The following is a 52428-nucleotide window of genomic DNA, read 5'->3' on the forward strand; positions in this document are numbered from 1 at the left end:
TTCATGGTCTAGTTTATGCCTTCTCCATGAGCCTTATTGCCCAGTTTCCCTTCTCATTCTCTATATTCCAATACATTGAGTAATTATAATTCCAAAAGAGTAACACTACTTTATGCCACTATCTTTTTGCACATGCTATTACCTCTGACTATAAAACTTTCACCTTGAAAAATCTTCCTCATCCTTCAAGTCTTAACTCAAGCAGTACTTCCTTTCTGAAGCCTACCTTGCTCATTCTCCCAGTAGAGTTGGTCCCTACTGTCCTTGCACATTCTCAAATTATGTACTATTGTATCTTGCTAAAAGTTTTATTTTACATGGTTATCTCTTATACTAGAAATATTATCTTATTGTGAATAGATTCCATGCATTATTCATTAACCCTAATATTAAGGTTATGTCTGGCCCATACTGAACCCTCAGTGCTTATAGAATAAATAATGAGACAGGTTTTCAATTAATAAATCTTGAGTATAAAGTGAAGGTTTGAGATAAAGTAAAGTAAGACCTGGTTATAGAAAACACAAGAGAAAGTCACAGTGCATCTAACATCAACAATGACCTTTGCTGAGCCTTTGAGTACAGGCCTCCATAACTTTCTTCAAGCTAGAAAGAGAATTTTTTCCAATACAGAGGCAGAATTAAGCCTATTTATTTATCTGGAGTGAAGTAACAGCAAAGCCATAGGTGAGAAGGATGTAAAAACAGAAAGCTGTAAGCCTGATTAGCCAAACTTCAGAAATACAAGTTTCCCTTGCCTTGAAGAAGCACCAGGTAGCAGAAAGAGCCTGGGCTTTGGGGTTGTAAGAAACTTGATTTACAGCCATTTATTAAGTATAAGATGTTAACTTTCATTCTCTGAGTGTCAGTTTTCTTAATTTTAAAATAGGGATATTAATTCTAAACACAGAGGGTTTGTGAGAATTAGCTGAAGTTATATAGTGCAAATGTGATAGAATGGGCTCTAGGAATGTTTGTTTTCTTTTTACATGCCAAACCCCAATTACTTGCTGGTTTTTTTCTGATTTCTTAGAATTGTTTTGAGAAAAAAAAATCAGGCCACAGATAAAAATTTGCATCAAAGTGATATAGCAAGCAACATTTTAAAGGTTGAACATCAGTACTAAGAATGATACTGTCACCTAGATAATGTCAACCAGGAAATACATTTGAAATGTTAGCCATAAATATACAACGGTCACTCAACTACTGTGTATTATTTAAAATTGAGTAACTAATAACTTCAAAAATAGGATAAAGCTATATGGAGATACCGAACCTCAAGAAAATAGTTTGTTAGTAAATTGTTTCATCCACAGTATATACCTGGAGTTCTTAAATATGGCTGATTTAACCTTTGTGGAACATTTCAGAGAACATTGCAGCAACAGTAGCTTAGTCAAAGGCATTGTCTTTCTTCTCTGAAATGAAAAATGCTTTCTTTAATTGTCATCCCAATTTTTCCCCACTCTAATAACCTCACTCTGTATTTCAGTCAGGGTTTGATCAGAGAAACACAACCTATATGAAATATACATTAATATATTATGGATGTGCCTGACCTTACACAGTTGTGGAACATAGTTAAACCATTTTCTTCTGGGCTTGGTGGTGGAGACAGAAATCCACAGGCAGGAGGCTGAGAGGCAGGATGCGTATGAAGTGATGAAAGCCATAACAAATGGGAACCTGGGAAGCTGGAGCCTGTGAGGACAGGTTAAATCAGGGATAATCTCTCACTGTCTTTACATGTGGATGATGGGGATATTCTGCAAAAGAACCTAGTGCTCTTCATCATAGAGTGAAATCTGCACCTAGCATAGGAGCCAGCAGTGAATGAGGACTGGCAGGAGCTATAGGAACTGTAGGAGGGATGCCACTGCAAGGTAGCGAGCCCTCAATAACCAACAATGTACATACACCGCAGGGGGCCTCATGCTTGCTTTGACCTTCAGAGTGCAAAAAGAACATGGCTGATGCTTCCTATTAACAAGAACTATACAGGGAAGAAATTTTATGAAACATAGTTCCAACTGAGTTAAACTGATATACCACCAATCCACCATATTCTAAATGATTGTATAAATTTCCTACTCTGTACTTTTAATTTCTTAACCTAACTTGTTCTTACCTATGTCCTTAAGATAAAATCTTCTCCCAGATACCCTCTCTTACCAAAACTGAGCTCTATTTGCTATTCAATAGATAAATGAATGCAACTCAATGCATCAATTATCCAGGGCAATGTTTAACTTTATCTGTTTCATAATGGATTTCCAGAACTAGTAATCACACTTAACTCACACTGTCCAGGAGTAACTTGTTTCAAATGAATTTTGGTGTAATGGCTTTCCCATGTTACTTTGAAATGCAGTCTTGCTATTTTCTCATTTTTCTTGCAGCTGAGTCTTTCATTTGGTAAACGTAGACAGATCTGTATTATACTGAAAACCTGAAATGGACTAGTGAGGTATTCTGGATAGTGGAAAATGAATTTCTTATTTAAAATGAAAGAAACTTTCCCTGGTTCAGCTTTGAAGAACATAGAAAGTCATGTCATTAGCAATAATTTACTCATTTGTATATTTTACACAGATTTAATAAGTCTTTGCATTAAACATTGGCTTTCATATGGAGATTAAAAGTGCTTTGTCAGATTTGCAAGTAAATGTGGAAAGCTTAAACTTGACCAACACACCAAGAATAAAGGAAAAGTAATACTGCTATTCCCCCTTCTTCTATTCTGGAGCCAAACACATAGGAAACTGGTGCACTAAAGCAGCCATGGTCATGATAAGCTGATGAGATGGGGGACTGAGGAGAAAGTAGACCCCAAGCCTGAAGAAAACGTGATGCGACATATCTAGGCCAGGTGAGTACTTATAAACCTCCCAAAAGTACTGCTTGTCCTACAGCTATTTAGAACTTTCTGCAAAACAGTGTGTCAAAACTGATGGGAAGCTATCGGCAGGAAGATAGGACAACTTTCCGTAGCCTTGACAGAAGCTCCTCTAGTGGGAGAAGAAAAGACTAGAAGGTGCTGCATTTGAGAGATTCTGGCTCTTGACGATGAAGCATATTCAGGATGGCTATAATTAAAAAGTCAGAAAACAGCAGATGCTGGTGAAGCTGCAGAAAAAAAGGGAACACTCAAACACTGTTGGTGGGAATGTATATTAGTTCAGCCACTGTGGAAAACCGTTCAGAAATTTCTCAAGGAACTTAAAGCAGAACTACCATTAGGCCCAACAATCCCATTATTGGGTATATATCAAAAATAAAATAAATTGTTCTACCAAAAAGACACATGCACTTGTACATTAATCACAGAAATATTCACAGTAGCAAAGACATTAATTCAACCTAGGTGCCCATCAACAGTGAATTGGATAAAGAAAATATGGTACGTATACACCATGGAATACTCTGCAGCCATATAAAAGAGCAAAATCATGTCCCTTGCAGCAAGATGGATGTAACTGGAGGCCATTATCCTAAGTGGATTAACACAGAAACAGAAAGCCAAATACCACATGCTCTCACTTTTAAATGGGAGCTAAACATCGGTACTCATGGACATAAAAATGACAACAATAGACACAGCACTGCTAGAGGGGAGGGAGAGGAGCAAGCTTTGAAAAAAATAACTATCGATTACTATGCTCACTCCCTGGGTGACAGGATCAATTGTACCCCAAATCTCAGCACATACCCAGGTACTAAACCTGAACATGTGCCCACTTAATCTGAAATAACAGTTTTAATTAAAAGGAAAAAGGGGAGAGGTAAGAAAGTATCTGTGACTAGCAGTGTTCCCCAAAAACCTCAGACTCATCTCACAATACTCGCAAACCACTTCACCATAACCAAAGTAAAGCCTGGGAACATGACCTAGACCCATCTTGTACAGGCAATTTTCAGGCTAAACCTTTGTACCTTTAATCCCTCCTTGGTAGTCATTTTATCCAGATCCCAACTTCGCAAAGACTATTTAGGTAGCATTATAGGAAACAGGAGAGAGAGATGATATGGTATGAGATGTTAGCAATTTCATTATAATACCGTTAATAGATTTAACTTATTTCCACATCATATTTTAGATACTATAAAATGAAAACAATAATTTATCCTGAGGTTGCTCATTCTGCAAATATTTATTGGGCACCTATGAAGCACTAAACACCAAGGAGACACAGGGGAGAAAAATTCCTTGATCTCATAGAGCTTCCATTCTAATAACTGTCATCTGTCAATCTTTCCTCCCATTCTTCAAGACAGTGAGTTTTAGCTTACAACTCTCTTTAAGTCACCCATCTTTATCTCACACCTTTCACTCTCAGTAGACAACTTTGTACCCCATTTCATAAAGAAACCAGACAGGAGCTTAGTTTTCTCCCCAGCTCCATTGAGAATAGAACCCAGCCTTGCCTCATTTCTTCCTGACTCAGAGGATTAGGCAGTAATTTTGAAATTTCCCCAGAGTTTGGAAGGCCACGGAGCTATGAATATACTAAGTTGGCTTTCGGCATTTGGCTGCAAAATTGAGAGTACCGATTATTTTGCTTAATCCAATATTTCTTTTCTTCATTTGCTGACATACTCCAAAGATTTTGCATGGCTTCAAAGCAGCCACTGAATTTTACTAACTCATTTTGTTAACCTTAAAGAAGACTGCATCCACTCTTAATCAGGATAAAGAATTGCTTTTTAAAACAAATCTTTTATTAGTTGCTAGTTAGCAGGTAATATAGCAGAAGGTTGGTGAGATTATAAAAATGGTTTAAGAAAAAAGTAAGTGTCCAAAAGAAATCTTCTCTTTTAGTTCGTAAGTCAGAGATATTGAGAGCTCAGCAAAAAATAGATCTTCGTAAATATAGTTGATCCTTGAACAATGCAGGTTTGAATTGCAGGGTTCACTTATGTGCACTTTTTTTTTCAATAAAAATTAACTCCAAGTGTGCCTGCTTCTCTTGCCTCCTCTCCACCTCTTCCTCCTCTGCCACCTCTGAGACAGAAAGAATGATCCTTCCTCTTCCTCCTCTTTCTCAGCCTACTCAACTTATAAAGATGATGAGGATGAAGACCTTTATGATAATCCACCTACACTTAATGCATAGTAAATATATTTTCTTTTCCTTATGATTTTTTAAATAACATTTTATTTTCTCTAGCATATATACTGTAACAATACAGTATATAATACATATAACATACAAAATATATGTTAATCAACTTTATGTTATTGATAAGGCTTTCAGTCAACAGTGGGCTATTAATAGTTAGGTTTGGAAGGCGTCAAAAGTTATACACAGATTTTTGTGCATGGGGTTTTGATGCCTCTAAGTCCCACATTGTTCAAAGGTCAGCTGTACTAGTTAATTTGTTACAGAGTTATGGAGTCAAAAGATGGTGGACTTTGGAGCACAGAGCCCATGGTTTAAATACCAGCTATACAATTTAGTAGCTATGTGACTTTGTAAAATCATTTGATATCTGTAAAACCAAGTTTTGACAGTTGTAAAATAAAGATAAAAATATACCCCCTTAAGGCCATTGTAAAGATTGTTGCAATGGACCGATTTTACCCCGTTTATATTAATATGTTGAAACCCTAATCCCAATGTTACAATATTTGGAGATGGGGCCTGAGGTCGTGAGGGTGGAGGTCTCATGAATTGGATCAGTGCTCTTATAGGAAAAGACACAGGTGATATGATCCCTCACTCAACCATGTGAAGATACAGCAAGAAAGAAGAGGTCTCTTACCAAGCATGGGATCTACCAGCACCTTGATTTTGGACGTCCTGGCCTCCAGAATCATGAGAAATAAATGCTCATGGGTTGTTTAAGCAACCCAGTCTGTCATATTTTGTTATAGCAGCCCAAACAGACTAAGACAGGAAGATGAAAAAATGACTCCACATTCCCAGCAGTTTACTTGGGTTAAATGGCAACTGATTTGAGATTAAACACCAGTTTTCTTTAGAATTCCTGTTCGCCTATTATACCCTCACCCCTAATCTTCATATAAGGAGTTTTGTTCATAACTCTGCAATCAAAATATAATTGGTGGCTGGAAGTTCACAGAGGAGCACTGACAAATACAAACGTTCCCAAATACTTAATCCCCTCAGAGACAGTATTTGAGTTATTTTGTTTTTGTGTTCAGGGATGGATCTTGCCTGTTTGATGCAAGTTAGAGTAATAGAAACCTAATGAACCTTTCTCATCAGAAGTCTCTCTCTACCCCCCAAACAAAATGTATCTGTGAAGAGTCAATTATTTTTATGCTTTCTTAGCCAAACTTTAGGATGATCAGTAACAGAAATTATAATTAGAATACTGAGAATATTGTTCCATTTTTTAATCATGGAAATCCTGCAACTTTTCTAGTAAGACATAGGCAACAGCAGAAACACTGATGGATAAACTTGTGCCTTCAGATTAATTTAGATATATTCGCATGCTTTTGATTAATGTAGGAGTTCTTGTCCTTCTAGATGAACTTGTTAATTCCTTTCGTGGAATCTGATCTATCTTGCTTAGTGAAGAGAAATAGGATCATTTGCAAAGGATACAATAGAGACCTGAGCTCCACATTTGTTTTAATCTCCGGTGATATACTGTACTGCTACTGAGAAAATGCCCCATCTTTATTTCCTGGAGTTGGCTTGACATTTACAAACCTAATGCTGATTCGATATGGGAGTACGACGAAAGTGAGGAATGGAAAATATACTCAGGGGAAGTTGAAAAAGAGAAAAAGAGAAAATTGAGTACTCGTATATGACCATTAGCTACTGTTAATGAATCTGTTCAACTGATGAGATACTATTTTTTAATTATCTCCATTATTGTAGGCATAGAAGATAGGGGAAGGGATTCTTCACCCCTCTTTAATTCAGACCTTACTACTTCAACCAACAATTCATATCCTTTTGGTTTTGGAGAAAGCTTGGAATTAAGTTATAATGGCAAGGATAATCTTTAGATCCATCTCTTTCTTTTCCTACCATTTCCTTATTTAGTACAAAATGAAGATAATGAATGAGGTAAATGTACACACATATTAATTCAAATTTATAAAATTTTTGAGAGTTTACTATCTATCAGGTGCTGAATTAGGTACTGGATATGAAGAGAAAAATAAATCATCATTTCTGTTCTTATGAATTTCAAAGGTTAACAGGAGAAACTGAATATTTGTTCACACAAATCAGTGCACTTAGAGGTGTGTCTTAGGTCAGATTTCCTAAAAGCACAGTGGGAACTGGGGGTTCTTAGCAAGCACTTCACCGATGAAGTGTTTTCAGGATAAACTTCTAAGGAAGCAGATTAGGATAGAGGAAGAAGCTAAGCAGAGATGTGGGTTTCACTAAGTCTAACCTCAGCCTAATCTCCAGAGAACCTGGACCAACACCAGAGAACCTCTGTGAACAACACCACAGGCTTATCTCACTCCAAGTCAAGAGGCTAGGCCTTTATGCCCTTGAATCATTTAGTCATTTGATGAGGGATCCCCTGTTAGGCATTCCTGAGCTCCTGTTGGCCAAAGACAGATAATTATGGGCCGTTAGCAGCCAAGCTCACAACTGCGAGATAAGTGCATTGGCTCCATAAAGGGGACAAGGCTAAGGCAGCATCCACTACTAGATTCAAAAATGAATATAACGAGGCTTTATATTCAGGTAACCCAGAGGTTCATTATACAGACTGGTATTAAACAAACAACTATAATGCACTGTGCCAAGTATAATGATAAGAGGTTGAATAGGTGGTATAGAGGAGAGAGTGATTCCCTAATTATACATTTATTGGCACTTTATCTCATTGCACAAAATACTGGAGTTCTTGAAAATAACTTTGGTGGTAAGGAGTGTGCTCATGGAAGTCTTTTTGGAGAAGATGCTAACTGGAGTTGATTTACAAGTAACAGGCTCTATGAATGTCATACTGGTGAATGGGGGATTATTGAGTGACCCTGAATTAAATCTCAGTGGGATTCTTTTTCAACTTATTGCTATATATAAGCATATTATACACTATAAAATAAGTAAGTGAGGCTTTTTAGAAGACTGTAAAAAAGGAATAAAATCAGGTTTTAAGGAAGCAGACAACTTGTAATCCAATGACAAAAGCATTTCCATGATAACATTCATGGTGATAATATTTGCTTTTGGAACTTGGAAGGAAGCTATCAACATGAGTAAAGTGCTATTAATGAGTCATGATTTCTTGAGAGATACAGATATATTTTTTGTTTAATAATGGGCTTGGTCTGTCTGTCAAGTTTAATGATTGAGGTGTGTTTTCATAAAACATTTACCCAAAAGTATTTCACAATATCCAGTGATATTTTCATTTAATGTGACATTGTTTAATTTGAGGCATCTTGGAAGTAATGTGGCTGTAGGCTTATAGACCTTCCAGGGAAAACAGGTCTAACTTAGAACTTGGAACATCTCTAATTGGTTCCAGGTTTTCCTTTCTTGTCATGTGCTACTCCAGAGTTTATTTACTTAGGTTAATAATAAATTAAAGTCATGTTTCAGGGTACTTATCTGATACACTGCCCACTCAAATATTTATGTTTTAAGAATGCAACAGAATTAAACAATGTTTCTTTGCGTGTGTAGCTCAGTATCAGTTTATCAGTTTCTACGGTGTCTGTTAACTTGAGATCTTGAATATAGCACTTGGCTTAGAGGTTGAGAAATTCACTGGTCATTTATTTAATTATTTTCATTATTTATTACTTGAGATTTTCATATTTCATAACCTTTTTAATGGTCTTCCCATAATGTCCTTTTAATTTGTAATGTATAAATGCATGTTTGCTTTAAGAACAAAAGAAAAGAAAGGGAATGTTTTGTGACTTCCATACTTACCTTCCACATTTGCTTATTTTGTCTTTTCATGTGAACATTTTTAAACTTGCTTGTATATTGGAAATTCCATTTAAGAAACAAAATTATATTGTCTAAATGTTGTGTTCATTCTTCCATGTTTGAGGACCCTGTTGGTAAATGACTATAAAAAGAGAAAATTCCTTATGAGGAGAAATGTAAGGGGAGAGAAAAAAGACACACACACACACACACACACACACACACACACACAGAGCTATGGGGTCAACGACTCTAGGACAAAGTGGCCTGATTTAAGCAATATTTGGAACTTGCTGTCAACAGAACTTAATTTTATATCTAGGAAAGCTTATGGGACACAGTTGCATGAGAAAGTATTGTCAACTTATGCCCTTCTGAATTTTATTATTTTTACACATTATTTCCTGAGAGAAGAGAATACATGAGGTCTTATTCAAATATGAAAAGGAAAAACAGGCTTAGAAAAACTGATCCTTTTATTTGCATAACTTCAGTCCTTTTACTCACGTATTTCCCATAGGGATAAGCGAATGGTTTAAATTTTAGGAGACATGTCTTTCAAAGCTGTACATCTCTAGGCAAGGAGGAAAGTTTGAAGTAAGTATCTGGACAATTTTTGAGAGAGGAAGAAAGAATTCTACAAAGAAATTCTTGTTTAGCCAAATTGCCTGTTAAAGGAAACCCTGATTAACCTACATACATATTTGCTTTTTTAAAGCGATATGTAATAGTTGTGCAAACTTGGAGAATACATGTGATATTCTATCACATATGTACAACATGTAATGAGCAAATCAGGGTAATTGCGATATCTATCACCTCTAACACTGACCTTTTCTTTATGTTGGGAACATTCTAATTCTTCTCTTGCAACTATTTTGCTTATGTCCATTTCATTGGCTATGCTTAAACTCAACTTCATGGCCTCTAGAGCAATAATTATTCCTTTGTTGCTCCAATTAAATTAAATCAGAATAGGCCTTTAATTGACCTGTTTCTCTTGTTTATCTCCACATTTTGGTTTCAAATAGGAGAAAGCAGGCATTTGGAGGTTGTTTTATTTCTCTTGTTTAGTAATATCATCCTACATTGGTTATCCACAATTGGTTTAGTTCTTTAGAGATTCATAGCACCCTTTAAAGCTTTTTCTGGTTGCAGCACTCTGATTTTCCTTTAGTGAATCTCTCCCCTCTCACTCTCAGTCCACATGGTTTGGGTGAGAAGTTAACCCCATTCCCTTACCCAGCCCAGCCCATTGAGGAAGTCACATGACCAAGGCTGACAATCAAAACATCTCAGCACCATTGCCAGGATAGGCCCTAGAGATAAAGCTAGGCCAAACCATCCCGTCTTCATAACTAGACTACTCAATTCACATGTCCTTAGGAAGATAAAGGAGATCTCTCTTTTTCTTTTGGTTTTGTAAACTGAACAGCCAAATGAAAAGACACTTTTTGACTCTTATCCTATTATTTAAAATATAGCTATCAAGAGCTATGCTTACTACATTTGGCACATGATCTAATATAATTTCTATAAAAACTCTGAGGTAGGTACTTCTATTATCCCCATCTTGCATACCAGAAACTGAGACTTACACATATCAAGTAGGTTTATGAAGGTGGAATGCTGATACATAAGTAGTAGTCGGGTTTGAACTTAGTCTGATCTGAAGCTTGTGCTATTAAACCACTACATGTCATCTGTAGACATTCCAGTGAGCAGAAGGAAAGCCCACATCCAAATTTTTGCAAACACCAAAATAAAATGTGTTTAGAAGGGAGGAATGAAAGAAAATTGGGGAGAATACAATAGAGAATCACAAAGTCAGAGGAACCTTAGTCTATCAGCTATTGGAGATAGTGGTGGGGCAGAGATGAATAACACTCAACTAAGTTGAATACTGGGTAAGTATCTGCCAAGCTAAATCTACAACCCAAAGCAGCCTGGGGTTATCACATCACCTTCAGAGTGAAGGCTATGTATGGGAGTATTCTAAAGTTTGCTAGAACTACATAGTCAGTCTGGCATGGTATCCTGTTGTTTCAGGTGTTTGTTCATTAACTAGCTCATTTATCCATTCATTCATCCTTCCACTTTTTATTGAACATATACTAAGCGGCAAGTATTAGATGCCTGCAATATATCAAGGTATCTATCTACTCTCAAGGAACTCCCAGTCTAGAACAAGAGGAAGATGAGTTAAGAACTAATTATAATGCCATAATAAATGTTAAACCAAAAAAAGGAAAAAGAAATTATAATGAGTAGATTTGGTGACTTAGCCTGTGTTGGAACATACAATTGAGCCAAGGAAGATGCCTCTAATATTTAGTCTTATGCATTTTATTTATTTAATTACAGACAAATTTAATTCTGGAGATGTTCTCAGATGTCTTTCCCTGCTCAAGAACACAACAGTTTTATAAATAGCAAACTTCTTTATTTGCGCTGGCAGAAAGCCATATGAATTTCGCAGTGCCTTTGCTAAAAGCTACATTTAAGGAATATTACGCTGAGTCATTATGACATAATTGGGAAAATTACAAGGAATCTGATGCACATGGGTTCCAAGTCAACTTAAGTGCTTACTAGGTGTATAGTACTATGCAGATTATTTAACATCTCTGAGCTTGTTTAACTATAACATAAGGTTGGACATATGTAAAGTTTAAATGAATTTGTACACATAAAGTGCACCCCATGTTAGTATTCACTTGCCCAGATATTAGTTTTCTTCTTTTCTATAGTTTCTTAGTTTTCGTTTTCTCATTTGTCAAATTGGAATAATAATATTTACTTGCAGTACTGATCATTCAATGAGAGAATATGTCAAAAAATAGTTGGTGCATAGTAGATGCTCAAGAAATGTCAAATTCTCCTGCCTTTTCACTTAGATTCTTAAAAGTATGAATGGTTTCATATCCTCATTGACAAAGTATTTCTCTGAAAAATTCTAAGAATAAAAAATCCAATCCTACATATCTGAATAATTACATTCATGAGTCAGGGTGAATTAAAGCTTCACTTTGCCTGGAAAGACACAAAAGAAACTTGAAGACAAAACAAGAAGCAGATCACAAAGACATAAAGTATAGTGGAACTAGTCAGGACTTCAAGTAAGATAATTTGTATGTATATTCTCACTGGCTTGGTTAATATTGTCCTGATCTTATAAAAAGAAAAAAAGTAATGCTTTGGAATCACCGACAATACAAGGAAAAACAAGTTGCTTTATTTGTAAAGATACAAATAGATCTTTCTCCACAGATACTGTAGAGAAAGTGATTTTGAAGTACATTTTCTACTCATTTTTAAGAAGCATTTTTGTCATACTGGGCCCAAGTCTTGTGGTTGATAGATCAGTCATATGCAAGCCCTCTTTCTGCTGAAAAGTAGTTTTCTACTCTAATTCCATTCTATTTTCATTTATGCAGGAATGATGAATAATGCAGTGTGCAATTACTTCTTTTCTGATTTAATACTAGCATAGGAACTCCTCTCTAGAAAAATATCCAATTAAAATTCACAGGGGCAGGTGTGGGTTGCGGACCTGGTCAAAAGGCATAAACCACCAACCCACCCTGTGATTGTTTTAGCAGAGGATTTCCAGGCATTACTTCAAATGATCTCAGCCATGCATTGCAAGTAATGAAGGCAGCACAAATTCATACCAGCTCCTTGACTCCTTGGCTGCTACTGAATATGGCTTTATTTTCCATTTGTTGAGCTGGAACATCCCCTCAGATTAGAGAGAAGTCAGCCCTTTGCAGTTTATAAGCACAGTTCTGTTAGGAGAGAGAAATAACAGCATGGATTCTGATTTTTTATAGTCAATTTCATTTCTGCTTTAAGGAAAAAATTCTTCATTACACTTGTAAGCAGAAGCAGAATGGCTCTTGGTAAAAGTTAAAGCATGAACAGTACCAGCAAGAATAATTGAAATCTACACATTTAAATCTAATTCTATTTGATTTATTTTCAAACAGGTATTAAGCCCCTACTATATGCAAACTAGTATGCTCAATGCGTATATGTTGAATTAAGTGTGCCATATCCATTATTTAAATTGGTCCACCTACATTTCATATAATCTCAATTTTATGTAGTTACATGATTCAACTAGTCATGGATAACTTTGATTTCCTTCTTGTCTTCTTATTGTTACCCATGAAGTTTTAGAGACATTGTACATCCTCAGAATATATTTGCTTAAATAAAAGCTGATTTCATGAGTAAAATCTCATGTTAAGATTCCAAGAAAACACAAAAGAAACCAGAAAATAATACCTCCAGTTGTTCCAGGCTCCTCCTTTCTTATCAGGATGGTTTAAGATTGACTAGTGTGGTCGGTAGATTCTAAGATGTCTTCTAATGATTCCTGCCTCCTGATAGTCACACCCTCATACAACCCCTTCCTATTGAGTGTAGGATTGCTTAGTGACTTGCTTCTAACCACTAGAATATGGAAAAAGTCATGGAATGCCATTTCTGTGATTAGGTTATGTAAAATTATTACTTCCATCTTGCTAGCAGACTTTATTGCCTTCTCAGTGTGCACTGTGATGAAGAAAGCTGCCATGTTAGACAGGTGAATGAAGCAGGGATGTGAGGTGTACTTTCAGCCAACAAACAGCTAGAAACATATCGCTCAGTCCACCAACCCATGAGAAACTAAATTTCACAAACAAGCCCATGAACTTGGAACCAGATCCTTTCCCAGACAAGCCTTCAGATGAGACCACAAGCCTGGCCAAGACCAGGATTACAGCTTGTGAAAGACCCTGAAGAAGACAACCCAGCTAAACTGTGTCTGAATTCCTGACTCGTAGAAAACATGAGGATATAAAATGTGGGTTGTTTAAAGCTACTTGGTTTACATAATTTGTAATGCAGCAATGCATAAATAATATCATTAGATAATCTTCATACCTTTGAATTCTTATCTGAGCTTTACCTTGGCTAAACTGATAGACTACTTTATTTTTACTTTATCTTCTCTTTGTTTTGCTCTTATGGAAGGATCAATAAAAGGTAAAAATTGCTGGGTGTGGTGGCTTATGCCTGTAATCCCAGCACTTTAGGAGGCCAAGGCAGGCTGACCACTTGAGGCCAGGAGTTCAAGACCAGCCTTACCAACATGGCAAAACCCTGTCTATAAAAAATACAAAAATTAGCCAGTCATGGTCACACATGCCTGTAATCCCAGCTGCTCAGGAGACTGAGGCATGAGAATTGCTTGAGCCTGGGAGGCAGAGGCTGCTGTGAGCTGAGATCACCACCCTGCACTCCAGCCTGGGTGACAGAGCCAGACTTTGTCTCAAAAAAAAAAAAAAAAAAAAAAAAAGGTAAAAATGATCACAAGCTTGAGGGAGCATAAAATTTGTTCCTGGGATCTCAGATATGCTTTGGTCAAGCATTAGAGTAGCTTGCTTGTCTAATGATATATGATAGGTGACAGTGGGGAAGATTGTGCTGCTTATTTTACATTTATCCTCTTTGATCCTTAGTTATTTTTATTTAAAAATAAAAATGGTGGAGTATATAGCTACCTATGCTGAGATCTATACTGTACTGAGTGTTTTATATTCATCATCATCTTTAATAATAATAACATCTTAATTTATGCTCTCAGAATCTCTGAGATAAAGATTGAATAAGGAGTATATTATCAAAGTGATAACAAGCAACATATTTCCATAAAGAGTATATTATTAATGTAACATCAGCAAGACGGCAGAATAAGAAACCCTGGACTCCCTTTCCCCCAATAATTACACTGGTTTAACAACAAAACATGGACAAATTCCCTTTGTGAGAAATCCAGAAACTAGTTGAGAGGCTCTAGTACCCAGAGTGAACATGAGACTAGCCACATTGAAGTAGGTAGGGAAATTTGAAACACTCTGTCACCATAATCCCTCCTCCTGGCATAGTACCATGCAACTGGGAGCAAACCCCCAAGATCTCAGCTTCTCCTTGGAGAGCAAGAGTTGGATTGCCTGCCCAACACCATAACTTTTCTGGGGCCTTCCCAGAAGACTAGCTTTTGTCTTGCCTCTCTTGAAGTGCTGACAGGACCCAGTGTATTCTAGCTGCCTTGGAATCAGTGAAAAACAAAAATTGCAGTTTGCACTGTCAGCTACCATAGCCAGTCCCCCTAGTCCAGAACAGAAAAAGTGGATGAAAAATCTCGGCTTCCAGATTCTCCCTGAGGAATAAAGAAGTTAGACCATGTGTACAACCTCAAATTCTCTAGGAACATGCAAAGGACTGGTTTCTGTGCTGCCTGTCTTGGAGCACTAACAAGACCTAGCATACTCTTACTGCCCAGAGACCAATGAGAAAAAAGATGGCAGTTTGAACTATCAGCCACCGTAGGCTAGGCCTTCCATTTAGCCCAGCACAGAGCAAACGAAAACATACTCAGATCCCCACTTCTCTTTGAGGAAGGAAAGAATTGAACAGAAAGTCCAACTATTCAACTTTTCCAGATGCTGCCTGAGGGACTGGCTTCAGTCTTGCTTGTCTCAGAGTACTGATGGAACCTGTCATACTCTGGACACCAGGGTGTCACTAAGAACAAAGAAGGTAGTTGGACTAGCAATAAAGTTTGAAATCCCGCCCCCCCCACCCCAAATCTCTGGCTGGGATGATTAGTGAGGGTCTTTTCTTGCATGAGGCAATACTGTGAAGACTCAGAGGGATAGCTTGTATTCATCCATTTTCATTCTGCTGATAAAGACATAACCTAAGACTGGGTAATTTATAAAGAAAAAGAGGCTTAATAGACTCACAGTTTCACTTGGCTGGGGAGGCCTCAAAACCATAGTGGAAGGCAGCAGGCACATGTTACATGGTGGCAGACAAGAGAGAATGAGAGCCAAACAAAGGGAGAAACCCCTTTGCAAAATCATCAGATCTCATGAAACTTATTCACTACCGTGAGAACAGTATGGGGGAAACCGCCCCATGATTCAATTATCTTTCACTGGGTCCCTCCCATAACACATGGGAATTATAGGAGTAACAATTCAAGATGAGATTTGGGCAGGGACACATCCAAACCACATCATAGCTGTTTTCTCTAATATGCAGTTAACCAACACAAAGTACCAAGAAAACTTGAAGAAATAGGAAAATATGTCCCAAACAAAGGAACAAAATAAACCTCCTGAAACTGACCCTAATAAAACAGAGATATGTGATCTACCTCACAGAATATTCAACATAACCATCATAAAGATACTTAACAAGGTCAGGAGAACAATGCATAAGCAAAGTGAAAATTTCAAAAAAGAGATAGAAAATATATTTTAAAAACCAGAAATTTTAGAGCTGAAGAATGTAACTGAACACTAGAGGTTCAACAACAGACCAGATCAAGCAGAAGAATTAGTGAACTCAAAGAGAGATCGTTGGAAATTACCCAGAGAAGCAAAAATAAAAAAAGAATGAAATAGTAAGCAAGAGTAAGAAAAGCTTAAGGGACTTTAAGGACACCATAAGTAGACCAATATATGCATTATGGAAGTCGGAGAAGAAAAAGAAGGAGAGGGAAAAAATGGACAGAAATATTATTTTAAAAATATAGTTTCTAGGCTGGGCATGGTGGCTCATGCCTGTAGTTGAGCGGGGTGAGTCACGACGTCAGGAGATCGATACCATCTTGGCCAACATGGTGAAACCCTGTCTGTACTAAAATACAAAAAATTAGCCAGGCATGGTGGCACATGCCTGTAGTCCCAGCTACTTGCGAGACTGAGGCAGGGGAATCACTTGAGCCCGGGAGGCAGAGGTTGCAGTGAGCTGAGATTGTGCCACTGCACTCTAGCCTGGTGACAGAGTGAGATTCCGTCTCAAAAAAAAAAAAAAAAAAAAAAAAAAAAATATATATATATATATATATATATATATATAGTTCCTGAAAACATCTCAACTCTAAAAAAGGAATTGGACATCTAGAATCAGGAGGCCTAACAGACTTGAAATAAGTGAAATTATTCCAAAAATGTACACTTAAATTTATTATATTGAAAGTGTCAAAAGTTAATGATAAAAGGGGAATTTTGAAAGCAGAAAGAGAAAAAATGACTGGTCACGTACAGGGGAACCTCTATAAGATCTCTCATGAGCTTATTTTTCAGCAAAATCTTGCATGCCAGAGGCAGTGGGACGATTTATTCAACATGAAGGGAAAAAAACCTGCCAACAAAGAATAGTATACCTGAAAAAAAATTCCCTTCAAAAATGAAAGCTAGATAAAGACTTTCTCAGACCAAAACAAGCCAAGAGAATTCATCACCACCCAACCTGCCTTACAAGAAATGTTAAGGGGAGTTCTTTAAGTTGACAAGAAATGGTGATAACACAAAAGCATATAAAAGTATGAAACTCACAGGTACTGATGAATATATAGACACGTAGTAATGTAATACTCTGAGAGTGGTGAGCAGGTCACTTTTCATTCTGTACAAACATTTAAAAAGAGTATTAAAAATAACTATAAATATAAAAATATGTTCATGGATACATGATATAAAAAGATGTTAAATGTGACATTAATAACATAAAATGGTGGGGAGGAAGAGGTAAAAGTGTAGAATATTTGTTTGTATGTGACTGAAGTTAAGTTGTTATCAACTTGAAATAGCCTATTGCAAGGAATTCTATATAAGCCCCATGGTAACCACAAAAAACAAACCTATAGAAAATACACAAAGGAAAAAGAAAAGAATCAAGGCATAGCAATATAAAATTAACAAACAATAAAACACAAAGACAACAAGAGAGGAAAAGATGGACAAAAGGACAAAAAGAGAGATAACAACTAAATGGCAATAACAAGTCCTTTCCTGTTAATAATTATCTTAAATACAAATGATTTAAACTCTCCAATCAAGTCACAGAGTAGCTGAATGGATAAAAAAAGCAAGATATGACTATATGTTGTGTATAAGAGACTCACTTTAGATTTAGGAACACACTTAGGCTAAAAGTGAAGAGATGGAAAAGAACATTCCATGGAAATGGTAACTGAGAGAGCAGGGGTGATTATACTTACATCACAAAAAAACAGATTTTTAAGTCAAAAACTGTCACAAGTGACAAAGAAGGACATTATATAATGATAACATAATCCACTTACCAGGAAGATATAATAATTAAAAATATATGCACCTGATATCAATATCAGATCACTTAAATATATAAAATGAACATTAGCTGAAATGAAAAAAAAGCAATACTTCAATATTCCACTTTCAATAATGGGTAGAATATCTATATTGAAAAAAATCAATAAAGAAACAACTCACTTGAACAACACTATGTAATAAATGGATTTAATAGACATATACAGATCATTCCACTCAACAACAGCAGAATGTAAACTTTCCCATAGTACGCATGGACTATTCTCTAGGATAGATCACATGTTAGGTCACAAAAGAAATTTAAGAAGATTGAAATTATACAAAGTATATTTTCTGACCACAATGGAATGAAACTAGAAATCAATATTAGAAGAAAAACCAGAAAATTTACAAGTGTGGTGAAATTATATAACATATTCCTGAACCAATGAGTCAAAAAAGAAATTAAAAAGGAAATTTGAAAACCTCCTGAGACAAATAAAAACGTAAACACAGTATAACAAAAGGGATGCAGCAAAAGGAATACAAAAAAGGAAGTTTATAGCAATAAATGACTACATTTAAAAAAGAATAGGCCAGGTGTGGTGGCTCACACCTGTAATCCCAGCACTTTGGGAAACCGAGGAGGGCGGATCACGAGGTCAGGAGATTGAGACCATCCTGGCTAATACAGTGAAACCCTGTCTCTACTAAAAATACAAAAAAAAAAAAAAAAAAAAAAAAATTAGATGGGGGTGTTGGTGGGTACCTGTAGTCCCAGCTACTCGGGAGGCTGAAGCAGGAGAATGGTGTGAACCTGGGAGGCGCCACTGCATTCCAGCCTGGGTGATAAAGCAAGACTCCGTCTCAAAAAAAAAAAAAAAAAAGAATAATGATCTCACATAAACAATGTAACTTTATACCTCAAGGAATTGGAAAAAGAAAGAAAATTAAATTTAAAGTTAGCAGAAAGAAGGGAATAATGAAGATTTCAGCAGAAATAAAATAGAGAATAGAAAAACAATAGAAAAAGTCAAAATTAAGAATTGATTTGATTTCTTGAAAAGATGAACTAAATCAACAAACATTTAGACTATGAAAAAAGAAAACTTAAATAAATACAATCAGAAATGAAAGAGAAGACATTATAATTGATGCTACAGAAATAAAAAGAATCATGAGATTACTATGCACAATTATATACCAACAAATAAGTAACCTAGAAGAAAGAGATAAATTCCTAGGCATATAACTTACCAAGACTGTATCATAAAGAAATAGAAAATCCAAAAAGAGTCAGAACTAGTAAGGAGATTGAACCTGTAATTAAAAACAAAAACTAACAAAAAAACAAAAAACCTCCGAACAAAGAAAAGCCCAGGACCAGATGGCTTCACTAATTAATTTAACCAAACATTAATGAAGAATTAGTGTCAATTATTCTCAAACTTTTCCAAAAATTTGAAGAGTAGAAAACATTTCTAAATATATCTTACGAAGTCACTGTTACCCTGATACCAAGCCAGATTAGGACACTATAAGTAAAGAAAACTACAGGCCAATATTCCTGATGAACATAAATGCAAAAATCCTTAATCATGTACTAGCACAATGAATTCAGCAACAAATTAAAAGGATCATACACCATTATCAGATAGGATTTATTCTTTGGATGCAAAAATGATGAACATACACAACTCAATAAAAGTGATATACCACATTGACAAAGAATAAAAATAATATGAACAACTCAATAGGTGCTGAAGAAGTGTTTTATAAAATTCAACATGGCTTCATGATAAAAACTCTCAAAAAACTGGGAATGGAGGGAAGTTACCTCAGCATATTAAAGGTCATATATCAAAAACCCACAGACAACATTATAGTAAATAGTAAAAAAACAAACATGTTTACTCTAAGATGAGGAACAAAACAAGGGTGCCTACTTTCACCACTTCTAATCAACACAGTATTGGAAGCCAAAGCCAGGGCAATTAGTGAAGGACAATAAGTAAAGTGTATCAAAATTAGAAAAGAAGAAGTCAAATTGTGTCTGTTTGCATATAAATTATCTTATATGTAAAAAATTTTAAAGACTCCCACAAAAATAATTGCTAAAACTATTAAATTAATTCAGTAAAGTTGCAGGCTAAAAGAACAACATACAAAAGTCAGTTTATTTTATTTTTTTTTTTTTTGAGACGGAGTTTCCCTCTTGTTGCCCAGGCTGGTGTGCAATGGCGCGATTTCGGCTCACTGCAACCTCTTCCTCCCAGGTTCAAGTGATTCTCCTGCCTCAGCCTCCCAAGTAGCTAGGATTACAGGCATGCGCCACCACACCTAGCTAATTTTGTATTTTTAGTAGAGATGGGGTTTTGCCATGTTGGCCAGGCTGGTTTCGAACCCCTGACCTCAGGTGATCCACCCGCCTCAGCCTCCCAAAGTGCTGGGATTACAGGAGTGAGCCACCACGCCCGGCCTGCATTTTTTACATGCTAATAATGAAGTTTTTGAAAGGGAAATTAGGAAAATAATTCTAATTACAGCAGCATTAGAGAGAATAAAATACAGAAGCATAAACTTAACTAAGAAAGTGAAAGTTGTACATTGAAAACTACAAAACATTGATGAAAAAAATTAAGACACAAACAAATGGAAACACACCCCGTGTTCATGGATGGGAAGAATTAATGTGAAGGGTCTTCAAAATGTTCATGAAAAATGAGAATTATGAAAAATCTGTGCATGGAATTCAAAATTTGTTTGCACCAAAATAAACTCCTACTAACTTATTATAATATGTCTGAACAGGATCTAGTTTGAGGCACTAAGGATAGGACATCAGTTTGAAAAAAGCCCCTATCAGAGCAACATGAGTTCTGTGAATATTGGAGCAAGAATGAACATCAAATTTATGGTGAAGCTTGAGTGGGAGAATGGCAAAATCATGATGCTTTACAAGAATTTTATGGGTACAATGCCCCAGAGAAATTTTCAGCTTACAAATGAATAACTCATTCTAAGAAGGGATAAGATGACATTGAAGATGAAGCCTGCAGTGACAGATCATTCACATCAATTTGTGGGGAAAAAATTAATCTTATGTGTGCCATAATTGAAAAGGACTGATGATTAACAGCAGAAACAGTAGCCAACACCATAGAAATCTTAATTGGTTCATCTTGTACAATTATGACTGAAAAATTAAAGTTGAGCAAACGTTCCACTCTATGGGTGCCAAAACTGCTACTCCCAGACCAGCTACAGACAACAGTAAAACATTCAGTGGACATTTTAAACAAGTGGGATCAAGATCCTGAGGCATTTCTTCAAAGAATTGTAACAACAAATGAGACAAGGATTTGGTAGTATGACCCTGAAGACAAAGCACAATCAAAGAAATCACTACTAAAAGGAGGAAGTTGTCCAGTCAAAGCAAAAGTAGACCAGTGAAGAGCAAGGATCATCGAAACATTTTTTTTTTTTTTTTGGATGTTCAAGACATTTTTCTTGTTGACGTTCTTAAGGGTCAAAGAACAATAACATTTGCTCCTGATGAGAGTGTTCTGAGAAAGTTAGCTAAAGCTTTAGAAGAAAAATGTCAAGGAAAATTTCACCACCATGACAACACTCCTGCTCATTCCTCTCATCAAACAAGGGCAATTTTGCAGGAGTTTCAATGAGAAATTATTAAGCATCCACTTCACAGTCCTAATTTGGCTCCTCTGACTTTTCTTTTTGTTTTCTAAGTTTAAAAATCTTTAATCTTTAAAGGGCACTTTTTTTTTTTTTTTTTTTTTTTTTGCTGCTGTTGTTAATAATGTAAAAAAGATTGCATTGAAATGGTTAAATTCATAGGATCCTTAGTTTTTAGGGCTAGACTAAATGGCTGGTATCATCACTTACAAAAGTGTCTTGAACTTGATGGAGCTTATGTTGAGAAATAAAGTTTACATTTTTTATTTTTATCTTTTAATTCCATTTCCACGAACCTTTTGAAGTCTCTTCCTGTTAAGGTATTCCTATTATTCAAAGCAATCTACAGATTCAATGCTATCCCTATCAAAATGGAAATAACATTTCTAAAATTCATGTGGAACCACAGAAGACCCAGGATAGCAAAAACAATCTGATTGTTTAAAAGTGTGTAGCACCTCTGTCTCTTGCTCCAGCTCCTGCCATGACTATGATGCCTCACTCCCCGTTTGCCTTCCGCCATGATTGATAGCTCCTTGAAGCCTCCCCAGAAGCAGAAGCTGTTTTGCTCCCTATACAGCCTGCAAAACTGTGAGCCAATTAAACCTCTTTTCTTTATAAATTACCAGTCTCAGGTAACTTCTTTAAAGCAGTGTGAGAACAGACTCATACACTTTCTCTCCCACAAAACAACTGAGTATTAAATTGTTTGAATCCTTCTACAGATGTTTTTGGCCTAAATGATAGTATACAATGCCCACTGTTCTGTACCTTGCTTTTTCACTAAACAATATATCTTAAGATTATTCTATATCAATATCTAGAGAACATCCTTTTTACAGCTGAATAATGTTCTATTACAAAAATGTATAATAATTTATTTAACATCATAGCTATTTAGCCGTGTTATTTAACTATTCATGTGCCATAATTTATTCTACTGCATAAATATACTATAATTTATTCATTGATAAGCATGTAAGATTTTTTTAAATTTTGTTTTTGTACATGTTGGACTAGATAATATGTATCAAATTCCCATTAGGAAAACCAAAAACCCTAGATAAATGTTATTTTTAAAAGAAGGCTGCCTGAAGATATTAGAGGGTTAAAAAGAAAATGAGGAATTACCTGGTAGGGAGCAGAGGGGAATGGAAATCCATGACTGTGAGTCCGGCATTTGAAGCTGCTTTTGCCTAAGCGATGAGATGCTAAGGATTTTGTGACAGTTTCATGGTGGAGGAAGTCATGGGCCCTCCGAGAAGAAGAGCCCTGGTGACCCCACCGACTTAAGGCTGGTACTCCAAGGGGATGAACCTTAAGAAGGAGAGAATGAATCCCAATTGGCCAGCCCTCAAAAGGAGCTGCAGCTCAACTTCACATCCTCTTAATTCCTGAAATTGGATCGAGATGATCCAGGATTGCTAGGAGCTGCTAGTGAAAACAAAGGCAAATCTTCTCTGGAAAAGATAACAAGCTAGTCTTCATTTTATTTTTAGAAACAATTTTACAAATACAAAGTTCCAACCACAACGACCAACCAAAAAAAACACAAAACAAAACACAAAACAAAACAAAAAAACAGGCAAATGAGGAGACATGACCACAGAAAGAAACTTTAATAGAAACAATAGAAAACAGATACAGATCCACAGGGTTTCCAGAAATTCAGAGACTAACTTGAAAATTAAGCATTGTTACAGTGCCCAAGGAAATAAAAGGAGAGAATGAAATTTCAGCGGAGAATTAACAAACGACGTCATTTTAAATCTTTGTTCTCACAAACAGGGCAACAGTGAATAGACTTGTGCATGTGTATTTGTAGAAGGAATATGTAGACAATGTAGATATGAAATTTCTGTGTCAAAAACATATGCAATTGTAATTTTGATAGCTACTTTGTCCTCCCTAGAAGTGTTACCAATGTACATTCCCACCAACAAAGTAGTAAAGTAGATGTTTCCCTATACTCTTGATGACTCATGTATCAATAAATTTTAAAAATATTTTCTAGTATTATGAGCGAAAATGGGTATCACTGTAATTTTTATTTGCATTTATCTTACTAGTAAAGTTGAATACAATTGCACATGTTTAAGGTCTATTGTTATTTTTCTCTGTAAATATCCCTTTAATTTTTCCACTGAATTGTTGATCTTTTAAAAAATGATTTATGGAAGCTCTTTATATGTTATACAAATTGGTCCCTGTTTTCTAAGATATAAATTGAAAATATTTTTTCTCATTTTTGTCCCTGAGTATTTTGACTTTGGTTACTGTGGGTTTTGTGATGCCAAATTTTTTTATAGTCAGATTTTTATACATATTGTTTCTTTACTTCCAGTTTTTATATCATGTTTAAGAAAGACAGACTTTGCCATTGTGACATTTTGTATAAGAAATTGCTACCATGATTTCTTCTTGCACTTTTATGGCTTGATTTTTTTTTAACTATATTATTAATCGAACTAGATTTTTCTTTTGGATGACTCTTCAGTTATTCCAATATCATTTATTGAGTTATTCTTTTCTTCACCATTAAATATGCCGCTTTTATCATGTACTTAATCCCCAAATACAATTGGAATGATTTCTTGAGTTATTTTCTGTTCCACTGATTTGTTCATTCATGTGTTGATAATGTACTTTGTACATTATTTTGCTTTATACCATATTTTAACATCTATTAAAAGTTGCCCCTTCTCAATATTATTCTTTTGAGAATTGTCCTAATTATTATTTATTCTATTATATTGACTTTAAAATAAGCTCTTTTGTTTAACAAATAAGCCTGTTGGTGTGTTTAATGAAATTACACTAAACTTATAGATTGATTTGGAAAGAATTGACATCTTTACAATGTTGGCTCTTCCTGTCCAGTGTCCTTGTTTGCCTGGCTGTTTGTTCAAGTCTTCTTTTAGTCTCTCAGGTACATTTTACAGTTCTGTTAATCTAGATCTTGAACAAAAGTTTTCTTTGTGTTTTTTAAGTGTTTTTTTGCTCCAGTGTGGATGAATTATTTTATTATACCTATAAACTACCTTTTGTTTCTATCTATGAGGGCTATTAATTTGTGTATATAAAATGTGTGCCCAACCTTCTCGCCAAACTTGCATATTTTTGTAAACAGTCCATTGTCTCTTCTCTTTGGTTTTTCAAATATACAATAACATAAGAAATATTCCTTTTTTTCCTAATTTTTATACTTTAAATTTCTTTCTTTTCCTTAACTACATTGGACTATTTCTCCAGAATTAAAGTTAGATAGCAGTGCTGGTCATTATTTTCTGGATAAATGACAAAAATGAAGCTACTGATTCAAGTAAAAGAAATCTTTTATTATTTTAGTAAGAAGCGTATCTCATCAATTAACTTATATTAATTTGATTATTAGTAATTTTGAAATTATTTATTTCTTTTTTCTTAGACCTCAAGTATAGGGGTTTAAATTTATCACATTGCTAAGTTCATAAAACATTACCATCTATGGGTCATGCAAGCCCGCTCTTTTTTAAAAAAATCTTTATTTTCTGGGCCAGGCACGGTGGCTCACTCCTGTGATCGCAGCACTTTGGGAGGCCTAGGCAGGTGGATCACCTGAGGTCAGTAGTTCAAGACCAGACAGAACAACATGGTGAAACTCTGTCTCTACTAAAAATACAATATTAGCCGGACATGGTGGTGCACTCCTGTAATCCCAGCTACTATGGAGGCTGAGACAGGAGAATCGCTTGAACCCAGGAGGCAGAGGTTGCAGTGAGCTGAGATCGTGCCATTGCACTTCAGCCTGGGCAACAAGAGTAAAACTCCGTCTCAAAAAAAAGAAAAAAGTATTTTCCTTTATCACTATACTCCATATTTCTCTCCCTTTCCCATCATAGGTTGCCATCATCATGTATTTAATGTGGGTTGCTTTGCTTTTAGTTGTATATGTTATTACACAGTTTGTTTTCTGTCTACATATTATTAATTTACGTAAATGGTTTTGTATCATGTATCTCACTAAGTATTACATTTCTAAGACCCATAATATTGCTATGCAAAATTCTGATCTGTAGTTTCTATTGCAACAATAAATTTCTTGGTGTGCATATATCATATTTTTCCTATTCATGCTCTAACTGGTGAATACCCAAGTTGCCTCCAACTCCTCACCAAATTTTCTTATTTGCTCCTATGTAGAGGGTGTTAGAAATGTGAGGGTTATTCATTTAGAATCTTGTGTTATATGATACATACATATATGGCCAGTAACGCCAGCTGGCTGTTCAGAATGTCATCAGCCTGCACTCCTAACCGCAAGCATGGGAGCTCGAATATTCCTACAACCCATACCAATACTTGGTTGCTTTTCTATATGCTGATATTTTTGGTGTTAATTTCTCCTGTGTAATGCCTGTTCATACATTCTAAGTATTCATTTTTAATGTATCATACATATTCTTCATGAAAAAGATCATACCAATTTCATATTATTGCTAGGCAGGTTTCTCAATATGTTATTTACATTTGAAAGATTTCCAAGATTCCTTCAAGCATTACAATTTTGCAATTTTAAAAAACATTAAAAAATTATCTATATCAGGGCGTCTCAGACTTTTTATAAGAGTTTTACTTTTAATTTTCCCACAAGCTGCATGTCTAAATGTGACAGGAAAGTAACTTAGAATTCTAAAATAACTAGATGTTTGGACAATGTTTGTGTCCTCTCAAAATTCAAATGTTGAAATCCTAACCTCCAATATAATGGCATTAGGATGTGGGGTCTTTGAGGGTGATTACGTCATGAGTAACAGGTTTAGTGCTCTTATAGAAGAGACCCCAGAGAGAACCCTTGTCTTCTTTGCCATATGGGAATAAAATGAGAAGTTAGTAGTCTACAACCCAGAGAGGACCCTTGGCAGAGCCCGACCATGCTGGCGCCCTGATCTTGGACTTCCAGCTGCAGAACTGTGAAAAATAAATTTCTGTTGTTTATATTCCACCCATTCTATGGTACTTTATTATAACAGCCTCAATGGACTCAGACACTAAGGGATGAAGAGGGAGCAGGAAGTCGATGTAGGCACATCAATCATTTTGGAAACATATTTACTCACTAATTTAATAAACATCTACTAAATTTATTACATGCTGGGTTTTGTAATAAATGTTTGTGATAGAGATGAGTAAGTCGCCTCCCTTAGAAAACACATGTCTAGTGGGGGAGAGATGCATGTAAAAACAAATGAATTGCAAGTATTGCTACAGAAACATTAGCCAAGGACAGAAGACAGGGGTTTCTTTCACTTTATGCCTCAGATTTTCCAGTGTTAAATTAACATGTTTACTATATGGATGACACATTTTCAGTCATATTAGGGGAGGAAAAAAAGAAAATAAAATGAGATTAAACCATTGACTTTTGTATTCAGTCAGCAAATATTTACTGAATGACTCATTTTTTCATTATGCCAGGTGTTAGGGATAAAAAAGTGAGCAAATATTAAATGATAGCTTTCAAAGGACAAAAAGTTATCATGTGATTGTAAAATTCCCAGGAGCAGTAGTTCACTATGGTCCATAGCAGAGTGATCCAGAAGGTTTAACATATTCCTTAGTCATCTATGTTGAATGTCAGGGATCATAATACGTGTGTATATACAGGAGTAAGCATTTTGATTTGTGACTGTGCTTGCATAATGCTAATTCCATCTGGTTTTGCTGAAAACAAACAGAGATGCATGAAAAAGAAGAAATGTTATGGCTCTGCTTGCATAGATAGTGACCTGACTCTTCCAGGGTCTCCTCAGGCAGAGGTGTCATGAATAAGGTCACTTCTGTTCAGTAATATTCCACCACTATCCCAGCAAAGAGATATTTTCCATGCAGACGAGACTGAGTACATTCAGATTTAATGGTATCTAACAGAAAAGCAGAAGTTGGTTATGAACAATCTATGAAGAAGCTTGAAAGCTAGAGGCGATGTTGACTTTAAATGTAGATATGGTTACTTTATTTCCAAGGCATTGATGGAGTTCTTTGAAGCCCAGTGATTGTAGGAAAGACTAATTTTAGACAGTTCTTTCTTTAAATCCCCATCAGGAAATATATTGGACATTGAATTTGCCTTTCATCATTTTTCTACTCTTCCCTCATTATGAATCCGTCAAAGATGTAGGTCAATTGGAATAATTCCACTCTACTTAGCATAGTGATTGGCTCATTGAGAGCCACAGAGGTCTGCATGGAGAAGTACAATTGAACTCGACTTTCAAGAGTAGAATTTTGATAAGTGGAGAGCATGTCATGGGTAAAAGTGAAGAAACAGGAATATGCATAGTATGTTCGGGAACTGTGAGCAAATCTTTAACTAGAGCAAAATGTTGTACTGTTTTTATCTCCCAGAGCTGTCCAGCTGATTAACCTCATTTCTCACATTCAGCAAGCAATTACTGAACAGTGCATAGTACTGCACTAAGTAATAGATAGGCTTCAAAGCAAGTTGCTTTTGGGTTGAAAAACTTTATTGCAGAGATAAACCCATTGATTTTAGAACTAAAATCACCTATGAAATAATCCAGCAGAATTCATTCATTTCCAGGTACGGAAACTGAGGCCTAGATAGCTTAAATGAATGGAAGCAGCAATGTATGCAGAGAGAACCGTAAATTGTAAGAGCCATTTAAACTCTCACTTTGATTTCCGTCTCCTGCAAAGTGGCAGTATTAGCATAGGAAGCTGTTGCTGGGATTCAGGGAGACAGCATATGCGAAGCACCAGGCACATAACAGATACTAAATTAATTTTCCTTTCATGTTCTCCCTTCACTTTATTGTGAGCAACATAGTGATTTGGTGGCAGAGTTAGAAATAAGAATATACTGCTTTGAACCTACAAAAGAGTTTCCTCCTGCCCAGTACAGCAGTCCATTGTTAGAAATCCCACGAGAACTAACCTCAAAGGCCTCAAATTTCTCCAAAGAGCAACTTTTTTTTTTTTCCACAAACTCATTTCTCTTTGTCCTGTGCATATACCAGGCTCATTTTCGCTTTTTTTTTTCTTTTTTAGACTGAGTCTCGCTCTGTCACCCAGGCTGGAGTGCAACTGTGCGATTTCAGCTCACGGCAACCTCCGCCTCCTGGGTTCAAGCAATTCTCCTGTCTCAGCCGCCTGAGTAGCTGGGATTACAGGCATACGCCACCACGCCCAGCTAATTTTTGTATTTTTAGTAGAAACAGGGTTTCACCATGTTGGCCAGGCTGGTCTTGAACTCCTGACCTCAAGTGATCTGCCTGCCTCAGCCTCCCAAAGTGCCGGGATTATAAGCGTGAGCCACCACGCCTGGCCTCATTCTCTTTTTTAGACCTGTGGACATCTTGTTTCTAAACCCCCACTCCTGCAGGAATGTCTTTCTTCCTTCTTTCTATCTATTCAAATCCTCTCCTTTATTCATTTATTCAGTCATTAAATCTGAATGGAGTCAGTTAGTCATTAAACATGTGTTGAGTACTTACTATGTGGCAGGCAGCTGGTCTAAGGTTTGAGATTAGAGTACTGAAGAGAATATCCCTGCCTTTGAGGAATCTAGCTGGGGCACACCCTAGTTGGAAAGCAGATATGTTCACTCCAGGAAAGTTAAGAAATAATGTTGTGAAGGTATGAGTTTAATGCCTTGGGAACATGGGGCAAGGGAAGACTGATTCTATGTGAAGGGGCCTCTGCCATTATTCTACCCCAATTATATACCAATTACCTTTTCTCTGCCTCCTATTACATATAAAGATGGTCACACACAACAGAACCCATAAGTGTATATACTGCTTGCTATCATTGTATAAATGCCAGGATGTGGGTATAAGTAAATATATCTAGCCAGAAAGGACCACAACAATCTAATCAAGTAGAATATGTTGATGAGGTACCTCAGGTTTATCCAGAAAAGTGAGTTATGCTCAGGGGTATAGGATGAGTAATTTCTTCACCAATGCAGGGACCTAATGCAGGGTTTTAAAATCTTGCTTGCATGTCAGAATTATCTGGGGAGCATTTGAAAAATTCAGATGGCTAAGCCCAACCCTAGACTTATAGAAGCAGGAAGTTTTAAAATAAAGTGCAGGAATATGGATTTTTAGGTATTATATGGTTGATTCTAATGATTAGCTAGCAACGGTCAGGAAGTGCTCGTCTATTTTGTGCCAACATTTGCAGAACACTGAGAATACGGACATGAATAAAATACTGTCGATTCTACTCCTGCCTTATAAGACAGGTCTCTGTCCTGGAAAACCTGATAGTCAGGTGGAAGGGATAGGCAAGGAAATATATAAAACCAGACAACATCTTAGAGAGATAGATGTAAAGTGAGGTTGCAACACAGAGATGGAAAGGACCAACTCACTCTTGGGAAAAGCAGGAAGTTTCTTAGAAGATGGTGCATTTGAGATGAGATATAAAGGACTTGGGGGTTTCTCAAATAAAGGGGGTGAGAAAGGACATTCCAAGTGTAGACTTGAGCCTCCGGCTCCCACTGGACTTAGCCAGCAAGTCTAAGAGGTACCTGAGTTATAAAGATTGGGGCACTTATACTCTGGGGCCAGGCTCTTAGATATGTCTGAGGTGGAGACTGTGATGTTCATCATTTATGTTACTAATTCACACCTGTTTCATATACCATTTTCATTTCATTCAGACATTTCCTGGGTGCCTTTGTACCTAGGAGACATTCTCAAACAGAATTTGCAATGGGAACACACAAGATGGACAAAAATACTCTCGAATTTGAAGCCCAAGAAAAGCTTCCTGAGAAAGATGATGCTAAAGTTAGTCTTAAAAGTTAGAGTTCTCATGAAAATGAGGAAAGGCAGAAAAGGGCTGAATTGTTTTGCAAATATACAATGCATGATGAGAGTGAATTCTGCACATGCAAGGACCTTCATGTCCTGTGAGGCTGGACCATGGCTTTGGGAAAAAGATGGTGGCTATGAATCAGCCTGGGGAGGAAGGTATGTTTCCAGCTGTTAAAAGGCTTCTTATGCTCTGCTGGAGTCTGGACTTCGTGTAGGCAGCATTGGGAAACCTTAGTTATTTAATGTAGGGCAGATGAGGTCTGATTTACTTTTCCAAAAGGTCATTCTGAGCACATATGTATTTTCTTTCTTCAGCATAATTGTAAACATCCTCTCAACAGACATCAAATCTTGATTCGTTTCTTTTTGTTTCTCCAGCAAGTGCTTAGCTGAGGAAGTGGCACACATGTTGAGAGGTCAATAGTTAACGGATTCATTAATTGATTGGGAGGTACAAACCCATACTTGAGTGAAGGCTGTAATATGGACTCTATATCTTATGCTGTGGCTAATAGTTAGATATCTCAAGCAATCTTAAGCTGTGCTTCTTAATTTTAACATGCACACAAATCACCTGGGGATCTTGTTAAAACAGAGTTCTTAATTTATTATATCCTGGGTAGGGCCTACGATTCTGCACTTGTAACAGTCTTTCTGATGTTGCTGTTCCTGCTGCTGATTTGGATTTCCAATTGTGAGTGGCAAGGATCTTAATACTCAGTTGTCTTATTTAGGAAATCTCTGATAGTGGGGTGGTTTATGAACTGTGAAACTTTTTACAGGGATTTTAGAAATGGAGAAGCTCCATCATGAGAGACTCCTCCTTGACTAAGACTCCATACAGCTCCTTTGGGACTGGTTTTGAAGGCGATGGCAGGTCTTTGATGCCCCTGGGTTAAACATTGATATTATTTGCCTTTAAGGGAATTTCTGATGCTGCTGCCAGTTTCTTCTTTGCTCTGCCAAGTATTGAGTTCCACAAGAAAAATCCATTAGTAACAGCAGAGTTGATAATAGAACAGCAGATAAAGTCAAAGGGCTCTAAAAACAGCATGCTATCAGCATGTAATTTGTTTAGGCCTATGTAGGATAAAGTCCTTTCTCGTGAATTTTCAAGTTTGAAATTCGATTAGGAACCGGTTTGTAATTTCTTGATATTTTTCTCTTCTTCCCTGTTCATTTTTACATACTTACTTGTCATATAATGACATTCTGGATGTCCCTTGGACCTCGCCAGCTTGTGGACGCAAAGACAGCCACATCAGTCAGGCTGAATTCTGCTGGCTTAATGCCACTCATTACTGTGAGCAGGAGCTTGGTTCTCTGACCTCTCTAGTGGCTCTCAGAGAAGCCCCAGGCTATGTTCTATGTTAGTGTAGGTTGTTGCTTACACTTTTTTCATCATCCAGCAATGGACCCCCAGTGGCTGCTCCATCCTCATACGGCTTCCAACAATGCTGCCCTCTCCCTGGCATCCACTCCATGCATGGGTAGGGACATCCCTCCCTTGGACTGAAGCTGACCTTTCTGAGCCTAAGCTGGAAGGCAAATACTGCCCTTTCTGAGCCTAAGCTGGGAGGCACTCAAGGGTAGCAGTAAAGGGAATTGTCTCTGGAGATGGAATGCCACATATCAGCTATGTGATTTGGGCAAGTTGTTGAATCATATCTGATTTCTTACCTGTACAATGAGAATAACTAGAGTTCTATAATCTCAAGATTGCTGAGAAAATCTTGTTGGCACAAGATTATTGTTGGCACATATAAAACAATACATGCTAACCATTATTCACTGGTTTTCTCTTTATCACTGTGTCCCAGCCTGAGCAAGTTTTATTTCACCACAACACAGCTGAGACCAGTTAATAACATCTAATATTGACATGGCTGATGGCTCAGGAATAAGAAGAGGGATTAAAATCAGAGGAAAGTGCAACTGCTATTTAATATGGAGACTCAGCTGCAATAGCCCCAGGTGTACGCTTCTGGGGGTGTCTTTCAGGGATCTTCCTTCCTCCCTGCATGTCTGTCTTTCTTTGTCAGATGACATTTTTGCCATAAGTCAAAAGAATATCCTTGAACTTATATCAACTCCTTGGAGTTCAAGCTTAGAGACGAGAATTGCCATCTTGGGGTTCATTTCCTTTTCTGGCATCATCTCCTTCTCAGCGTTTTCTTACCCCACTGCCTCTAGAATGATTTTTCTAAAACACACTTATTACTTCACTTCCTCCTGAAAACCACAGATTGTCCCCCTGGCACTTAGGACAGAAAATTCTTATTAGCACAAGAGGCTGTTTATGTGTGCTGATCTTTCTTCGTGAGATGCACTTTCCTCCTGTTTTTTTTTTTTTTTTTAATGTCCATTCAATGCTCATGGCCTGGATCAAACCTGACTTCCTCTGTGGATTCTTCCTGGAATTGTCTGGCACCCTGTATCCCCAAATCTCAGCCAGGCTTCCTCCTCCAGGCCCCCATGACACTCCACACCTTACTGTGTTAACATTATAACATGTCATAATTTTCTTCTAGTCCTGCCTCTCCCATTAAAGTTGTGCTCTGTGAAAAGGGATGTTTTATCTTATTAATTGTAGAATCTAGTGTGGCACACAGTATCTGGTCATAAGAGTGGCCGGTGAATAAACTAATATTTACTGGGCATTTTGTGGGCTTCCCTTTCATCTACTCTGATCTGTACTGTAGATCTATGAGATAAGTAGGGCAAGTATTACTCTGCTCTCCAGTTTATATATGAGAAAAGGAGGTTCACAGAGTCAGGTACCTTGTCCACAGTCAACTGGGTCAGCCAAGCCAGGTAAAAGAAGATAAATTTGGACTCAGACCTTTGACTTTAATTCCAGTGTCCCCTTTCACTACTTCGTACTGTTTCCTTTGGACAGAAATTAAATCCTGGTAGATAAAGGGGAAGACGTAAAGAAGACAAGACAAGGGACTGAGGAAATGTTGGGGAAGATGAGAACACCTCAGAAACCACAATTGAAGAATTCCTAGGACCCCCAGGTAAAGCTGTTTGGGTGTGATACATCCTTGGGCATATTGTTGACTGATTTTTAGGCTTGAGGGAAGATACTCTTTGTTTTAAACAAGGTGGATGGAAATGAAGGTGGAGAGAAACACCATGAGAAAGATTTTAATGCAAAGCCAATCCAAGCACCATCTCTTAGAGCCTTATTTCTTTTCAGCAGCTCTCTGGATTGTTCTAAGAAGTGATGGGTAATTTTATAAAAGTCTTAAGCTGTTGTTAAGAGATCTTTTTAAAGCTGAAGGCAAAACAAACAAACATGATGTCCTACAAAGCTGAGAATAAGCTCCAGAGAGAGGGAAGGCAGCAGAAATAGTTACTGGGATGGGGAAAGAGATCGCAATGTACCTTGTCTCAAGCCCTATGAACGCTGTCGCCTCACCCTCCTGCAAAGTCCCGTGGGCAGCCCGAGCTTGGCTGAGAGGGGAGGCAACAGAGACGCCAGGATGGGAGAGCTCGGAGCTATTTCGGACTCCAGGCCAACATCCACGGAGACCTTGAGTTACGTCATCGGAACTGTCTGGACTTTGGTCCCCTTATGCCAAATGCGGTTTCCAGAAAAAGGATCCGCAGCGTATTTGGAAGCTCATCAACTAAAAGTTGTCTCGTCACTTTCATGCGTGAGATCTTTTCATTTGTGAAGAGCATATTATTTTGCTTAATTATGGGCTGCGAGGAGGTGGCATAGAGCAGTGGAAAAAGCCTGGGCTCTGGAGTCAGAGAGACCTAGGTCTGAATCATGGCTCTGCCATCCACCAGCTACGGGACACTGGCCTGGTGGGCTTGTTTCCTTGTCCATAAACTGAGAATAATCTTGCAATAATTAACTATCTTGGAGGGAGGTTGTTAGGATAAGACGATAAATGCATGTCAAGAATCTTGTTCTGCTGTTCAGATATTTAATCATCAGTCGCTGTTATTAATAAAGTATCTGACTTTTCAGTAACATTTAGCATATGAGATTTCTCGTTCACTCTAACAGTATGGCTATAGTGGTATACATAATCTCCTTTTGCTTGTGAATACTGCTAAAATTAAATTCCCATTTCTCAAAGACGTTTTCTTATATGGAGTCTTACCGATGATGATTTTCAGCACCCTGACAATTTGTTGTTTTTAAATACTTATAGTTTATTTTGTAATCATCTATGCCATAACTAATTACACTTTTTTTTTTCAAGGAAAGGGGCACATCCAGAAAGGAGATAAGATCAGAAGCCTTTATTTCCACTATTCAGCCACTCACTGCCTGAGACTTAACTTCATTTCAAGTAAGGGGATAATATTTGGCCCTTAAGTATCTTACAAGGGTTTTGTTTTCCCTAAGAGAAAAAAAATTAGGTAAGATCATAAGTAAGAAAGGATTTTTTGAATTAAAAATATATGCAAATGCAAGTTATAACAATTTTTGTTCTGGATATTTTTGCAGTAGATAGAAAAGTTCTTTGTGCTGTGGCCACCTGCCTAATGCTGTTGACTGGCTGGTAATAGATGCCTGGGAGTCATTTTGAGGTTACTTAGAGCCTCTTTCCACCACCAGATGGAAGGAAATTGGGCAACTTCTTGAGTAATTGGCTCTTCTGACTCACGTTTCTTGCATTGTGACCTGGGTGCTACCCAGGATGAGCAAGGAATTTCCTCTCTGGAGTTGTTTAAGGAATAGCCCAAACATTCAGCTTCATCTTTTTTTAATGCCGCCTCTAACACTACCTGAGCAGCCACAGAAAAGTATTTGCTGCTGCAGTATTTTGGATCAGCTGAAATATATTTTGAGTATGTACTCTGGGAAAGGCACAGAATACCATTTCTTTACTGAGATTCTCTTCAAGGATTTCCATCCCTCCTTAAAGACCTAGTTGGGATGGAGCAATGTATTTAGAACATGATGTGAGTACCAAGAAGGAGTCGGGAGACACCTTTTAGCTGTACTTCTTTATCTTTCTCTCCTTGCTTCCTCTGTCTCTGGTTTCCCCTTTTGCATCTCTTGTTTTTCCTTTCTTTTCTTGTATTACTTTCTCTTGATCAATAGAGCTGCCATAGCCTTCCCAGACATAAATAATCAGCTTCCTTGGAAGTACTCAGAATGTGAACAGCTGTAGCCACTTAGACCAGGTCTTAGATTCTCACCCCTTGTTGTGTATTGTAATTATCTAGGAAACTTAAAAGGTACTGAGGCATGGGCCCCAATGGAATCATTATCCCTGGGGGGTGGGGTGGGCCCTAGACCTGGTATTTTCAAAAACTTTCAAAAATTATTCTAACACATACACAGATTAAACTGGTTGCAGACATTCAGGAAGCAAAAATATGACAAAATTACCCTAAAAGTAAAATAAAATAAGATTTTTGGCTCAAAGTGCAGTAATCCTGTTGTCTGGCCACCTTATTTGTGTCCTATTCATCAAATAAGGGGATTTGTTTTGTTTTGTTTTTTGAGAACCACAGCAAGAAAAATTGGTCATGCCCAGGCAAATCTTCTAGGTGAGTTCTAAAGATAAGTCAAGTGGCCATAAAACACTTCTACAGCTAATATTTGTTGAGAGCATGTTCTGAGCCATGTGCTATGCAGAATACATTTACTATACATTGCCTCACTTAATCCTCTCAACAACTCTGAGGCATTATTATTCTTATGGGTTTACAAAAGAAGAAAGAGAGGCACCAAGCAATTGCTTAACTCGCTCAGCACCTGACCACTAGTTAGAAGTGAAGCTGGGAGATTTGAATGCAAGCAGGTAGACTGCAGAATCTGCCTGTTAATCATCATGTTATATCTCCTTTACACTGTGACAGTTAAGATAAAATTACAAAAATTTGCGAGAGCAGTAGTTCTCAATCTTGCCGGCATAGCAGAATTGTTGGGAGAGCTTTGAAAAAAAAATCCTTTGCTCATGTCATATCATGAAACAATTTAATCCATATCTGATATGGTTTGGCTGTGTGCCCATCGAAATCTCATCTTGAATTGTAGCTGCCATTATTCCCACGTGTTGTGGGAGAGACCCCGTGGGAGACAATTGAATCATGGGGGCAGTTTCCCTCATACTGTTCTGGTGGTAGTGAATAAGTCTCACGAGATCTGATGGTTTTATAAGGGGAAACCCCTTTCACTTGGTTCCTATTCTCGCTTGCCTGCCGCTGCATAAGACATGATATTTGCCTTCTGCCATGATTGTGAGGCCTCCCCAGCCACATAAAACCGTGAGTCCATTAATCCTCGTTTTCTTCATAAATTACCCATTCTTGGGAATGTGTTTAGCAGCGTGAAAATGGACTAATATCATATCTCTCAAGAATGAGACCCTTGGGAGGCTGAGGCGGGTGGATCACTAGGTCAGGAGTTCAAGACCAGCCTGGCCAACATGGTGAAACCCTGTCTCTACTAAAAGTACAAAACTTAGCTGGGCATGGTGGCGTGTGCCTGTAATCCTAGCTACTTGGGAGGCTGAAGCAAGAGAGTCACTTGAACCCAGGAGGCAGAGGCTGCAGTGAGCCAAGATTGTGCCACTGCACTCCAGCCTGGGTGATAGAGCAAGACTCAGTCTCAAAACAAACAAACAAAAACGAGACCCAAGCATTGTAAGTGTGCCCCAGGTGACTCTATGTTACAATCAAGGTTGAAAACTAGTGGATTAGAGGAATGAGAACAATACAGATGAGAATCATCAGGGAAAGCTTCATAGGTGAACTTGGCCTGTGGCAGGCAGAATAATGTTCTCTCTGACCCAAGATGTCCACATCCTAATTCTTGTGACCTTTGAGTATGTTACCTTCCATAACAAATAGGAAGTAAGATTGCAGATGGAATGAAGGCTGTGAATCAGCCGACCCAAACTGGGAAATTAGCTTGGATTATCCAGGTGGACCCCATGTAATCACATGGGCCCTTAATGGAAGAGGGAGACAGAAATGAAAGAATCAGAGTTAGTGGCTTCAGAAGGACTTAGCCCAATATTGCTGACTTTGAAAATGGAAAGTGCACTCCAGGAATGCAGGTGGTCTCTAGAAGCTGAAGAAGGTCAGGAATCAGATTATCACCCAGAGAGAGTAACCAGAATGGATACATTTTGGCCAACATGATTCTAACTCAGTGAGACCCATTTTGGGCTTATGACTTCCAGAATTATAAGGTAAAAAAATTATAGTGTTTCATAATGTTATTTGGCATAAAAAATAAGAAGTTATATTTTTAAGAATTCATGTGAGATTGTCAGTGTTAATCAAGAATAACTGGTGAATTAAAGATAGTGATGATTTTGGAGAAAAAAGTATTGTTAAGGCCACTGTTCATGGAGATTTGTTTCAGCAGGAAATTAGTACAGTGGCTTAATAAAAAGGGAGAATTTAGAGAAAATATATGATGAGAATGAAAAATATGCATTTAGCTACAGATTAGATTTTCTGTTGAAGCACAGTGTGTATTTTGGAGAAGTACATGAAGCCCTTCATAGCTAAGCAGAAAAATGTGGTTATAAGGACAGAGGAGGCAAATGCACTGGAGTTTACTAATAACAATTAAGGTATGCTGTGGATCGTATATGTACTAGGCACCTACATATCTGCCCTATGGAATCCCTCTACACTGTAGACATTTGTAACTTGCAGTTGAACCATGATTCAAACTCAAGCCTTCTGGCCTCCAGAATCAGTGTTCATTCCAGTTACCACACTGTGTACTTTTCCTCCTCGCTAAGACCACTTGGAACTCTAGTGATTTTTCTTATCTCCCTTAAGCACATGGCAAGGAACTGTGATCTCATAGAGGACCTCCTGGTGCAGAGACAAAGGGTTCTTGTACAAATTTCTTATAGGAACAATAAGTGATAACTAGGATGTTTAAAGAAAATTGACCTGATAGTTATGTGCAAGAAGAATTGTAGTAGGTGAAGCTAGAGGCAGGCAGATCAGTCAGGAAGTCGGACAATAACTTAGACTCCTGAGGGTTTGAACTCTGAGTGGCAGTGGAAGTGGGAGTGAAGAGGAGATGAATTCAGGAAACCTTGAAGAAATTCAACTGAAGGGAAAATCACCTGCTTGAGAAGGGCAAAAGAATGTCATAGTCAAAGACAATTCCAGGTTTTCAGGTCTGGCAAGATGAAAAGATGTTTGGTGGTGTCCCTGACAGAACTGGGAGTGTTGGAGAAGGGAAGAAGTTTGGGGGGGTCAGATGGTGTAAGGGGGTATTATGTAATAAAAGGTTTGCCTGGCCTCTGTCCCTGGTTTCTGGCATGGAGACTCTAAATCCTTGGACCATCCCAGGTGATGAAGAGTGTCTTTGTTATGCTAATAAGATAACTTATGATAGACCCGTAGATGATTTTGAACAGGGACTGGTCAGCAGAAAGACCAATAATGTTGATTAGAGTATTGGAACTCTGAGTTGGCCTGACTTCTGGGGAAACAGAGGACTGGAAATTGAATTCAGTCATGTGGCCAATGACTTAATCATGCTTGCGTAATGAAACTCCAATAATAACTAAAAGGTGCAGCTTCCTGGTTGGTGCACACATTATTGATGTTCTGTGAGGGTAATATGCTGATTCTATAGGAATAGGGTATGGAAGCTTTACATCTGGGAGCCTCCCGGATCTTACTGCTATGGATATCCTTTATAATAGAATTGTAATCACAAGTATAATGCTTTTCTGAGGTCTGTGAGTTGTTCTGATGAATTATCAAACCAGATGGGATTGTGGGAACCCCCAATTTGTGGCCGGTCAGTCAAAACTGTGGTGGCCAAGGGACCTTCTGAAACTTGTGGCTGGCATCTGAAGTGCGGGCAGTCCTGTGAAGAATTTTGCCCTTATCTGGGAGATCTGCACTTACTCTGACTAGTTACTGTCAATTAAATTTTAGTTCACTCACTTCGGGGTGGAAACAGAATAGGTGGACATTAAGATGACGTAAATTCCTGTCTGTGGGCAAAACTCAGTTATGTGAAACCAGTTTCCACTTAATACTGAGGCAAAAAAAAAATCAGAGAAAATTAACTGCAACATTTAAATATTCACTTCTTGATTTCTGATTGACCTCTCTGACTTCCCCAGTGACTTTTTGGGCCAATGGGATGGAATAAAATATCAGGGGTTTTAAAGACAGAATTGAGTTCAAATTCTGTCTTTGTCACTTACTTGCTGTGAAATAGCGGGCATGTAACTTATTCTTTTTGGATCATAGCCCCTTATCTTAAAATGGGAATATTAATGCCTAATTTGTAAAGCTGTTAAGAGGATGAACATAAAAAGTAAGCTCTTGGTACATGAGAGATGCACAAAGAATGTTATTTTCTGTTGTCCTTTAAGATTATTTCCAATTGGAATGGTTTTTTCTGAGAGAGATTCTTTTATCCAGATTTATCAAAAGGGAGTCAAAGTGATTGATGTGGCTTCACTGAGCTTTCAGCAAACTCTCTGACTTTGGGGGATATGCTAACTCATCCTCTCAAAAGTCAGTGGCTGTTAGAGGGTTTTGTTCTAAGAAGAGTTTTACAGTAATTGAAGAATTTGTAATCTCTGCCATGCATGTGAAGAGAGAACATCTCTGTGGTGCCTGCATCAGCTTGGCACCACATTTGTCACTGACTAGCTGAGCTACAGGTGTTTTGTGAATGATCTCAATAGCACCATTGCAATAGTCATACCATATACTTAAGTGATTTTTTCCAAAGAGACCAGACAAGTCTGAAACCCAGAATGACAGCCAGGCCCTTGGATTTGTCCTTGTATCCTCAGCTGTCCTCTCCTTACTTGCCTTTCTTCCACTTTGTGGTGAGGTGGTTACAGCTGTGAACCAAATAACTGGCATAGTTATCTTGAGGGATGCTCCTGAATCATCACCCTCAAAATGATTACATGAAATGGTTGGGCACCATCTCTTTTGTGAATGTATCTCTTGTGAAAAAATGTTTTTAATACCTGCTTTTACTATGAAATACTGTGATAGAAACTTGTAGGGAATCTCCAAATAGGCTTTTGAGGTTTTATTCTACCTATTAGGCAGATAGGGAGGCTGAGCCCCAAAGTAATCAAGTGACCTGCCCAAGCCACACTATTTAAGAGAAGAGACAGGATTTGAAATCAAATGTCTTACTCCGAAGCCATTTTTGAAAGACTGTAACTTATTTCTAGGTGGAATCTGCTTCCATTTTCTTTTTATTCTCAAACTCTATCTGATTTTATTTTTTCTAGATGATTTATTATGACTTTTTTATTCTTTAAATATAGCTTAGTCAACAGAGCTTATTTTCAAATTGTTTGGAAATAATATAGTACTAGATACACCAAAGTGCCAGTCTGCTGGCTTTAAGGTTTTTTTTTGTTATTGTTGCTGTTTAATACCTAGTTTCAAATTCAGGGTTTGGGTTTAACTGAAATTTATTCTGGAGGTTTCAGCAAGGTTTGCTTCTTTCACCATCTCCTCTTAGTAAGCAAATCCTGGAGATTTTCCTTGCCACAAGTGCTTAATGGCAGAGAACATCTTGTCACCATCCAAGGCATATCCTTTTGAGTGATATATTCTTCTGGCTAGAGAGAGAAATCTGACCCAGACCCCACAAATAGCAGATTTATATTACATATAAAACCATTACTCCAGGATTCCTGGGTAGGAGATTTCTGTTTTTCAGAATTTTTACTTTTTCTCTTTTGACTCTTGATGTCATCACATTTCAGGGGTTATACTTGACTTCTGAAGCTTAAATCCAAAGGTATAATCAAAATACATAATTGGTAGTATGTACAAAACCTGAGATGGTTGGGACTAAGAGATTAGGCAAACATTGTGCCCAGTCTAAGCGGTAAACAGGTGTACAGGTCCCAATAAATGGGTGGTAGGTGTCAGGGAAAGTCAGCTGCTAAAGCTGTTAGGATTTAATGAAGTGATAATGATGTAATAAATGAGCAGTGGAGGTCAGAGAGAGTCAGCTAATTGGGTCATTGAGATTTAATAAGATGATGTCTATAATTGTCTTAAGTGTAGGGCTGTGTTCCTTGCAAGTTCTCAATAAATGACATTTACTATGAGTACCAAAGACAATGAGGGAGCAATAGCAAATCAGTACAAGATGAATCAGTAATCTCTTATTTTTTGGCTTTATAAACATTGCTTTCTAGGAATCTAGCTGGGCCCAGAGTCTGGGGCTAAAAGGAAAGCATTTAATAAATAATGTGATGATGATGATTATTTTCATTACCATACCCAAAGTATAGTAATGGTTATATACCAATGGTAACTTTGGCATTTAATCAAAGTTACATACCATATACTGTTGGTATATTTAACTTTTAGTTAAATACCAAAAGTATGGTAATGGAAATAATATGGTATCAGGTAAACTGATAAGTACAATGTCAGATTATAAAGTGCAACAATAGATGCACACACCCAAATAGGAAAGACTTGTTTTTCACCACCTTTATTAAGAGAAGTGCAAAGTTAAATGAATCTTATTTGTACTGATGGGTTCCAGGTTCTACTGCTAGATGTGTAATTTAATTTCATGCAGATTTATCTGGATCCTTAAAGATAATACAAAATGATAGTTCCTAAAATTGCCCAATAAGAATCCCAGCAACCCACTTCTGACCCACAGAATCAAAATCAGCTTGGAAGATAAATTAGTAATCTCTTGAACAAAATCCCAAATGATTCATATGATCAGTTAAGTTTGAAAAACACTGGGCTAGTTTTAGCTAGAACTGGGCTAAAATCTCCCCTGCTATGCTGTAAAATTTAAAGAGAGTGGAAGTTTTTACTAGCTAGGAAGCCATTTTCTCCCAGTCCCAATTCCAGAGTAAGAGCTATGGGTTCCACTGGCACACACGCTCTGTTTCTCTCTCTCTCTCTCTCTCTCTCTCTGTGCATGTGAGTGCTTGTGTGTGTGTGTGGAATCAATGTAGTAATAAGATATTTAAAATTGTTAAATCCCAAGTTACCACCCTCCAAGATGGTTTTGGATATGGCTGGAGCAAAGTAGGAGAAATGAACAGATGACCTCATTATCTCTTAGAAACCTATGATTCCATGAACATGATACAGGTTTTATGCATGATCTGCCCTGTTTACCTCAAAATGTCTGAAGTCAGTGAGTCAGAAAAAACCAAAATTGCTATAGAAATGCCAATTTGGAAGACATCTTTGTTTTAGTTAGAAGGATTTTTGTGGAAATATGACTTAAGCCTTTGTGTTTCAAAAGATGAGGTGTATTTCCCTGGGAAAAGACTCAAGAAAACCCAAGGAAATGGAAGATTTATTTTCTATTAAATACTTGGAAAAAGACAGAAGTCTCAATCCATTAGTCACAACCAAATGCCCAGTGATGAAGTTCCTCCTCTTATGACTCTTCTGGAAAGATTAATGGCTGTTTAATCTGACCCTTCCTTTCCACTCTGTGCCTCCACCTCCAGTCTGAGTTGTCTGTTTACTCATGGCAGCTCTAATAGCCAACCACCTGTTTTAATTGTCTCTAGCTTATTTCTGCTCCGATCCATTCTACACCCCTGTGCCAAAAGAATCTTTCAGAAAAGCTGCTTTACAACTAATATCAACTTCAATCGTTCCCATTGTGTTTATAGATAAATATTATAGAATTAAAGATTCTCAGGTGGATAGCACCTCACAAATCATGACAGCTCCTCAAACCCAAAGATCTGTGTCTGACATTCAAGGCCTTCTTATGTACTCCATATAGTAGTCAGGACTCTTGTTTACAAGAGAGGGACAGAAACCGGCTTGGGTAAAAAGGCAAATTCAAAATGATTCACAAAACTAAAAATGAGAAAGAAAAGCTATGGCTAGAACCAAGGGCTTGAACATTAGAATTCTTTGCCTGTCTCTTCTCGCTAGTTTTAGATTTCTCTCTCTTTGGCTCTGGCATCTTTAGGTTCAACATCTTTACATCTTTTCATTAAACAGAAAAAAAAATCATTTTTAAGTAATTCCAAATGTACAGATCCTAAGAAAGGTCTCTGATTGACACACACACACTCGCACACACAAAATCTTCTCTATACCCATGTGTAAATCTTGGGTTAGAGCTGGGGAAAGGTTGGGAATTATCAGTCCCCATTGGAAATGTATGGTTAAGTCGAGAGGATGTGAGAGAGCAGTTTATCAAAAGACAAAGGTATTTAGCAAACAGAAATGAAGGTTTCTGGATAGATAAAGCAATTTACTTTTATCTACTACAACCCACAGTGTATTATCAATCAGCTTCTATAAGCTTATTTTATACTAATTGAATCTTTTTTTCTCTTTTTGAGACAGAGTTTTGCTCTTGTCTCCCAGGCTGGAGTACAATGGTGTGATCTTGGCTCACTGCAACCTCTGCCTCCTGGGTTCAAGTGATTCCCCTGCCTCAGACTCCCAAGTAGCTGGGAATACAGGCACCTACCACCACATCCAGCTAATTTTTGTATTTTTAGTAGAGATGGTGTTTCACCATGTTGGCCAGGCTTGTTTCCAACTCCTGACCTCGTGATCCACCCGCCTTGGCTTCCCAAATTGCTGGGATTACAGGCGTGAGCCAGTGTGCCCAGCCCTCATTGAATTTTTATACAAACCACATGGATCTAACCAGTGTTTCCCCAACATGTTACATATATTTTTCCTACAAGACCTAGCTGAAGTTACTGCTTCTTTGTCTGTCCTAAGGTTCAGAGATGACATTTGATGACTGTGCCCTGTTTATACAACTCAATTGGCACTAAGCACATACCATCTGGTATTAGTAAACATTCTTTCATGTGTATATCCTGTTTCCCCAACTAGATTATAACCCTCTTCAGAACAGATGTATTTAAACTCAGGTAGAGAGAGAATTGCTTCTAGCTATTATTAAGGTTAAATCCCTGTTTTATAATTTCCTAGTTTGCGAAAGAGAAATTTGAAACATAACAGCCAGGAAGTCATAAAAATTGGAGCATAGTTGTATTCAACACCGACAATTGGAATTACACTAATCGAACAGATAATAGCCATTGGGAACCCTCGATCAAGGTAAGACAATAGTAAAAGCTTGTCCCTCAGATTGAGTTTAGTCATTAATTAAGGAAACAAGTCTGAAGGGACTAAGTATTTCAGAAAGGAGATATTTCTGGGGCTATAGAGCTCCACATTGGTGAAGGTCTTAGAATTTTCTATCAGAGCATGTGCTCTCTCGCTCTCTCGCTCTCTCGCTCTCTCGCTCTCTCGCTCTCTCGCTCTCTCGCTCTCATACACACTCACACAAAATCATCTCTATACCCATGTGTAAATAACTTCTGTTTGAGAATAATTTTACACATTACAAATTAAAACAACCTAAAACTCTATGCTCTTGAATGTAGTGGTGGTTTGCAACTGTATCTCTTGCTTAGAACTGTTTAAAGTACATTGTCTTGAGTACTCAAAAACCTTTTCTTTTCAATAATTAACAGATGAGATTTTCAATATATGGATCAAAAACTGAAGATAGTCTATTGAATAAGATAATGAAAATAACAAATAAAAAATAGTGGACTTCATAAAATATTTTGCTAACACATCTAGAATAAAGACTTCAATATTGTTTCTTAGTTTTAATATTTTAGACTATAATATTCATAAAATATTTCACAACTTACATAGGCTTCTAGATGAGCAAGAGGACACAGTGGATCTGGACTCATGGAGATAATTTTAACTCCAAATCAATCTTTTACATCAAGTCTTTAAACAATGAAATTGACTTGATATGTTCTGGCTCCCACCCTGGTATATATGAAACTGGAAAGTGTAGACAGCAAATATTAGTGATGTTCCCAAACTAATGACAGAAAAGAGTCAAATTCAAGTTCAAAATCATGACTTTCAAAAACTCATTGGAGAACTGAGGTCACAGAATGAATAACTGGCCCCAAATCAGGGACAGTGACTCTGGAGAGAGAGGAGGTACAAATGAGTGCCTATCTGAGGTTGATACAACTGGACACCAGCAGGAAGAATTCAGTAGACTAGCTGAAAAATCAATGTAGGCCTAGTGTGGGTTGGTGGAACAGTGTAGATATCCCTGGGTGTTAGAAAAACTGGGGGAATCTGTAGCCTTTTGCAGGATCTTTCTCCATTAACCCATTAAGCACTCAAAATAAAGATCAGAAAGAGCCATGCAATCTTGGAGAGCAGTTGCCCTGCACGAGAGCAGCAAATCTCACGCAAAAGTGTTTAATCTATGGAGGGAAAGCAAAACTACTGACTTTAGGATATTGGTGACCACTCATTGCAGCTGAGGAAAGGGAACAGGATGGAAGAAATAAAAGTATATTCCTAGGAAGAGCAGCCAGATTAAATACAGAGCCCACAAATATAGCCAAGAGAAAAGCAGGAGAGCTGAAAAGGCCACACACCCCAGGGAAACAGACATACTTAACACAGTCTTAATGACAACAACAGAGACTGTACCTAACACCCTTCACTGTGAAGCTAAGAAGCTTCCAATAACAACTAACAGCAGAATACAATTGAGAGAGGGATAGGAGAAGAACAAGAAATGTACAAAGAGAACCTCTTTGATGCACAGTTCAAAGGTAGACCTAAAACTCAGAATCAAGTAAACATTGCTCTGATATATATCCACCATCCTAGAAATAAGCTATCTATAGGAATTTGAAATCTGCGGTTCACTGAATATAACCATAGCAACAACAACAAAATCATAAAACCTGTCCAATTTTCACTTGGATTAAGTCAAAGCCCTCCATTAAGGTTCTAGCAGGAGGAAAGAAAGGCATGCCCATTGCCAGGTATAAAAACTGTCTCCCAGACTTTCCTAACCCGCCAGACTTTTAACAACAACAACAAAAATATGAGGCATACCAAAAGGCAAGAGAAAACAACACATTCCCAAGTAACCAAGCAACCACCAAATACCTTCAAGACTTACTATAAAGCAAGTATGATTAAGACAGTGTGGCATTGGTGAAAAGATAGACTTAATAAGTTAATGGAACAGAATACAGAGCCCAGAAATATACCAGCACAAACATTTCAATCAATTTTTGACAAAAATGCAAAGGCAATTCAATCAAGAAATGCTAACCTTTTCAACAAATCACACTGGAACAATGGGCCATCCATATGCAAAAAGAAAAGAGAAGAATTTCAACATACATTGTATAAAAATTAACTCAAAATGGATCCTAAACGTATATTTGAAATGTGAAGCTATGAAAAAACAGAAGGAAATCTGTGGGTCTGTTGATGAGTATGTAGATATGACACCGAAAGCACAATTCATTAAAAGAGAAAGATAAACTGTACCAACATCTAAAACTTTGCTCTGTAGAACGCACAGTAAGAGTATTAAAAGGTAAGCCCCAGATTAAGCAACTATGTTTGTAAATTACACACTTGAAAAAGGTGTTGTACCCAGAATGTACAAAGTACTCTTAAAACTCAACAATTAGAAGAAAATAAACAATATAACTTAAAAAAATGGGCAAAAGATCTTGACTGACATTTCATCAAAGAAGATATATAGATGGCAAATAAACATGAAAAGATGCTCAACATTATTAGTATTATGTAATAAACTGTCCCCAAAATTTATATGTTAAAGCCCTAACCCCTATCATGTATTTGGAGATGGGGGTTATATGGAGATAATTAATTTTAAGTGAAGTCATAAGGGTGGGACCCTAATCACAGAGTGCTAGTGTTCTTACAAGAAGAGAAAGAGACACGAGAGATCTCCCTCTGCATGTGCACAGAGGAAAGGCCATGTGCAGATACAACGTGAACGCAGCCATCTATAACCAGGAAAAGAGGCTCTGCCAGAAACCAAGCCTGAAAGAAACTTGACCTTGAACTTCTGGCCTCCAGAAATGTGGAAAGTAAATTTCTGTTGTTTCAGCACCCAGTCTGTGGTATTTTATTATGGCAGCCCCAGTAAACTAACTCAATTAGTCATTAGGCAAATGCAAATTAGGAGCACAATAAGATCCCATGAAACAATGTAAGAATGGCTAAAAAATAAATAAATAATAAAACCTGACAAAATGAGGTTCTGGCAAGAATGTAAAACACTAAGAACTCTCATTTATTGTTGGAAAAGCAAAATAGTACAGCCAAGTTGGAAAAGAGTTTGGCAGTTTCTTATAATTAAACATAAACTTATCATATAACCCTCCAATCTCATTCCTTGGTATTTACCCGAGTGAGTTGAAAATTTATGTTCACATAAAAATTAATATGCAAAATTTATAGTAACTTTATTTGTAATCATCTCAAATAGCAAATAACTACGATCTACTTCAACAGGTGAATGGAAAACTGAAACAATGCTCATCTAATGGAATGTTACTCAGAAAGATAAAAGAGCAAACTATTAATTCACATAGCAATATGAATGAATCTCTAGTGCATTTTCCTATGTGGAAACAGTCACAAAAAAGGCAACATATTGTATGATTCAATTTATATAACATTTTAGAAAAGGCAAAATTATAAGAATGGGAAACAGTTCGGTGGTTGCTAGGAGTTGTTGGAGGGAGCACAGACTAACTACAAAGGAGCTACCCAGAGACATTGGTAGGGTAACAGAACTGTGATGTATGGCAATATGTTGGTGGATACGTGATTTTATGCTGTTGTCAAAACCATCGGTTTGCCACAAAAAGTATGTAATTGTATGCAAATTAAAAAAATCATGCGGGGTATAGGGGGATTCTCCAGGATAGAATGTAGACTATAAGAATTAAATGTAACTATTTCAATATATGATGTAACTTCACAGAAGGGGTGAGGACAAAAGAGTTGGCCCAAGTGACTTTGAAAAATGTTTTGAATGCATACTGTAAAGCTGAAGATGAAAAGAACTGTAAAATAATACTGTATTCTAGTTGATAAATTTGTTTCTCACAGGGATACCTGTTAGAAAATCTGAAAATACTTTACATGCGTCTGAGGTTAACAAATACATAAATTACATATAATGTGAGCCATGTTTCTCTCTCTCAGGAGGATGACACAAATAATCAGGGGGAAGGAGAGTGAAGGCTAGAATGAACCTAGTGACTTATATAGCTGTGTGTATTACACAGAATATATATGTATATAGATATAGAAATAAGTATGTGTAAACATACATGGGTTAGCATACATATTATTTACTAGCTCTGTCTACTGAAATGGCCTAGAAGCAGTGATACCTCAGTAGCAAAGAGCACACCTAGCACCTTGATTGTGGTTTTTAAATACCACTTTAGAATAAAAAGAAAAATGCCTGGTTCTAGGGTTGGGGAAGAGGAAATGCAAGATGAGCATGGAGAATCTACTAGTGCCAGAAAACACAAAATGCCCGAGAAAATAAGGATGGGGAGGGTCATATTGAAAGGGCGCAAAGGCAATGGCCAAAGCTGAAACAATTTGAGCAACATAAATAGTGGTATTATTGGAATGTAATCCAAAGAATAACATTAATATTCTTGAGCCCATAAGCATATAAGTAAATGATTGACACAAATAGAAGAGAATGAAAGCATTTAAATGTAGGGGGCATGAGGGAAATAGAAAATCCCCATTAGAAATGCACAGTAACAGTTGCTGCAGGCAAGACTGATTGATGAATGCTAAAACTAGTGGAAGAATCTTTAAGGAGAAATGGTTTTTTCAGAGCCTCTGAGAATCTCTTCCCTAAAGTGACTAAATCTGTGGTAGTTTTAATATATTACCACAAATTCCTTGATATCTTTCTCCAATATGAAGAGTTTAATTTTCCTTTCCTTGAATGTGGGCTAGATCTAACGATCTAACAAATAATTCTAATGAATAGAGTATATGAAGGGAAAAATAGTAACTTTACAGTGGAAAAACCTGGCAAAACCATTTTAACCAAGTCAGCACGTTTAAATTAACATCAACAGTAATTAGTCATGCTGATATGATTGGCCCCCTATCGGATGCAATGAGAAGAGTTATGGATTTCACAATATTCCTTCCCAAACCCATAATCTCAGTCTATTCATGAGAAAACGTCACAAAAACAAAACCTGAAGGATATTTTACAAAAGAGCTGACCACTTCTCTTCAAAAAGTGCCAAGCTGAAGAAAGACAACACAGACTGAAAAACTGTCACAGATCACAGGAGACTAAGAAGAGGTGATGACAAAATGCAACATGGGCTCTTCATTTGGTCTTGAAACAGAGGACGAACACCACTGGAAACACTGGGAAAATCTCAGTAAAGTTGGCAGTTTAGTTAATAGTGTTAGACTAAGATTAATTTCTTACTTTTTTTTTTTTTTTTTAGACGGAGTCTCGTTCTGTTACCCAGGCTGGAGTGCAGTGGCCTGATCTCGGCTCACTGCAAGCTCCGCCTCCCAGGTTCGCGCCATTCTCCTGCCTCAGCCTCTTGAGTAGCTGGGACTACAGGTGCCCGCCACTGTGCCCGGCTAATTTTTTGTATTTTTAGTAGAGACGGGGTTTCACCATGTTAGCCAGGATGGTCTTGATCTCCTGACCCCGTGATCCGCCCGCCTCGGCCTCCCAAAGTGCTGGGATTACAGGCATGAGCTACCACGCCCAGCCAATTTCTTACTTTTAATGAAAAATGATAATTTTAGAGGAAGCCAGGTGAAGGGTATACTAGAAAACTGTTTACTATCTTTTCAGTGATTCTGTAAGTCCAAAATGAATTCAGAATTAAATTTTTAAAAAAAATAGAGGCCAGGCACGGTGGCTCACGCCTGTAATCCCAGCACTTTGGGAGGCCGAGGCAGGCAAATCATGAGGTCGGGAGATGGAGACCATCCTGGCCAACATGGTGAAACCCCGTCTCTACTAAAATACAAAAAATTAGCCGGGTGTGGTGGCACATGCCTGTAGTCCCAGCTACTCAGGAGGCTGAGGCAGGGGAATCGTTTGAACCTGGCAGGCGGAGGTGGCAGTGAGCCAAGATCATGCCACTGCATTCACTCTAGCCTGGTGATAGAACAAGACTCCATCTCAATAAAAAAAAAAAAAAAGGACTGGCATGATATTTTCAAATTTTATCTCCCTTGGAAGAGAAGTTCAAAGTAAACAGAACCCAAAGGAGCAGCCAGGGAGGCCAATCAAATAAGCATTTGAATAATTTGGCCTTGATGACATGAACTTTCAAACTTTTCTTAAACTTTGCGGAGTTGTGTAGGCCATTTCATTTTCTAGAAAGAATTTTGAGGGAATAACTGGAGCTGCTGAAAGGAAAATGAAGCCTATTAGTTAACTCTTGGCCACTTTTGTCATGTCCAGTATTGCAACATTGGGAGGCCTGTTACCCAGGTTAGAGCCTCTTCACTTTCACTTTCACTTTTAATTTTTCCAGGTTTATGAGTCTGTGTGATATTTACCTAGATGTACTCTTCTATCAAGGTGGCCATAACTCATCTAATTTCACAAATCTGCTTTCACAGGGATGGTCTATGTCAACTCTGAATTCTAAGTCACAGTAAAGTGAGGAAGGCAATATACACTAGGAAGGGATAGGAATTAGTTACTGGGCCCCATTCACAATGATATCATCTTCCTGGGAAGTACAACTATTAAACAAGGACAGACCCTCAGTGGCCATGTCTTTACATCAATCTCAACCTAAGATCATTAGAGTCTCCTTCCTCGGAATTTGGAATTTGGAGCTAAAAGATACAAAGATGTTTGACTAGGAGGAAGAGTTGGACCTTCTGCCCCAAAGGACCCAGAGTTCTAGAGAGGCCTGTTTTAGCGCTTACTCATCTCCATCCTCCGGTGCCAGCCTCCTTGCCATCATTGCCTCATTGAGGTGTAGCTAGGTTTTTCTTACAACAGAAGACAGTCTCTCCCCTCTTACCTCAACTTCCTATTCTGGGGATAGGGGGAACCGGTGATATTGAAGATGATTAGTTGCTATGTTATGGGTTTGAACTTCATTTGGCTATAAAACAATCTTGTTTAGAAAAGTATATGGGGGAGAGGACCTCTTCCCATGCACTCCTTGTGACAGATCCCAAATGGTCTGTGATCTTGTTTGCAAGAGATTCTATTGGTCAAATGCTTAAAGATAAAGGTGGGATGGCCTTCAGATTGTATCAGCTTAGCTAGTATTGCTAAGCAACTGTTGCAAGCTCTGAAAATAAAAAAATTTTGAGCCACGACTCCCCGCTCCCCCTCCCAAAAATAATTGATTCTGCTCTTTTTAAAGCTTGGATGCCATCTTTGTTAGTGTCCTGTGGCTGCTGCAGCAAATTACCACAGACTGCACGGTTTCAAACAATAGAAAGTTATTCTCTGACAGTTCTGGTGGCCAGAATTCCAAAATCCAGATGTCAGCAGAGCCCCACTCCCTACAGAGGCTCCAGCAGAGTGGGGGCAGCCCATTACTGGCTGCTCTTAGCTTCCTTGACTTAACAGCTATATGACTTCCACCTCCGCCTCTGTCTTCACATCATCTTCTCTCCTGTTTGTTTACTCTGTGTGTCTCATAGACACTTGTCATTGGATTTATGGCCCACCTGAATAACCTAAAATGCTTTATTCATCTAAAGATCCTCAACTTAATTACAATGATACTTTTTCTTTTTTTATAAAGTTAAGGTTTTTATTATTAATTCAGCTTTAGATGTAGTTAAAAATGAGTACAAGTGTATGTCACCCTTCAGATAAATTTATGCCAAAGAATTGAGCAGCCTGAAATGGAGAGCTGTTTATTTTTTATAGCTATATCCTACTTTATATTTAATTTATGCAATTCCCCAAAACCAGTTTCTTCTTCTTCTTCTTCTTCTTCTTCTTCTTCTTCTTCTTCTTCTTCTTCTTCTTCTTCTTCTTCTTCTTCTTTTAATTTAAGTTCTGGGATACATGTGCAGAATGGGCAG

The 52428-nt window shown here is 37.5% G+C and overlaps 1 long non-coding RNA gene across 1 annotated transcript; it reads left to right on the forward strand.

The window, feature by feature from the left end:
• The first annotated feature begins 311 nt into the window (after positions 1-311).
• On the forward strand, positions 312-35411 carry LOC104007734 (uncharacterized). The gene is made up of 3 exons (XR_001720383.4): positions 312-2872; positions 33446-33566; positions 34770-35411. It is a non-coding gene; the product is annotated as an uncharacterized LOC104007734 (long non-coding RNA).
• The last annotated feature ends 17017 nt before the right edge of the window (positions 35412-52428 follow it).

This window comes from Pan troglodytes, chromosome 7 (genome assembly GCF_028858775.2).
Source record: "Pan troglodytes isolate AG18354 chromosome 7, NHGRI_mPanTro3-v2.0_pri, whole genome shotgun sequence".
Taxonomy (NCBI): Eukaryota; Metazoa; Chordata; class Mammalia; order Primates; family Hominidae; genus Pan; species Pan troglodytes.